The sequence below is a fragment of the Chenopodium quinoa genome, unplaced genomic scaffold (genome assembly GCF_001683475.1).
Source record: "Chenopodium quinoa cultivar QQ74 unplaced genomic scaffold, ASM168347v1, whole genome shotgun sequence".
In the NCBI taxonomy this organism is placed as follows: Eukaryota; Viridiplantae; Streptophyta; class Magnoliopsida; order Caryophyllales; family Amaranthaceae; genus Chenopodium; species Chenopodium quinoa.
Window position 1 is genome coordinate 3,210,060 of NW_018742359.1, and position 72,089 is coordinate 3,282,148.

The window sequence follows — 72,089 nt, forward strand, 5'->3', positions numbered from 1 at the left end:
ATAAATGGTTAAGTCGAGATTCGAAAGATGAGATTTAATACCCGTAAATAAATTGTGTGATTGTAATACGTAGCGAAAGCCCTTTATGATCTGATTAATGTATGCATTTATGACTAATTATTATGTTCTACCCTGGAATATTATTTATTGGTGAACCTATGCCCTAGATCCTTTTATATATTATTTTCTCCTTATTCTTAATCTTCGTAGTTTAGTTTCATATTCAAATTCACATATTGGTTACTTTATAATTTAGATTACTTTAATTGATTAGGAAGAGAATGACTCGTTTCTCTGTGGATTAAACCCTACTTCCCTATCTACATTAGTTAGAGGATTTAGGAATTACTTTTGATTAAGGGATACGACTTTATCCTTTCAACAGAGTCTCCAAAAACTGTAGGGAATATTTCAGGCATTATTCCAAACTTGAACCCCACTGTGATCATACACTAAAGTACGGTGGCGTCCAAAGGGAAAGAAGATAGAGCAAAAGATTCGCCAACAAGTTTTAGGAACTTGTAAACCATTCACAAGGTGAAAGTTACACTCCTAAACGATCCAGGAGATCGTTAACTCCAATAGGACTGGAAACATGACTGGTAGTTCGGGGATAAAGGTACAAATCCAACCTAAAAGAGATTGAACCTTCCCTAATAATAGGCCTCTACTTTATTCTGATCGTATTCATGTGCGCTTCCTGATTAACATACAATCAATAGGATTAACCCTAAACCTGTTTATCTATGTTGGTTGAATATTAATGCACAAATAAATCTATTATTGGCGATCACTTGAATTATAATCAAATTAACCTAAACAAGATTATTAATTATCTTATTAAGCGTGATTACAAGTACCAATTCCCTTTAAACATGCATAAAAGGTGTGATCAACCAATAACAATAAATATAATCAACATAATAATAATCATCATAACAATCAAAATCACGTAAAAGCATAACAATAGCAAGATCCTAGGCATGATACTAGCAAGATTAATAACAAACCCTAGCATGTCACTAAACAATAAAGATCAAATATATAGCCCTAACATGATATTAGGAAAGAATAGGAAGCATCGCAGGAATCACAATTGTCATATTTGATATTAGAAATTATAGTTATTACCCTAAACATGATACTAGGAAGATCAAAACATCCTAACATGATACTAGGAATCATAATAATAACCTAGACATGATTTCTAAATCATAATATCAATAAATCAATTAAAGCACTTACTTGGATGCCTCGTATTTCTTTCTAATAACAAAATACACACGTTAGTAACTTCAAGGAAAAAAATAAAACAAACAATTAAATTAAATAATTGAAAGAGAGATTTGGGACAAAACCCTCAGAAATTAAAACCTTTCACGTCTAGGGCGAAGGCAACTTCGAACAATGCTAGGTGTTTCTAGATCTTGTGAATGCGGAATTTTGTATGTAAAAAGCTAGTTTAGAAAAGAGAGAGAGAGGGAGTAATCATGTGATTCTTGATGAGAGTATGGAGAGAAAGAGAGAGAGAAAATAAGAATTGATTGTTGTTGATGATCAAAAACGGAGGTTTTAGGAGGCTATTATAAAGAAAATCAGTCGGATGTGATGAAAAACGAATCAGATTTTTGAAAAGAATAGAACAAAACCACATCTTCAAACGCGCGCGTGTCGCCAAATGCTGAGTGCAGCACCAAACGCTAAGTCTGGCGCCAGACGCCAGGTTTGGCTCCAGACGCTAGGCTTGGCGTCCAACGCTACAAAACAGTTTTTGCGGATTTTGTTTTTAATCATATCTTTTGATCCAAAAGTACAAATAAGTCATATAATATTTTCTTGGAAAGGTCTTGAAGTCTACTTTCCAATCCAATTAAAATCAGATTAAAATCATTTGTAGATAAAAAGATATGGCCAAAATAGTGGAATGGTGTCAGTTTTAGATAGAGTTTTGTATTCCATAAGGATTTAAAAGAACCTTCTAGAATATTCTAGAATACTATAATCAATCCTAATAGCTTTAGGAATGATAATTAATAGTAGTCCCTCATCTAGATCATTGGCCGCATATAAAAACCAAACCGGGCCCGGTTTAGTATTTTGGCCATAACTTCCTCATTATTCATTGGAATTGGGCTAATAATATATCGTTGGAAAGGTATTTTCAAGCCTTATCCAACTAAACTATTATTGGACCCTTATCATGGACCGAAATAAAATATAATGCATGTTTTTCATAAATAAGGTAAGAAAAGAAATATTTTAAAAAACAGAAAGGATAAATATTTTAATAAAAACATCCTCATCACTAGACTTTTCACACTTTCACTTTGTTCAATAATCAAATGACATGAAAGGTAATCATCACTAGGTTTGGTTTTGGGGAGACACATTTGGGTGTCTACAGGTTGTTAACTTACTAGTTATTTTAGTTTAAGTTGTTTGATGATTAGATTGTAAAATTATATATGGTAAATTGGTAATTGATTCATGACATGCCAGATGATTCACTTAATTGAAACTAATCTAAGACAACATGAAAACAACTTGATTTTTGGAAATTCCTATTAGAAAGAATGAAGTCCGAAGGAAATCATTATTTTTTCCAACTACTTATTAACTCCTTACATGTCAAGTATTTAACAACTTGAATTTCAGGTATTTAATTATTTGTGTGTCAATTTTTTTCCCTAAAATTTTTTTCACGTTGTAGACACTCATTTGTGCCTCCCCAAAACCAAACCCGGTGATGAGTACCTTTCACGTCGAATCATAATCGAATGAGTGAAAGTGTGGAAAGTCTAGTGTTGCGGATAGTTTTAATTTCTTTTCTCTCTGTTTTTGAAAACCTATTTTAAGAAAACAGCCAATTCAGTTTGGTTAGTCCATGATATGGGTCCAATAATAGTATAGTTGGATGAGGCTTAAAAAGAGCTTTCCAACGATATATTATAAGCCCAATTCAGATGAATATTGAGAAAGTTATGGCCAAATTACTAAACTAGGTCCGGTTTGAGCCTTATGTACGGCCCAATGATCTAGGGGAGGGCCTAATATGGATTTATCATTCCTAATGCAATTAGGAATGGTTTTAATCTTCTAGATTCTTCTAGAAGGTTCTTTTCATTCCTAATTCAATTAGCATTGATAAATTGACTTTTTAGAATTTTAATCAGAATAAAAGAGTGTTTTTAAGGAAAATACGATTTTATCCTCCTGTACGGTTAAATTTTATCTGAATTTAGAAAACGCGTAAAAAGATTGATTAGCGCCTGGCGCTAGCGTTAGCGTCTGACACTAATGTCAGCGCTAATGTCAGCGTCTAGCGCTAATGTCAGTGTCTGGCGCTAGCTTCGTTTTTTCACGTCAGAACTCTGGTTCGTTTTTCTATCTTTTTGGTTGATTTTCTCTATAAATAGCCTCCTAAAATCTCCGTTTTGAATCATCAATCATCTACAATCAATCAATCTCTAATCACCTATTCTCTAATTCTCTTCTCTCGAAGCTAAAGCTTTTTTCTTTTTCTCTCTTTTCTAAACCACCCTTTATACAAAATTCCGCATTCACAAGACCTAGAAACACCTAGCATAGTTCGCAATTGTCTTCGCCCTAGACGTGAAAGGTTTGATATTTCCGAGGGTTTGGTCCCAAATCTCTATTTCAATTATTTAATTTAATTGTTTGATTTACTATTTTACTTGAAGTTCCTTGAAGTTACTAACGTGTGTATTTTGTTATTAGAAGAGGTACGAGGCATCCAAGTGAGTGCTTTAATTGTTTACATTGTTATTATGATATAGAAATCATGCTTAGGTTGTTATTATGATTCCTAATGTTATGTTAGGGCATTTTGATCTTCCTAGTATCATGTTTAGGGTAGCTTTAATATCAAGTATGATTAAAAGTATGATGCCTTTTGTATTCTTTCCTAATATTTCTATTCTTGTTAGTATCATGTTAGGCTAAATATTTGATCTTTATTGCTTAGTGACATGCTAGGGTTTGTTATTTATCTTGTTAGTATCATGCCTAGGCTCTTGCTATTATTATGCTTTAGCATGAATATTATGATTATTTTTATAATTGTTATTCTGATTATTATGTTGCTTGATACTTATTTATTGTTATTGCTTGATAAAACCTTTTATGTATGTTTAAAGGGAATTTGTACTTGTAATCACGCTTAATAAGATAATTAATAATCTTGTTCAGGGCTAATATGATTATATTTCAAGTGATTGCCAATTATAGATTTATTTGTGCATTAATGTTCAATTAACATAGATAAACAGGTTTAGGGTTAATCCTATTGATTGTATGTTAGTCAGAAAGCGCACATGAATACGATCAGAATAAAGTAGAGGCCTATTATGAGGGCAGGTTCAATCTCTTTTAGGTTGGATTTGTACCTTCATACCCTAACTACCAGTCATGGTTCCAGACCTACTGGAGTTGACGATCTCCTAGATCGTTAAGTGGTGTAACTTTCACCCTGTGAACGGTTTACATGTTCCTAAAACTTGTTGGCGACTCTTTTGCTCTATCTTCTTTCCCTTTGGACGCCACCGTACTTTAGTGTATGATCACAGTGGGGTTCAAGTTTGGGGTAATGCTGTAAATATTCCTTACAGTTTTTGGTGACTCCACTGGGGAGGATTTCTATTTTAATTCCTGAAATTTATTTCGGCAATGATTTAGAATTAGTGGATGAGACTCGAAAAGTTCTAAGTATTTCATGTGCGTAATTTTGATTAACATTATTGTCATATGCATAAAAAAAGATCTCATTGGAAAGACCATCCGTAATGAGTTAAAACATAGGATTTTTACACGTAGAAAATTTGAGGAATATCTTTCACAACTAGGATCGAAATAATGCTGCGCGAAACTGGAAAATTTTATCGAGCACAGAAAGCTGCTGAGGCATGTTGGAACTAGCGTCAGCGAACAAAGACTAGCGCCAACATTTTGACGTTAGCGCCAGGAGACAGCTTCTGTCGCCAGGCGCTAAAGCCAAAAGCTGGTGCTTGACTCTATTTGCTGGCGCCAAGTTCTTCTAATACCGAGCCAGAAATATGCGTTCTAATTTCGACCAGATTTTAGCACTATTTGCTCGATCCTACTTCCTGATTGAGTTTTCTCACTTTTCTGAAACCCATATGTGTTCTAATTATGGACATAACCCTCTGGGAATTCATGCTCCATCTACCTGATTGAACGCTCTAAGCAACAAAGGGTACATCCGAAAATGTTGAATTCACCAAACCATGGAAGCGAGTTTTTCTAAACTCGCGGTGTCCCATCCACTCGCGCCAACCCTTCACGGTTAGGCTTACGTGCGGTGCATCTGGACAATTAAACATGGACCCTCTTTTGACTAACCCATATCCCGAACTTTAGAGAACTAGTGCCATGGTTATGTTGCAAACTCATTGTATTATGTTGTGCCTACTTGACTAATTGTGCATTATTGCTTGTGCATACTCTATGTGTTTTTCCTAACCGTTTGTTTGACTTATGCTAAGACTAAATAAGTTAATTTATGACTAAAAGAACTTTGTCTAATTAATTAATTAATTTGAGTAAATAAAGTTTAATAATTTAATCAGATTTGACTTAGTACGACTTTTAGCATACCTTGTAGAGTAAAAATATCGAAAGAAGTTCCAGATCAACGTTCCAGCAATGGCGCCAATGTTTGAATTGCAGCGCCACTCTGTGGAGCGTAGCGCCTGGCGACAATCCTGTCGTCTGGAGCTACGCTGCAAAGAGAGGCGCCAGTTCTGTCGTTTTGACGACAGTTCGGTTTATGGCTCGAGTCATCACCTTATGTCTAATTGAGCATTTTTCAAGTCGATTCAGTTAATTTTTACTGGTAATTATACCTTGTTAAGTCATTAATCGAGTCTAAGAACTAAGTCCCATGGTCTTACAAGAGTCAAAGCATGTCACTTACACTCACCACATAAAGCACAGACTAATGTACACTTTGACCATGTCTAAGGGAGTCTTGTATGTGCGTTTTCCGTCATTTTTTTAGGGGGTAAGTCGGATATTAATCCTCCAAATAAATCAACTTGTTTGAACCCTATACTTAATTGCCAAAAATATATACCTTATTTTTGCTAAAAATATGCACCTATTTTTTGCTTTTCCTCTTTCAAATCGTAAAGTCAAGGTCAATTTGAGTTAGATAATTAAAACAAAAAAATGGTTTAATTTCCAGCGCGTGGTTAAGAAAGGAAGGGCGTTTGATCAAAGACAACCTTTTTATCCAAGTCCAACTTTTCAACAAACCCATCGCTCTTAAAAGGAAAGCTAAGACAATAATGGCAACTCAAGAGGAAGTCACTGAGCTCAGGAACCAACTGATTACCGTGACTGAGGCGTTAAAGGTTCTAACCCTCAAGATTGATGATCTTGTGAAACAACAACAGATGGACCTCATGCAAGAGAGTCTAAGCAAGCTGTCTAGTGACTATAAGTTTCAAGGAATTAGCTCACAAGGGGTCTCGGTGGACAAGGATCTTCTTCCGCAGAAGTTCAAAGCAACTGACATCCCGAAATTCAAAGCAACTGACAACCCTTACTTTCATTTAAGAGCCTTCGAAAGGATAATGAGTATTAAGGGTATCAACAAGAAGGTATTTCCCTCTTTGTTCTCACTATCTCTCAAAACCGTTTGCCAACAATGGTTCTTTCCTCTTGAGAAAGAAAGAACCTCTACTTGGGAGTCCATAGTAAACGCTTTTATTGATAGATACAAATGCAATATTCAAGTTGAGACTGACTATAGAGAACTTGAAATCCTCAAGCAGAAAGAGAATGAAGGTTTCACCTCTTTCTTCAACAAATGGAGGGAGACTTCTGCTAAGATGATCGAGGTGCCAAGCGAAAAAGAGTCTGTGAGGTTATTCATCAAAAACCTTCAAGAGAAATATTCGAAGCATCTCAAATACCAGAATAATCTCCATACCTTCAAGGTCGTCCACGACATTAGATTCAATATAGAAGACGAACTGGCTAAGCTGAAAGCTGCTAACAATAACTCCAACAGTGGCTGGAAAGGCAAGAAGAACGACAATCCTTCTTCTTCCAAAACTACCCACTCGAACAATGTTGGCACTTTTAACTTAAGTGAAGTCCTTGCTATGAATAATAAAGGACAAAAGAAACCATTTAGGAGGAACTTTACTCCTATTGGTATGAGTTATGACACCGCATTTGACCGATTAAATGCAAAAGGTCTTATAACTCCTATTGGACCATTTGGGGACCCACCAGTCGAGAAGAGGACGGCTAATTGGAACTTCAATGCACATTGCAAATATCACCAAGGTAGGGCCATCTTACCGAGAATTGTTGTAAGCTTAAGGAAGCTATCCAAGACTTAATCGACAATAACAAATTACCATTGCCTCTTACCCATAAGAAGCCAAGTATTGATAATGCGCCTCTCGCTCACTCCTTGGACTTCTTTGATGAGGAAAACGAGGTTGATCCCTCATCTCTCATCAAACTTGTCGAAGAAATCCATGCTATCAAAGAAGAGGAGGAGATCTTTTTCGATGCCATGGATAACCTCCCAGAATTAGCAAGTAAAGAGGACATACAATTTCTTACGCTGTCCAGGTTAGAAGGATCAAACTTGATACGTGAAGCTCTTGAAGTTGTGAAGCAATTGCAGAAAAAGTATGACGAGGTTCCACCCTCGAAAAATAAATCCAAGAGAGAGTTCACACCCATGGGAATGACCTATGGTGCTACTTTTGATCGTCTCTATGATCAAGGACTAATCAAACCTATTGGCCCTACTGAGGATCCAACACTAGAAAAACAATCTTCAAGATGGGATTCCAAGTCCTACTGCAAATACCATCGAGGGAACGGTCATACCACAAATGAATGCTACAAGTTTCGAAACCTCATTCAAGATCTTATGGAAGCAAACAAGATCCCATTACCTCTAGCTAGCGAGGGAACGAGGAAACACTTTTCCTTGCAAGTAATCGATGAACCCAAGAAGAGTAATAGACTCTACACTCCAATTGGGATTCCGTATGCTCAAATGTTCAAAATATTCTCCGAGAGTGGCGAGGTCAAACCTCTTGAACCGAGACCATTTGAATCGTTAAAAAGGACAGAAAAAATTAATTATCAATATCATCAATTAGGGGGTCACACTATTGAAAACTGTTTTAAATTTAAGGATTTAATTCAAAAAATGATTGATAACAAAAGACTAGTCCAAGTTCCACAAGAAGAAGATGTAAATATTAATGGAGTTTGGGATAGTGATGAAGAAGACGTTTATCTAAAGGACATGGTAGGACCTCCACCTACAGTTTCATATGCCATGGATGACTTCTCAGGTGAAGAAGATTCATCCATAGACGTCCTCACAAGATCCGGGAGAATGCAACCTCCTGTTTTAACACAACCCATGCCAACCACGCAGCAAGTTCCCATACCTATCATAGAAGACAATGACATTGTCAAACAGTTCAAGAAAACCAAGGTTGAAATGAACGTATGGAAGCTTCTAGCAACATCTCGAGAGCATAGGTTGGTAGTAATGAATGCCTTGGATAAGATATGGATAGATTCTGACACCACTCCTGAGGGGTTGGCTAACTTCCTTACGAGTGATCTCCCTAGTCCTATCAACTTGATCACCTTTTCCGACAAGGACTTACCTCTAGAAGGTGACAAGCATTAGGCGTTAAATCTCACAGTGATTTGCAAGAGAATGAACGTCCCTATGACTCTTGTAGACAATGGATCGGCCATTAATGTCTGTCCACTTAGAACTGCGAGAATGCTAGGCATAAGGGATGAAGACCTAACCCCGTCAATGCAAGGAATAAGAGCTTATGACAACACTCGACGTCAAGCTCTTGGTAAAATCACTATGAACGTAACGGCGGGAGCAATAGAACACGCTACTACATTCCAAGTAGTAGACATTAAGGCTTCATTCAATCTATTGTTGGGACGCCCTTGGCTCCATGACCTAAAGGCCGTCCCTTCATCTCTCCACCAACAGGTAAAGGCCATAGTTGGAGGAATTCCCATTACAATCGATGCTTCACCCATGAGGATTAAAGCTATAGACAATCCAATAATTAATGTGGAGCACGATGAAGATAATGAAAATTTGTGGGGCTTTAACGAAGAGGTCTCCTTAATCGAGGAGGATGAAAGGACCCCTCTTTGCCACGACCCCCACTCCAGTATGGTAGTGAACGCTATTATGAAGAAACAAGGACATTTTCCGGGGATGACCCTAGGAAAGAAAAAAGGAATAGCAATACCGCTGGAATCACCTGGCCTTCCTAAGTTAGATACTTTCGGACTTGGTTCCGAACCGACTCGGGAAGATCTCAAGAGAGCCTAGGAAAAGTCAAAGGCACGTAAGGACGCTCGCATCCAAAAGAAAGCAATCCCAATGGATCAGTATCCTCTTACCCTCAATGGACAATTCATAAAAGAAGGAGAGGACTATATGTGCTACGAATTTCCTGAACCGTTTGTCGTAAATGGCATAAGACAACCGGGATTCGAGGTTTTCTTAGATTGCTACTTCATAGACAAAATCCCAACTTCTTTCCACAAGGAGAAAGCACCCCCATGCTTTGACTTTAATGTCATGGGATTACTATTTGGGCGAGAAAAATATGAGCCAACATACAAAGAGGATAACTCCTCGCTCATCCAAACGGTCCTACAAAGAAAAAGCTTCGATCCCTCAAAGCTCATCACTCAAGCGGAAGGATCACTACAAGGGTGGCGCAAGACCGTCAAGGTGACTACTCCAAGCGGAAGGAAAATCTCCATTACAACGGAGCAAGGACCAATGTTCGAAGAGTCGTCTGAGTCAGAGTCAGAGTCTCTCCCTATAGAGTAATCAAAGTCTTTAGTTGTAGCACCCCCCTTTTCTATCTCTTCTCCTAGGATAGTCAGCGATCAAGTCCCTGAGGACATATCCCTCTTTGATGTTATGATCTCAGAATTTAATAATATGTCTTCTTCTCCTTACTCCTTGTGTTCTTCTTTAACCCAAGATGATGATCATTGCTTAAGTAACAATGAACATGACAAAGAACTTATTAAAGCAATGGAAACACTTGAAAATAAAACACCGATAATTAAGGAAACTGAGACGGTTGATATCTCAAATGATTCAACCAATAAAAGGGAGAAGTTAAAATCGGACTAACGCTTAATGAACAAGAAAGAATTGATTTAATTAACTTGCTTAAATAATTCGTCGATTTATTCGCTTGGTCATATGAAGATATGCTAGGCATTAATAGAGAAATAGCTCAACACACCATACCATTAATTCTAGGAATGAAACTTGTAAAACAAAAGTTACGTCGAATGAAACCCGACGTAGCTCTTAAAATAAAAGAAGAAGTTCAAAAACAAATAACGGCAGGTTTTATCAAGGTATCCAAATACCCCGAATGGGTCGTCAACGTCGTCCCAGTTCCAAAAAAGGATGGAAGGGTAAGAATGTGTGTCGATGATCAAAATTTAAATAAGGCAAGTCCAAAGGACGACTTCCCTTTACCACACATCGATATTCTGGTGGATAACACAGCAAATCATGTACTTCTCTCGTTCTTGGATGGATACGCGGGCTATAATCAGATTCTCATTGAGGAAGAAGACATGGAGAAAACAACCTTCATAACACCATGGGGTACTTATTGCTACACGGCAATGTCATTCGGGTTGAAAAACGCGGGTGCTACTTACCAACGAGCAACGACTGCCTTGCTCCATGACATGATGCATAAAGAAGTCGAAGTATACGTGGACGATATGATTGTGAAATCAAAAGATTGCCCAGGCTATCAAATAGCCTTGAGAAAATTCTTTGAAAGATTGAGAAAATACAACATGAGACTAAATCCATCTAAGTGTGCTTTTGGAGTCACCTCGGGCAAGCTTTTGGGTTATGTCATAAGCTCTAGAGGAATAGAGATAGACCCAACCAAGATCAAAGAAATCATGTCAATGCCACCGCCCAAAACCGAGAAGCAAATTCGAGAATTTATTGGCCAGTTACAATACATAAGCAGGTTCATATCAAAATTGAAAACAATATGTGAACCAATCTTCAAAAAGATTAAAAAGAATGTACCAGTGATATGGGATGACGAGTGTCAAAAAGCCTTTGAAAAGATCAAAGCCTATCTCGCAAATCCTCCCGTATTAGCACCAGCACTTCCGAGAATACCTCTTAGGTTGTACTTAACAGTCACCAAAGAGACAATGGGAGCCATGTTAGCACAAGAAGTAGAAGGCAAAGAAAATGCGGTCAACTATCTAAGCAAAAAGATGCTCGAGTATGAAGCACGCTATATAACACTTGAGAAATTGTGCCTCGCATTGGTGTGGGCCACAACTAAGTTAAGACATTACATGCTCGTGCATACAGTCTTTGTAGTTTCCCGATTAGATCCACTCAAGTATTTATTCGAGAAATCTACACTAAATGGGCGCATATCGAGATGGATAGTCAACTTAGCCCAGTTCGATGTAAGGTTCATGCCACAAAAAGCTAGCAAAGGATCTGCGGTTTCGGATTTTCTAGCAAACTTTCCAATCGACGTCAATACACGACAATGAATTTCCAAACGAAGACTTGATGGTCATTGAAGATGATACTTGGACCTTGTACTTCGATGGAGCCTCAAACCAAAAGGGATATGGCGTTGGAGTATTACTAGTATCACCCAAAGAAGAGCATGTTCCAATCTCTATTAAGCTTGATTTCGACGTTACTAACAACGTTGCTGAATATGAAGCATGCTTAGTAGGCCTTGAAACAGCTTTGGCATTGGGAGTGAAAAAGTTACGGATATTCGAAGACTCTTCATTGATCATCAATCAAATCTATAAAAGATGGAAAGTAAGGATGAAAGCCTAGCCCCTTACCAAACTTATCTGGAAACTTTCACTAATCAGTTAGAGAAGGTGGAATACACATACCTACCTAGAGAAGAAAATCAATTTGCTGATGCCTTGGCAAGACTAGCCTCAATGGTTAGGATTCCTACAGAAATCGAGCAAATGCCTCTAACTATAGAAAAAAGGCATAAACCGGCCTACATTCAAGCTATAGAAGATGATGAAGTGATCCAAGACAAAGATGAAGAAGAAGGACCGTGGTACATGGATATACTCAACTATGTCACCAAAAGAGAATACCCTCCCAATGCTGACAAAAGAGCAAAACGAGCATTAAGGTTGTTGGCTTCCCAATACGTACTCATAGACAACGAGTTACACAAAAGGATACCTAAGGGTCAAGCTCTCTTGTGTGTAAGGAAAAAAGGATGCTCAAAGAGCAATGAGGATAGTCCACGAAGGAATTTGTGGTACTCACGTAAATGGAAAAATGCTAGTCCAAAAGTTAATGCGAGATGAGTACTATTGGACTACCATGAATAGGGATTGTCATCAATACGTAAAATGATGCCCTAAGTGTCAAATCTACGCTAATTTATAACATGTTCCTCCATCTTTACTTTACACCTACACTTCGCCATGGCCATTCTCTACATGGGGAATTGACATCATTGACAAAATCACTCCCTCAGGAATAGGAGGTCACGAATATATTTTAGTGGCAATTGATAACTTCACAAAGTGGGTCGAAGCACAATCGTATGCCAAACTCACTGCAAAACATGTAACACTCTTTATCGAAAGAAATATTATTTGTCGATATGGAGTCCCACATGAAATAATAAGTGACAATGGAACTTGCTTTCAAGCCGAGTGTGAAGATTTGCTACAAAAATATGGTATTCAACATCATCATTCTTCTCCTTATAGACCTCAGGAAAATGGAGCAGTCGAAGCAGCTAACAAAAATTTAAAGACTATCATCGAGAAAATGACGGAAAATTACAAGGATTGGCCTGACAAACTTCACTTCGCATTGTGGGGTTATCGCACGTCAACAGGAAATACGCCATTTGCCTTAGTTTATGGAATGGATGCCGTACAACCTGTAGAGCTAGAGATTCCATCTCTATGCATCACATTAGAAAGCAAACTTGATGAAATTGAATGGACTGGGGCGAGATATGATGAGCTAATTCTACTTGATGAAAAACGACTAGAAGCTCTACATCATACTCAATGCTATCAAACTCGTATGGCTAGGCATTTTAATAAGAAGGTCAAGACAAGAAACATCAAAGTAGGAGATTTGGTGTTAAAAGTATTAAGGAATAATGTTTTAGATCCAAGGGGAAAATTCAGACTTAATTGGTCTGGACCCTACATTGTCAAAACAATTCTGTCAGGAGGTGCAGCAAAATTAACTGACATGGATGGCAATGAGTTCTCGAACATGACAAATCTTGACCATTTAAAAAAATACTACCCATAATCACTTGAGTAGGACACACAAGAGAGCTACGTTTGGTCTGATTCCTTAAGAAAGGATACGTAGGCAACCCTTTATGGGTGCGGCCACTTTATTTTTTTCAAATCTCGCATCCCAGACTTAATAAAAAAAAATTCAACAGAAGATCGACGAAACATCGGCGTCACAGAAAAAATTCTGGCGCCAGACGACAACCCCTGTCGCCGGTCGTAAAATCGCAGCGCCAATTTTCTGTACAGTATCTGGGAATATTTTGGTGTATTTCGGAAAATTTTCGACTTCCGTACTCGAAAAAAAATTTGAAAAATTAAATTTTCGGTTTTCATTGCTTTAATAAATTAAATTTAAAGGAGATAATTTAATTAAAAAGATGGAATCTCATTAATAAAATAAATTACATTATTGATGGAATTTAAACAAAGCTTAAATAAATTAACTTTGAATTTAAAACTAAGTCTAATAATTGAAAGTTAAGCAATGCTTTTAATCTTTTTTCTATTTCTTTGCCCTCTTCCAATTCTTATCTGCGTCTTCTTCCTCATCCATAACCTTAGCTAGTAGGCATCCTTTAGAGGATCTACATTCAATTTTGGAGTAAATAGTTTCCCCTTTAGCTAGGACCCCATGCTTCTTTTCTACCCAAGCCTTATTCTCTGTAGTGTCAGCCTTCCTTTTCCTTTATCCATCGTAGAGATTTTCTTATTAGGCGTGGTAGGTGTTTTGAACTCAACTCTTTCACCCAAGCGTTCCTTAACAGAAATCACTTTATCACCTAGACGACTCTTCACATCAGTTTTACTCTGTTGTTTCTTCATGTCCTTTGAAGGTTTCTTCAGAAGCCACCTTTTCACATCATTGGGCAAGGAAGGAGGAACCTTTTGGGTAATCACTTCCCATAAAGGTCTAGCGCTCCAATAAGTATCAAATTTGTCTACTTCTTGAGAGACAGGGAACTCATAAGGACAACAAAGATCCCCGAAAGGAATTGTTTGAAGAATACTGTATGTCTTTTTACCCTGCAGGGGTAATAAAAAGTCATTCGGGACAAGCTTGGAAGACGGCAGAAAGGTTTCTTGTTAACACCTACCATCTTTCCTATTTTCCACCAAGGGATGACTCACTTGATGGCAAAATTGCATGACCCGAAGACCTTCTTCCATTCATGGCGCCCTATCTTAGAGAAGCGTTTCTTCCTTCTCACAAAGCAATTTGGAGTATACTTCTCAATATTGTCTAGAGGGCTAATGTAGGGAATATTTCAAGCGTTAATCCCTAGCTTAAACCCCACTGTGATCATACACTAAAGTACGGTGACGTCCAAAGGGAAAGAAGATAGAGCAAAAGAGTCGCCAACAAGTTTTAGGAACTTGTAAACCGTTCACGAGGTGAAGGTTACACCCCTTAATGATCCAGGAGATCGTTAACTCCAATAGGTCTTGAACCATGACTGGTAGTTTGGGGATGAAGGTACAAATCCAACCTAAAAGAGATTGAACCTGCCCTAATAATAGACCTCTACTTTATTCTGATCGTATTCATGTGCGCTTTCTTACTAACATACAATCAATAGGATTACCCTAAACCTGTTTATCTATGTTGGTTGAATTTAATGCACAAATAAAAATATTATTTGCGATCACTTGAATTATAATCATATTAACCCTAACAAGATTATTAATTATCTTATTAAGCGTGATTACAAGTACAAAATCCCTTTAAACATACGTAAAAAGCGAGATCAAGAAATAACAATAAATATAATCAAGCAACATAATAATCATAATAACAATTATGAAAATAATAATAATATTATAATCATAACTATCATAATTAAAAATAATCATCATAACAATAATTATAACAATTATAATCATAAATCATAAAAATAATCATAATAATGTTAAAGCATAATAATAGCAAGATCATAGGCATGATACTAACAAGATTAATAACAAACCCTAGCATGTCACTAAACAATAATAATCAAAGTTTTAGCCCTAACATGATCCTAACATGAATATTAGGAAAGAAAATAGGAAGCATCATACTTTTAATCATACTTAATATTAAAGTTACCCTAGACATGATACTAGGAATTTATTGTTGTCACCCTAAACATCAAATTAAGAAAAACATCCTAAGCATGATACTAGGAATCATAATAACAACCTAAGCATGATTTCTACATAATAAATATCAATAAAAAAATTAAACTACTTACTTAGATACTTCGTGCCTCTTTCTAATAACAAAATACATACGTTAGTAAGTTCAAGGAAAATAATAAACAACAATTAAATTAAATAATTGAAATAAAGATAAGGGACCAAACCCTCAGAAATTAAACCTTTCACGTCTTGGGCGAACGCAACTTCGAATATGGCTAGGTGTATCTAAGTCTAATGAATGCGGAATTTACATATTCGAGAGAAGCTAGTTTAGAAAAGAGAGAGAGAGAGAGTAATCAAGAGAATCTTGATGAGAGTTGGTGAATGAAAACGGGGTGTTTTAGGAAGCTGTTTATAAAGAAAATCAGTCAAAAAGATAAAAAATCGAAACGGAGTTCTCACGCATAAAACTTGATTAGTGTCGACGCTGGCAATTAGCGCCAGACGCTAATGCTTAGCGTCAGGCGCTAATGCTTAGCGTCATACGCAAATAATCAGTTTCACGAGTTTTTTGTTTTATCATATCTTTTGATCCGGAAGTCAAAATAAGACATATAATATGTCGTTGGAAAGCTCTTAAAGTCTAATTTCCAACCCAATTTGAATCAGATTAAAATATTTTGTAGATAAAAATATATGGCCGAAATAGTGGAAGGTTGTCAGTTTTTGGATAGAGTTTCATATCTAATTCATATCTTTTTCGTTATAGCTCGGATTTAATATTATAATATATCATTAGAAAGATAATTTCAATATCTATCCAACCATATAAAATTTGATAAAGATTATGAGGCAAGAAAATAAAATCTAAATATATTCCACTTCGTACAAAACAAGGATTCTAAAAAGGAGTAGTTTTATTCAATTTCAAACTCTTTAAAACATAATTATCAATCGTAATTCCATTAGGATTTAATAGAACTTTCTAGAGTATTCTATAAGACTATAATCAATCCTAATAGCTTTAGGAATGATAATTAATAATAGGCCCTCCTTAGATCATTGGGCCCAGTTTAGTATTTTGGCCATAACTTCCTCATTATTCATAAGAATTGGGCTTATAATATATCGTTGGAAAGGTCTTTTCAAGCCCTATCCAAATACACCATTATTGGACCCATATTATGGATCAAACTAAACTGGAATGCACGTTTTTCATAAATAAAGTAACAAAAGAAATATTTTCAAAAATAGAAAGAAGAGATATTTTAATAAAAACATCCTTATCACTAGAATTTTCACACTTTCTCTTTATTCGATAATCAAATGACATGAAAGGTATTCATCAATGGGTTTGGTTTTGGGGAGACACATTTGGGTGTCTATAGAAGCCCCCACTTTGATTGAGTTTGGAGAAACGCAAGTTTCGAAAACGAAATTCAAAGTATCGATAGGGACGGAGAATGATTCAAAACGTTCTGCGATCCTAAATCATTCTTGTAACACCCTAAATCATTCTTGTAACGCCGATACCTGCAAATTAGCGTTAGTTAAAACAGATAAAAGAGTTAAAGAAATGCCTATGTTGCACCGTCGAGCACACGTCTTTGGAGGTAACCGATTTGTTGCTGCCTTTGCTGTTGTGACAACTTTCCACAATTTATGGAACGCCATCTTGCTGTTTTGATGTTCACTGGACTCTGAACATTGGAGCTTTTTTGATATGTTCACGCGTGTAGACATCCATTTGTGTCTTCCCAAAACCAAACCCGGTGATGAGTAACTTTCGCGTCGAATCATAATCGAATGAAGCGAAAGTGTGGAAAGTTTAGTGTTGAAGATAGTTTTAATTTCTTTTCTCTTCTCTTTATTTTTAAAAACTTATTTTAAGAAAACAGCCAATCTAGTTTGGTTGGTCCATGATATGGGTCCAATAGTAGTGTAGTTGGATGGGGCTTGACAAGAGTTTTCCAACGATATATTATAAGTCCAATTCCGATGAATATTGAGGAAGTTATGGCCAATTTACTAAACTGGGCCCGGTTTGAGCTTTATGTACGGCCCAATGATCTAGAGGAGGGCCTAATATGATTTATCATTCCTAATGCAATTAGGAATGGTTTTAGTCTTCTAGATTCTTCTAGAAGGTTCTTTTCATTCCCAATTCAATTAGCATTGATAAATTGACTTTCGTTGACTTTTCAGAGTTTAAATTAAAATAAAAAAGCATTTTCGAGGAAAAGATACGATTTTATCCTCCTGAACGGCAAAACTTATCTGATTTTCGAAAACGCGTCAAGAACAGGCCTGGCGCCTGACTCCAGGCGTTGGCGCCTGGAATCAAGTTTGGCGCCTGGCGCCAATTAGCCAGGGTTGGCGCCAGCTCTGTTTTGCGTGCGCTAACTCTGTTTTGCGTGCGTCAAGTGCTCTGTTTTGATATTTTATCTTTTTGGCTGATTTCTCTATAAATAACGTATTAAAAACTCCGTTTTCATTCACTAATTCTGACGAATTCCCATCAACAACCAATTCTCACGAATATTCACCTACAATCATTTTTCATTCATCATCAATTCTTTCTCTTTTCTAAACCTTGCTTTTCACATACAAAAATTCCGCATTCGCAAGATCTAGAAACACCTAGCCATATTCGAAGTTGTCTTCGCCCTAGACGTGAAAGGTTTAATTTCTGAGGGTTTGGTCCCAAATCTCTCTTTCGATTATTTAATTTAATTGTTTGATTATTATTTTCCTTGAAGTTACTAACGTGTGTATTTTGTTATTAAAAAGTGGTACGAAGCATCAAAGTAAGTACTTTAATTGATTAATTAATATTATGATGTAGAAATCATGTTTACATTGTTATTATGATATTTCTAGTATCATGTCTAGGGTAATTTTAATATTAAATATGATTGTTACGATGCTTCCTATGATCTTCCTAATTTTATGATTGTTAGTATCATGTTTGGGTTAAAGATTTGATCTTGATTGCTTAGTGACATGCTAGGGTTTGTTATTAATCTTGTTAGTATCATGCCTAGGATCTTGCTATTATTATGCTTTAATATTAACGTGAACATGATTATGATTATAATTGTTATAATTCATGATTATTATTATTTTAATGATGATTATTTTATCTATGATGATTATGATTATAATTTTATTATTGCTATAATTATTATTATGATTATTATAATGATTATTATTATTATTATTATTATTATTTTGATTATTATAATTATTATTCATGATATTGATTATTATTATGTTTCTTGATGCTTATTTATTATTATTGCTTGATCACACCTTTATGCATGTTTAAAGGGAATTGGTACTTGTAATCACGCTTAATAAGATAATTAATAATCTTGTTAGGATTAATGTGATTATAATTCAAGTGATCGCCAATAATAGATTTATTTGTGCATTAATATTCAACCAACATAGATAAACAGGTTTAGGGTTAATCCTATTGATTGCATGTTAATTAGAAAGCGTACATGAATACGATCAGAATAAAGTAGAGGCCTATTATTAGGGCAGGTTCAATCTCTTTTAGGTTGGATTTGTACCTTCATCCCCGAACCCTTATTTGGTTCAAGACCTTATGGAGTTGACGATCTCTTGGATCGTTAAGGGATGTAACCTTCACCCTGTGAACGGTTTACAAGTTCCTAAAACTTGTTGGCGACTCTTTTGCTCTATCTTCTTCCCTTTTGGACGCCACCGTACTTTAGTGTATGATCACAGTGGGGTTCAAGCTAGGGATTAACGCTTGAAATCTATTCCCTACAACGCGTCTCTAAACAGAGAGCTTCTTTTTAATATGAATTTCTGAATGATGTGTCCATGCGTCTCTGAACAAAGAGCTTGATAATAGGATGCCCACGCGTCTCTGAGCAAAAGAGCTTGATAATAGGATGCCCACGCGCCTCTGAGCAAAAGAGCTTGATAATATGTCCACGCGTCTCTGAACAAAAGAGCTTTGATAATATGTCCACGCGTCTCTGAACAATAGAGCTTTGATGATATGTCCATGAGTCTCTAAACAAAAGAGCTTGAAAGAAATGTCCACACGTCTCTGAACAAAAGAGCTTTGATGATATGTCCACGCGTCTCTGAACAAAAGATCTTGAAAGAAATGTCCAACCGTCTCTGAACAAAAGAGCTTCGATGCTTGAATGTTTGTTGCGATAATATTTCGAAGAAAAAACTTTCGAAGACTAACGCTTGTCGATCTCTAAAGCTCGCTTGAACTTTGCTTCCGCTATGCCAGTACGTCGGCGATTTGCTGCTTGTGAACCATTATGTCGGTGCCTCTGCTGTTTATGAACCAGTATGTCAGTGTCTCTGCGATGAGCCAATGCTTAGGCGCTTTAAGCTAAGTGAGACGATCTTTCGTCAGGTCGATCACTTATTGCGATTGTAATCAAACTGACTACTTGATCATGTCAAATTGCTTATAGGGGCTAACTGGCGTACCAAGGAACCTGAAATTTCTGTATGAGGTCGAAATCACCTTTCTGAGAGGCTTCGAGCTGTGTCGCTGCTGAAATATCTCTGGCGTCAAGAATGGGCTCTGTCGCCAGACGCTGGGATCTAGAGTCAGGCGTTGAACTCTGTTGCCAGACGCCAGATGTTGTTGCCGGACGACAACCTTGTCGTCTGGTGCTGGAGTCGGGTCTTCCCTATTCTGCTCTTGCTGGCACTATTGCTTGGTTTTGCTCCGAACTTTGAGCTTGGTCATTTCCTTTCAACCAAATCCGCTCAAATCTTTTGTAAATTAAAGCTCTTCATCTCTAATTTACTGATCCATGTAACTCCTCTTATCTTGGAGGAATCTCCTGTATCATATTCGCGGTTTTTTCGAAAAAAATCCGGGAATGTCCTCGCTTGCTGGGATGCACCTGCATTTATATCTTTGACTATAGGACTTTGCTTATATTTCTTTAGGGTTGACCTAAGACTTAGTGTTGACTCAATGACTTGACATGACTCAAGGTATATACTTGACTTACTGTGATTGACTGACTCGAGGTTGACTCGACTCAAAGTGTTTGACACATGTGTTAGACTCAAATCAAGGTGATATTAAACGACATGACTCAACGTGTACATGACTCGTGTGTGCATCGTAATGTGATTGTGAGACTCGAAAATGCCAAAAAAGCAAAATTTTTGTGGAGGGTACCGAATTTCTCCCGAAAAAGAAAGACGCAAAAAAGAAAGAAGCGAAGTTTTTGAAGGTTCATGTTGAATGAGATTAGTCAAATGTTTTGCAAAGGATTAATTCATCCTAGGCTATCTCAATTGTTGACTCCATGATGAAAGTATTTGGGTAACTTAGGCACGGAGGCTAAGCACTTCATACTTTGTAATGCAATGACAATTATGATTGATGAGTGATGTTGATATGACAAGGCATGCTTCAGCGTTGTGTTAAGAATCCATGACAAAGGGTTCCTAAGGGAAGTATATTTGCATGTATGTGTGATGTGTGTGATAGTGACACTAAAGTTAGGCCGCAAGGGCTAAGTGTGTGGGAAAATATATTGAAAAGAGTCAAATGGTGGTGACTCTTAGTCTAGGTAAGCTAATGAAGTAGGGATCAAGCCCCCAAGTCTAGCTCTAAGTAAATAGGGATAAGCATAGGAGATCCCTTGATATGATCATGGTGTGTGAATGTGAATATGAATGCATGTTTATTACGGCCGCACCTCGATGTGAGGTTGCCTACGTATCCGTTAGGAATCAGGCCGAACGTAGCTCTAGCTGAACCACACACAAGTGTGTGTATACCTCAAAAAGGTATTTTTAAGGGTTGTAACGTGGTTAGGCTAAAGGTTATAGAAGAAGGGGATAAAGGCTCAAGACCCTAGATAAGCCCCCAAGGTGTGCAACCTCGCTTTTGAATCTTTGTTTTTTTTTATGCTTGAGTTTCTACTCTTTTTTAGCTCTTTTTTGCTTTAGAATTTATTTTATTTTAATAAGTGTGGGCAATCCCGATCATGCGGTCTATCACTCACTTGGCATTCATTTTTCTCAGGCACGGTACCGAGCACTTGATAAGAGACGCAATCTAAGACGTGTTCATATCAAAGACATGTTCATGTCAAAGACATTGGAACACTTACCCTTTTGTACACTTTTATTTATTATTATTATTATTATTTTTTTACTTATTTTTATTGATTTTTATTTTGTTTTTGAAATCACTAAAGCTTTTTGTAATTGCATAGGTTACACACCATCCCATCCCAAAGTTAGGTAGATATGGGTTGAAAAATGAATGGTCTATCGTTAGACGAGGCTTAAAGTTGTGTATCAAGAAAGGATTATATATTTTAAAGGGCGAAAGGTATGATATGGCTACAAGAGGTGCCTCAAATCATCGATATACCTTGTACTTAATTTGGCATGGATTTTTGTTTTTGTTTTTTTTTTTTTTGTTTTTTTTTTTTTTTTGGCAATGCAATGATCATATGTAAGGAAATAAATTCTCATTTTATTTAAAAAAGTAAAGGGTAAAAATCAAACTCTAAGAAATAAATTCAAGGAGAAAGAAGGGTGTCTAAGCTAGACTTATTGGGGAAAGGGTTTGAAAAAAAAAAGAAGAAGAAAGCATGAAATCTTGGTGAGAAACTTGCCTCGTGCATTTGTTTCATCATTACCCTCATTTTTTTTTTTGTCAATCACATGATTCAAACTCGATTCAACATGCATGGATGGAAGAAGGTAGGAAGAATGAATATTGTGATATGGAGAAAGCATGTAGAGAAGGGAAAGATGATGTAGATGAAGAGATATGAAAAAAATTAGGAATAGAATGTACCCCCAACTCAAATGATGGAAAAAACCGACTCATGCATGAACCTAAGACATGGTCATGGTGACATATACACAAAGTGTGTGCTACGACTAGTGAGTTTAGGTGACATGTTAAGACTCGTGTCATGACCATGTAGCTAGACTATGTGACTAGACTCAAGCAAAGACTAAGTTAAGACTTCACATATATACATTAAACTGGACAGGTTGTGGTATTTTAATCATCACTTTTTATCTGTGACTCTAATTGGGATGAAACAAACGCCAAATTAAATATAAAACTCGGGGATACAGATCCATAGGTTATAAGACTCGTATTTCTTCCTAGAACTCCGGCTATGTCCAAAACAAGTTGACGCTTGTGCAGTATACGGGAATAAAAAATCTTGGTTGACTTAAAGGAACTATGACACAATTTTAGACATATTTATTAGCTCTAATTAATTAATTAAGTAATTAAACAAAGTCCTTTAGTCATTAATTAGTTTATTAAGTCTTAACACAAGTCAAACAAACGGTTAGAAAAAAAAACACATAGAGTATGCACAACAAATAATGCACAATTAGTCAAGTAGGCACAATATGATGCAATGAGTTTGCAACCTAACCATGGCTCTAGTTCTGTAAAGTTCAGGATATGGGTTAGTCAATAGAGGGTCCATGGTTAATTGTCCGGATGCACCGCGCGAAAGCCTAACCGTGAAGGGTTGGTGCGAGTAGATGGGACACCGCGAGTTTTAGAAAAAACTCGCTTCCATGATTTGGTGAATTCAACATTCTCGGATGTACCCTTTGTTGCTCAGAGTGTTCAATCAGGTAGATGGAGTATGAATTCTCAGGGGGTTACGTCCATATGTAGAACACATATGGGTTTCAGAAAAGTGAGAAAAACTCAATCAGGAAGTAGGATCGAGCGAACAATGGTAAAAACTAGTCGAAATTAGAACGCATATTTCTGGCTCGGTATTAGAAGAATTTGGCGCCAGCAAACAGAGATTGGCGTCGGATTTTGGCTGTAGCGCCTGGCGACATAGATGTCGTCTGGTGCTACAGTCAAATTCTGGCACTAACTTCTGTTCGCTGACGCTAATTCCTACATGCCTCAGCAGCTTTCTGTGCTCGATAAAATTTTCCAGTTTCGCGCAGTGTTATTTCGGTCCTAGTTGTGAAAGATATTCCTCAAATATCCTACGTGTAAAAATCCTATGTTTTAACTCATTACGGATGGTCTTTCCAATGAGATCTTTTTTACGCATATGACTATAATGTTAATCAAAATTACGCACATGAAATACTTAGAACGTTTCGAGTCTCATCCACTCATTCTAAATTATTGCCGAAATAAATTTCAGGAATTAAAATAGAAATCCTCCCGAGTGGAGTTGCCAAAAAACTGTAGGGAATATTTCAAGCATTAATCCCTAGCTTGAACCCCACTAAGATCAAACACTAAAGTACGGTGGCGTCCAAAGGGAAAGAAGATAGAGCAAAAGAGTTTTGCTTATCGGGAAAGTCCAAAAAAAAAAAAAAAAAAAAAAAAATTAATTAGGATTGTGTTATGAACTGTACTTCATATATGTGTAGAATTTATTCAAGTAATTTATGTATTTGTTAAGAGAGTGTGTTAGTCAATTAAACACATTAGTGACAATATTTTCTAAACTAGAGATGTAATGTACTTTTTATGTTCTTTTTTACTTGACCTGTTTAATTTATCACGCTTTCCAATGCAAAACTTTAACCATCAATAACTCTAATTCTCCATAAGTAAAAAAAATTATAAAATTTATATATTATGATAATACTTAATGAGACGATTCTAACAAGATGTCGCATGAATATATTTTTCCATAAACACAATCATAAGAGACAGTCAAAGTGAATAGTGAATTGTGTAAAAGTCAAAGAGGGTCAAGCAAAAAAGAATGGAGGAATTATAACCATGTACAACAAACGAGAAAAAAAAAGGTGTAAACACTATATACTATGAGACGGAGGGAATATTAATTACAAAATCTAGCTGAATGTTAGTATAATTTGATAGTGCAGGTTTTGGGATCTATATGGTATACGGCAGCAATAAGCCGACAATACTCGTGTTGGGGAACACAATGTAATGAAGAGAAAAAAAGATTTCCTGCATGCCTACCTAAATATCTAGATTGTTCAACTGTTCCAGATGTTGATAGAAAATATTGGTATAATAACACTAATTTGATCATTAATTGTGACCCAAGAAATGATGACGCCTCTTTCAAATTTGGAATGTTTGCGGAAGCTTTTACCTAAACCTGGGCACCGTGCCGGGCCGCCGCGGGCCGTGCCTAGCGGGCTACGGGCTGGTTCGTGTCGTGCCCGTCGTGCCGGCGGGCCCAGGATTTCGTGCCGTGCCGTGCCGGCCATTTTCACAGGCCAGCCCACGGCACGGCACGACCCTCGTGCCTGGCGGGCTCGTGCCGTGCTGGCCACGTGCCGGCCTGCGGGCTGGCAGCGGGCTGGTGCAGTTTTCAAAACTTTTTTTTTTTTTTTATATATGACAACATTAATAGTTTATAATGTATATAAGTTATAAAATTATAATTATAAGTTTTATAAGGTTATAACTTATAAGTTTATAACTTATAAGTTATAAGTTATTAAGTTATGAATTTTATAATTATAAGTTGAATATTTATGTTTTATAATTTGTATATTCAATATTTATATTTATATATTTACTTTATACTATTACTTTAAAATTTAATGTTTATGATTTATTAGTAATTGGTATAATTTTTTTTTTTTTTTTAATATGAATTTACAAATTGTAACAAAACGGGGAAAAAAGGCAAATTGGACTTTGGATGTGAATAATGCGTACTTTATATTATTATTACTTGAGTTGAGAAAATTGTACAATGATAACAATGATAAAAATCATACAATGATGGTATTAAACAAAAATTGGAAAATGATAAAATTGATATTTTTAAAATCGTACAATATACAATAATTGGCTATTCTTCTTCTCCTTCTTCTTGCTCGTCTTCGTCTTCGTCTTCGCCTTCGCCTTCAAGGTCATCGGCTAGTTGCATAGATTAGGAACTAGCCGAACCCGAACCGGAAGCGGAGGTTCCTTCTTCGTTGTCGTTGTGGTCGTAAGAACGGTCTTGTGAGCGATTTTCCGCATCCAACCAATCTTTGAAACACACACACATTTCTAGTGTTTCGGGTTTTAGACTTGTTCTTCTATCGTCTAAAACCCTTCCGGATGCGCTGAAAGCTCGTTCGGAGGCGACGGAGGAAACTTGGATAGCAAGAATGTCTCGTGCCATTGCCGCCAAAGTTGGATGCTTCGAGCTTTGTTGTTTCCACCATGCAAGGAGGTCGAGGCTGTTTATCTCATCGTCGTCCATGCCTTTGGTGAAGTCGTAACTCAGGTACATCTGCAACTCCGAGACGTCGCTTTGCATTCTCCTGATTGATGAATCACCTGAAAACCTTGAAATCAAGTTAGTAGCTTGTGAAAATAAATGTTTGGCCTTCTTACTTACGTTTTTGGATGGTTGGGAAGGCCCTGAGCGAGGAACGGTGCCATATTTGGCTTCATAGACTCTATATAAAGCAAAAAACTGATCCTTCACATTAGTCTTATGGTTTTCTACATCATCGTCAAGAAACATGCATTGAAAGTAAATGTCAACTAACATAAATGTGTTTTCATACTTTTGCCTAGGATCTAATATGGAAGCAAAAATATAAATCAAAGGAATCTCACTATAATATTTACGCCACTTTTTTTCCATTGCTGGAAGATACTGATCATAATCACTTTGATGGCGATGATCAGCGAAAAGTTGGGCGAGTAAGCATGCATTAGAAAGAAAGTTTTGAGCACAAGGATTGTAAACAGTAGAAAAACAATACGTCATGTTATATAATAACTGTAAAAATTGCATATATCTTTCACAGTTATTCCAATCATCATCATACAAAGCATTTTGTGGAAATTTTTGGTTGTAAAATAATGTTAACGGGCCCTTGTACTCAATTGCCTTTGTTAACATGTCATAGGTGGAATTCCACCTAGTTGGGCAATCGGTTCTAATTTTTATTACAGCATTTTGAAATGTATTATTCTTTTTTGTAACATCCATTGATCATCTACCCAATGGCAAGTCACACATAAATAGTGATATTTATAACCACTATCCCAAGAATCGGCTGTTAAAGATACTCTACAGTTAAGGTTACTCAATTCGGCTTGTAACCGGACTTTGTACTCTAGGAAATTTTTCATTGCGGCGGAACGAACGGTTTTCCTAGAGATTCTTTTATGTTGGGGTTGTAGTGCTTTGTTAATGTAGGTGTTGAATGCGTCACTTTCCGAGAAAAGAAAAGGTTGTTCGGCGTGTACTATCATTTTTCCTAGTTCATCCCTATCCCTCTCATAGTTGTATGTAAAGCCGTATGGATGGAATTGGGAAATTTTGGGCTGGGTTGGATCACTAGCTGGTTTTGCACAAGCTTTCATGTGTCTAGATAAGTGTCCCGTCCCGTTTTTGGTAACTGCCGTGAATACACTATTACATGTTTTACATTTTGCCCATTGTTCACCATCTTTACTTAGGACAAAATAACGCCATACCTCACTCCTTCGGTTTTTCAAAAGTAGCATCTCAGTTTCGGTTAACCATTCATGAAGTGTGTGATGGTTAGTAGTGGGACTAGTGGGAGTGGCAGTAGAAGGGGTAGAACCGGAGGGAATTCGGGTACTTTCTTGGCTACCTTGGCTAGAACAATAGTTTTGTTGATTACCGATATAATTAGGTGGAAATTGGTATGGTGGTAGTGGAAATTGGTTTAGTGGTGGTGCTGGAAATCCCGACGTATTATATGGCTCATAGCCCGGGGGGAAGTAAATGGGGTCATTGGTTTGACTCGTAATTTGGGGGCTCGTTGTATTTGGTGGTTCCCTAGAACTACTACTACGGATAAGTCGGCCTTTCCCCCTAGACCTAGATGATGGGTTGTTCGATGCCATAATTAACAATTAATTTTTTAATAAAAAGTGGTTAACTATAATAATAATAATTAATAACAACAATTTTAACAATAAAAATATCAATAATATTAATTAATAACAACAACTATAACAATAACAATAACAACAAAAATAAATAATAACAACAATTGTAACAATAATAATAATTAATAACAACAATTATAACAACAACAATAACAATTAACAACAATAATAATTAAACAAGATTATTCTAATAATAACAATAAAACAATAATAAATTTAAGATTAGTTTAGATCTTACAACCGTGCTTCAACGCTCCACTAATTACGATTACGAACTTTTTAATTTTTTCCGATATTAGGAAAATAATTAGAGAATTTAAGAGAATAATTAGAGAATTTAAGAAAATAAGGATTATTAGAGATTTAGAGAATATAAGAGATAAGAAGAAGAGATTGTGATTTTGTGATTTGGGAATGAAATGGAGGTGAGTATTTATAGAATTTTTGGGGAGCAAATTGGCAAAAAACTAGCCGTTTTTTAGCCGTTTTTTTGGCTTATTAAGGAGCTAGAATAAACGGTAACATTACCGTTGGCTCGCGGGCCGTGCCTGCGGGCCGGCACGACGGGCCAGCACGGCGGGCCATGCCCGTGCTCGTGTCGGGCCGTGCCTGAGAATTCTCAACCCTGTCCGTGGCACGGCCCGTGGCACGGGAGTTGAACTTCGTGTCGTGCCGTGCTTGAATTCGGGCCGTGCCAGGCTGCGCCGAACGGCGGGCCGTGCCGGGCGGCACGCGGGCCAACCCGGCCCGTGCCCAGGTTTACTTTTACCAGTGGAGTTGGTTCCTCAAATTTTGTTACGAAATATCTGTATTGTCTATGGTTTGGGCTCAAGAATTTAAGGTATGTGGTTAAATGATTATACAACTTTATTATTGAGAAATTCCTATTCTCTATCGTTATTTAAATAATATACTTTTGTCTTTTAAATTTGGTTGCACCATCTCCTATAACGAAATTGACATATATAATAATTGCAATAATTTCTTATTGTTTTAAATTATATATGCAAATAAACCTGTAGAACGTTTAACTTTTACATTCAATATATATCTTATAATTATAATACTTTTTTAAGTTATTTTATATTAAACTTTCAAACAAAGGTACTAGGCTATTGGTTTTCTTTCATACATTTTTTTCCCTTATTTTTACATATCATACAAACGTATTTTTAAATATGAAAAAAATCTTAAATCAGCCTGATTTAAGTTTTAGAATGATGTTTTCAATTAAGTTTGAGTTCGATCTTAGTAATTTCGGTCCAATCTTCGAGTTTCAGTATTTGATATTTGGGTCTTCGATCCAATATTAGATTGTTGAATAACCCTTATAATAAGTATATGAAAAATAACATCATACCTAAAGTATATTCAATATTTTAGTTTTCATACCACTATATTTGTAATCAATGGTATTGATAGCTAAACATGTGCATTAGATATCGTGAAAATTATTAAGAAGGTGTTTAAGAAATGAATAATTTGCACGATTAATGTAAAATCTAAAGGTTAAAAGAGGTTTCATGCCAAAATCAATGACAACATGAAGAGTAGCTCTTATCCTAATAAAGTGTTAAACTCTTACTCTTTTTTTAATCAATGTGGAACTCTCACTTTGTGTCATGTGGGAAGATTATACATTTGAGATCCCTTTAATACAACCAAGTGTGATATTTCATAGGGCCTCCCCCACACATGGTTCTAATTCAATTTGGTCCAAAGTATTTTATACATGTTAAAGTATTTCATCGTGGGCCTAACTTTGATTTCATGTTATAAGACCTAATCACCTTGTATCGAGGTAAATAGAGAGAGAATCTGCTTTACAAGGTCATTGGAGGTTTACATTCAAAATTACATATTCATGTGACAATAGGAGTAGCCCTTTTAACCTTATAATGTATTTTTCTTCTCTTCTTCTTTTTTTTTTGTTTTAAAAAAAATCAACATGGAACACCACATGTTCTGTATTGGAAGACTATACCTCAATAATAATCCACCAAATTAATCCTAATATCTTATCATTATATTTGTATGTAATGAATCGAATATTTTTACATATCAATGGAAATTGTTACCCCTACAAATCTCACTAACAATTGTTCTCTTGCAGTTCTTATGGGCAAAATCTAGACACAACCACCTTTATTGGAGAAACATTTTTTGCGATATGTGTTTGTATTGGGGGATTATTTTTGTTCTGCCTCTTAATTGGAAATATGCAGGTTTTGATGCCTATCTTATTTTTATCAAGTTTCTTTTTAATGATTTCCAATACATATTTATAACCTAAATATCTTTTGAAAGAAACATATTTTTAGCTTAAAATTTAAGAATGGGAACATTCAAAATGTTAGACAATAATCAACATATTTACCTAAGAAATGAATTATTTTACCTTTGTAAAATTTATATCATTTGATTAATAACCATTATTTTCATCCTTGGTTAATAAATTTTCTAATTTTGTCATTAATTCTTATTCATTATATTTCATCTTTATAGCTAGAATCAAATTTATAAAAATAACATAGAAGCATAAAGATCATTTATCAACGTGGGCTAAGTCTCTTAATTATGAGTATGAATTTCACCTAGTGTGCATTTAAATTATATCACTAGTTATGATAAATTAGACTATTAAATCAACTTAGATAATACAACATTTTGCAAATTAAAATAAAAAATGAAAAGGAAATTAGTTAGCTTACAATTGATTATTAATGATATAAACAAAAAAAAAAACCTAGATTTATCTTTATTTTAGTGTCTAAACCCTTAATATCGAAATTTAATGATATTTTCTATTTGCTATTTCTAAAAGAAATTATTCAAAGGATTGAGAATGATTCAATAAAATTTAAGCTATAGTAAATAAATCTAAAAAGAAATTAATTCATTTACATATAATAAATAGAACATAAATTCAACTGTTATAGTATATCGAATCATATCTACACAATTTTCATACTTACAATAAGTTGCATTTGGTTTGAAGACATATCTACAATCATTGACGGTCCGTGTTGAAGAATGGCGAATAAAACGAAGAGACACTGAAGAGTGGATGAGACATCGTCAATTGCCTCCAGCATTGCAACAACGAGTTCATCAATTTGTTCAATATAATTGGCTAGCAACAAGGGGGGTTAATGAAGCCTCTATTTTGTGCTCTTTGCCTTTGGATTTGCGTCGTGAAGTACAACGTCATCTATGCCTTAACCTTGTTCGACGTGTATGTCTTTTTTGGTATATTTATCTTTTTTCTACTAATAATTATTTTATATTAGTTTTTCACGGTACAAAAATCACTACTTGTCTAAATGTGAGTAGTATTGTGTCATGAGAATTTTGACTTGCTTATAATTTATTCATGGAAAAGTGCAATTTCCCTTTAAAAAATGACATCACATGCTATTATGTTCATGTGTACACATAAAAGTAAAATTTTAAATGCACCTAAACCATATAAAATCACCTGATTTTACATTACCAATATAGTGTTTAATTTGAAATAATCCATAATGAGTTTGTGCTTAACTTCTAACAAGTAATTTGTGTAATGTATATGAGTTATCTTCACAAATAAAATCTTTTGTAAATAGGAAAAAATATTAAAATTAATGTTTACATTAAAATGGCATGGCTCTTAGTTAAAATATTTTTTTAACATGTGTATATTTTGACAAGAGTAATAAATGTGATTCTGCTAAAATAGTTAATGAGAATTATTCCTCGTTCCGTTCACAGATTTTATACTTAATATCATGTCATTGTTTTGAATTTGATAGGTACCATTTTTCTCAAAAATGGATGAGCTTTTGCTTGATGCTATTTGTGAGCGTCTTGTTGCAACCTTGAGTACGCAAGGCACATATATATTCAGAGAAGATGATCCCGTTGATGAAATGCTTTTCATCATTAGAGGGCAACTTGAAAGCTCCACAACCGGTGGTGGAAGGTCTGGATTCTTCAACTCGATCACATTAAGACCAGGTGACTTTTGTGGAGAATAATTGTTAACTTGGGCATTACTACCCAATTCAAACCTATGTCTTCCTTCTTCCACAAGAACAGTAAAAGCATTAAGTGAAGTTGAAGCCTTTGCCCTTGGAGCAGAAGATCTTCGATTTTTCTCCACACAATTTAAGCGTCTTCATAGTAAAGCTTTACAAGACGCATTTAGATACCATTCACATCAATGGAGAATGTGGGGGGCTTGCTATATTCAATCTGCATGGAGAAGATATAGGAAAAGAAAAATGGAAAAAGAGTTAAATATGCAAGAAAGCATGTATTATAGTATGAAGGATGATGGTCAAACCAATGAATACCATAATAAAGCACTAGATGATAGTAATATTCCCTTTGAACATAACTCTGATACAGCTCAACATCTCGGGGCAACGGTTTTTGCTTCTAGATTTGCTGCCAGTACAATGAGAGGGGTTCATCAAAAGGGTCAATTGGTTAAACCTTCTACAAATGATGACTTAAAGATGCCAAAACTATTCAAACCAGATACGCCAGATTTTTTTAAAGATGGTGATGATAATTAATTAGGTGTTGATAGTTATCAAAATTCAGTGTTCATCATCAATTTACTTATAAATGAACATAGCATGTAATAAGATCAATATAAGTTCTCTTGAGAACATTTGCACACTTTTTGGAGAGGATTGTATGTGTGTGTGCGCGCGCGCCCCTAAGGCATTTAAGATGATTGATGATCAAAATTTTAAATTAGTTTCGTCGTGATAGATATTTATTTTTTAAAAAAAACTTATTATTCCAAAGATATTGTTTGATGAATTGCTAGAATCAAAGTCATCAAGATTATTATATTATACGCTATGATCTAAAAAAAACAATAGAAAATTGACATAAAGAGCATTATGTTGTAAAATTATTAATTAGTTAAAAAAAATTATTTGGGATGTACCTACCCAAATAATAAAACATAACACCTGCACCATTGAACAAGGATATCTATATAAAATATCATTAAGCATTACCACCACCATTGTTATGTTAGATTCTCAATAATTCTTTTTTAATCCGATAGTTGTGAAACCCTCTCCACAGCTATCTCCCTTGGCCCGCTTACTAGCCCCTTCTTCCTCTTCTTGTATTGATTCGATTTAACTTGCAAGGAAAACTCAAATCACCATCCCTTGGTCTATCGCCATTTCTAAATTATCTTTTATTTTCCTTTCCAACCTCACTAACTATATATATATATATATTTTGAACTCTATAAATGACTTGTCTCATAAGGAAAAATAAAAGGTGATTTTTTTGTAAAAAAAAAAAGTAAATAAGAGAAAATGGAATAAGCATGTTGGTTATTAGAACCACTATTATCAATATTTAAAAAGTCTTTGGTGAGTTAAGCTCTCGTTGATCTTGATTTGATTGTGAAACATTTTCACAAATCTAAGTACAATGCAATACAATAAATGTATATCATGATCAAGAGAAACATAATGCTTTTGCTGCAACATTATATTGGGATTGGCACACTTGGTGGCATTATCAAATCAATAATTGTGTGTCTAAATAAGAATATGGTTAGAAAGCATGGATGGAGTTAAAAAGTTTTTATTAGAAAGGCCAAATTTAATATATATACTAATACTTGATTGTGCACGAACATAACATTGAAATGTCAAAAAGAGCTAAACCAAGTATTATATACAAAATAAAAAATAAAAAATCTACATAATGAAAATATTTGGAAAAGGAAATTTAATGCCCAGAGTAGTGCACTATAACATTATTTTTATATATAATAGTAAAATTAGCACACAAAAAAAAATTGCAAAATATAAAAATGAAAAAGTGTAAGGGAAATTTTTCAAACAGGAGATCTAGAAAATTAATCTCATTGTTACTTACCTAAAACCAAATGAGTTATGATGCATCTAACATAATAATTTACTACTCCTAAACCAAGGGGATGCCATGGTCCACTCCTGCCTCCCTTGGTTTCACCGCTATTAGGAAGTGAATAAAGGTGAATGGAGGGAGGAAAGGAAGAACAAAAATTCATTCTCTTATTTGGATGAGGGAGAAATGGAAGAAAGAGGAGGTTGTCAAAAAATGATTTACATCTCCACTAATCATAATAAACAAATCACCATCGAGTACCACAAGATTTAGTGATCCTTTCTCCTTTCAATAATCCCATAATAAGCTCTTCCACCAACGCCATCATTGCTGGCTTGTTCTATTAACGTAAAATTCTTTATGCTAGAATCCAAAGTGATTTTAAAAATTCAAATCAATTTTCAGGAGAAAAAATAGCAAAAATCTAAATAAGTTGAAGAATTGATTTAATCACAAATTTTGTATAATAAATACCACATTGAACCAAGGTTTCGATTTGGAGGGAAGAAATAAAGGCTTTGTTGTCGACTCCATAAGGATGTATGAAAATGGGAGGATGTAACACCCTTATAATTCTTTTCTTTAAGAAAACACTTCTTTCAGAAAATTTTTAAGAGAACTACTAGTATGTCGCTGCCATCGTTATAATGGGTAAGGCTTTTATCAAAGATATACAACAGCGAAAAGTCTAACTTTCACAAACTAAATAAGAAACTAAAACCATTAAAACTAATTTTATTATTACTTATTGGAACTATCACATCCTACAATAAACTAAATGAATATACAATAATCCAAAAATAAAATATACATCCTTCCTAAATCATTTGTAAACCAAATAAACATAATTAAAAGAGATAATAATTTAGGAAGAAATAATTTAACAAGCAACTCTCAACACTTAATCCTGGCATGATTGATGCAATATCCATCCCTCTAAAACAGAGCTTCTCTCACTAAAAGTGAGTTTTCCCTAGTTTGCTAGGATTCTTATTTTTTCTTGGTTTCTCAAAATTTACATGCATCAGATTTATTCTTCATATTTCTTATCTATAGTGAATAGGTTCCTTGCATAGCTCCTTCTATGTGGGAAGGAATAGTAATCATTGCCTTGTGTCTGTAGATTACATTTTTTTTTTAATTATCAAGATAATCAGATCTTGGTAGTGTAAAGCTCCTCGTTTCCGTTTATAGGCTTGAACCTTTCGTTGCTTTTCTCGAATTCCAACAGGCTGAGAGCCTCCTCTTTGGTTTTCTAGAAACATTTCAATTGGTGCATTTATTTCTTGCATTAGATTGGTGCAGTCCATCCATAGCTAGAGGCGGCTAATTAAGATTTAGCTTTGAAACTGTCAGTTTCTGCTTCCCATGCTCACGTTTTCCCTATTCTCAATAACTCTAAGTCGGCTATAAATGTGAAAGAATTTCCATATTCATTACTAAACCTCATATTCTCTTCTTCTGTCTTTTTCCTATTCTCCTCTTTCTCGTTCTGTCTTCTTCTGATTTTACTCCCTCTTCTTTAATTCTTATCCCTCTTCATTCTTATTATCTTATTAATGTAAAATAATAATAGTAACAATCCAAATGATCGGAATGAGCAGCAGAGTCAGGATTTAAGGGGTGGACCTATTGTTCCCCCTCCACCAGATTTTGAATTGGATAATAGAAGTATTAATTTCAATGCATGTGTTATAGGTGTTTTTGTTGGTCCCCACCCACCATCCGAAGTGTTCGTGCAGCACATTGTTAACTCGCGTTAGATAAGTAATGGAGAATAAGGGTCCACAGATCCGACCCTTCTTGTTCGAATGCATGGCCATTTAACACCAAGAGAACTTAATTGAGGCAAGCACTGCCGTCATTGATGGTAGACTAATCAATTTTAGCTTGTATCAAAGGGACTACGTTCTGTAACAAATGAGTTTTACGCTCACTAGATCTAGGTTAGGGTATATGGAGTTGAGGGCACGAATACTAGTAGATGACTCCATTCTGCTTATTCTAGGGTGCTTTATCCCCTTAGAAGGAAACAAGTTATCAGGGTTTACTTAAGGTACGAGGGGGTTTACAGGTTTTGTAAATCTTGCGGGCGCGTGGGGCAGACCACTTCACGCTGCACACTTCACGCCACCGTAGCATGGAGGAGAGTGAGGCGTAGGCTTGATGAGGAAGAAGCAGATGGTATAAGGGTCTTGTATGGGCCAATGGAGTACCCGTTTTATTCAAATTTTATACGGGGTTTGCCGGAATGGTATAGGTTCCGAAATACCGATGTCGACCTAAGGCATCATGTAGCTCCTGAGAACTCTCCTTTGTATAGGAGAATACAAGGGGAAGAAATTTTCTTTGAGGAGGGTCATCCATATAAGGGGCCGGTTTCGTCGATAGATAGTGATGATAGTGAGAACTTTCATAGAGGGGAGGAGGAGCTCTCAAGCGGTGAATCTGAACTGGTGAAAATGGAAGAGAAACCGTTTAGGCCGGATCTCACTCTCTCTCTCGGTAGAAGGTTGGGATTGGGTAGTGACCCATATGCAGAGTTCTTACAGCCAAACCCTAATAGTTGGGGTAAGAAAAATGATGTGCATAATGATGTGCCATATAGGCCCATTGCGGAGAGGGCGGTTATCTCTCCTTCGACGGCCAGGGTTCCGGCTCCTCCACGTCGATTTTTCTTGGGTTCGAACTATGAGGTGGGTGAATCTTCATCGGCACAACAACATAATCAAGAAAGAGGAGTTCCAGGAACTATTTTTCACACTTTGGGGATTTCTGAGTGGGCTACTTCGCCTATCGAGTTTGAGAGGAACAACCCGGTGATTAGGGGTGGTTGGGTTGAGTATGGAAGCCCGACGATTAACACGCCAAATGTTACTCATTTCCATGGGATGGAGATTCCCTTCATCATGTCAACAACGAGAATGGGTGAAGATAATCTTGAAAATGATGAATTTGCAACCATAATAGAAGCAAGCACAATTCTGACGTTGGGTATTCGAGAGGCAAGAAGGGATGAGATTCAAAGCATTCGCCAAGCAGCAAGGCCAACGGCACCACCATTCTTACAGCTTTCATTGGAGGACTTAGGAGGGTTCCTAAACCTTCCCCGCACGGAGTTCGACCCACCTAACACTCCGGTATCACCCTTTAGCTCTTTCACTTTCACAAATTTGTTCAATTATGATGATAGTGCTAACACAAGGAAAAGAATACGGGAAGCATTCGGCCACATGGTGCACTCATTTGATGGAGACTCGATTCGCTATAATGAAACAGACTATGAGTGGGTGGAACGGAAAAGGCTCAAGAGACTTCATAGGTGCTTGGAAAAGGGTGGGTTTAGCATTTAGCTCAAGGACAGAAATGGGGTGTGCAAATTTGCTTCGAAAGCAATCTCGGATCCGGACATGGCTCGCGAGTTTGGGGTAGATATTGATGAGGACATTAGGAAAAGGGCGAGTAACAAAAGGCACAAAGCAATGTCCTCCTTTTCGTTGGGATCATACGAGAGGCAAAAAAGTGAGGAGGTAACCTCGGCTTTCAAGAAAATCCGGGATGATATGGATATTGATCTTTAATTGTATATTCTTGACTCTATGAGACTTTCTTCAAGGGGTGAGGAGGCTGAACCATATCAGCCCCCGAAAACTATATGAAGATTGTGGCGAGAAATTGCAGGGATCTAAATGATCCACACTCTCTTGCAATTCCCTACCTAGTGTGGCTCTATCGTTCTAAGATACCTTTGTTTTTGTTTATTTCGGAAACCAAGATGGGTTTTCATAGTGCGGCACTGTAGACACCTAAAAATGTCTCCCCGAAATCAAACCCAATGATGAACAACCTTTCACTGTCATTATTGGTCAGGTTGAGTATTTAAGCTTTGGAGTTCTTTAATCCATGTTTCTACTAAATATATTTCATAAACCAATCCAATTCATAGCTCATTTCCCTAAACCATAACTTACTTTTTACTTTTCGTGTCCACATCATAAAACCGAGAGAAACTGATTTTATGGCCCTATAATTTTGATACAATTATTATTTGGCTGGATAGGCCTTGAAATAAAATTTACAACAATATATCATAAGCTCAATTCCGATTTAAAATGAAGAAGATATGAGCAAAATACTAAACTCGGCCCAAAACCAACACCCTTTCACTAAAAAGTCCATATCTTAAAATATAAATATTACTTTAACCTGATTTTAATTGGGTTGGAAAGTAAACTTGATAAGATTTCCAATGATATATTATGTGTCTTATTCCGATTACAGATCAAAAGTTATCGTAGTTTTAAAAACGCGTAAAAAACTAAAATTACCGCGCAGCAACAAAATTGCCGCGTTGCGGCAATATCTGACGTGGCACGGCAGTTAGTACCGTGTCACGGCAATCCGTACCGTGCACGGTACACATACCGTGACACGGTGCTTTTTCCATGTCATTTTCGCATTTTTCTCACGCGCTTTTTTACCGCCACACGGTGTACTGTATCGTGCCACGGTGGACAATGCCGCGTCGCGGTGCCCTGTGCCATGTCACAGTACATGTTCCGTGCCATGGGAATTTCTCCTGCTTTCTCCGTGTACACCTAGACACGCTTTATCTTTTTAGGGTTGTTGATTTCCTGTGTCACACCAAATTATACCATGTCACGACATATTTTGTCGTGTCGCGGCATGCTACTGACGTGTCATGACCTTTATTTTAGGGTTTTATCTTTTTAGGGTTCCTTGTATTCCCTCTACTCATTTTCCCTATAAATACCCCCCTCCTTTATACAGTTCGGGTCACCAAATCATTCTCTCTTCCTTTCTTCTACTTAAAAAAAAAAATCATTCTCTCTCACTCTCTCATACTCCAAGCCTTAAACCTATATCCATAATTACATCATTCCTTCCTTAAGCACTCCAAGGAGTCCATACTTAACCCGATGTTTTATCCTTAAACCAAGGTGTGAAAGGTATAATTGACTGAGGGTTTGGACCAAATCAACTCTACTTTTTTATTTAATTTAATTGTTTCAATTTGATTTATATTTTTATTGAAATTACTAACAATTTATTCATGATGTAGCAATTTAAAAATGCAATATGGTGATCAATAAATATAATAGAATAAACATTAATATTGGAAGCAATTCAACAATGAATTATTAGTTAAATCAAATCATAACAAATAAACCTAATCATGATACTAGCAATATTAAAATAAAATAAGTAATTAAATTAATTTATTATTCACATTCCGCGCTGTAGGGAATATTTAAAGCTGTAGACACCCAAATGTGTCTCCCCAAAACCAAACCCAGTGATGAGTACCTTTCACGTCGAATCATAATCGGATGAAGTGAAAATGTGGAAAGTCTAGTGTTGCGGTTAGTTTTTATTTTTTTTCTTTCTCTCTGTTTTTTAAAACTCTTTTTATGAAAATAGCCAATCCAGTTTGGTTTAATCCATGGCAAGGGTCCAATAATAGTGTAGTTGGGTCGGGTTCGAAAAGATTTTTCCATCAATATATTATAAGCCCTATTATGATGAATAATGAGGAAGTTATGGCCAAATTACTAAACTGGGCCCGGTTTGATCTTTGTATGCGGCCCAATGATCTAGAGGAGGGCCTATTATTGATTTATGATTCCTAATGCGATTAGGATTGATTATAGTCTTCTAGAATATTCTAGAAGGTTCTTTTGAGTCCTAATTTGATTAGCATTGATAAATTGACTTTTAAGAGTTTTAATTAGAATAAAAGAAGTGTCTTTAAGGAAATTACAGTTTTACCCTCTCGTATACTTAAATTTTATCAAAATAAGAAAAAGCGTGGAGAACTGATTGCAGCGCCATACGACACGTCTATCGCCTGGCGACAGGCGCGTGTTTGGCGACATCGTCGTGTTTTATTCTTTTCAAAACTCTGATTTGTTTTTTATCATATCCAGCTGATTTTCTTTATAAATAGCCTCCTAAAACCTCCGTTTTCAATCATCAATTCTCAATTCTTCTCATCCAACTCTCATCAAGAAATTCTTGATATTCTTTCTCTCTCTCTCTTTTCTTAACTAGCTTTTCTTATACAAAATTTCGCATTTACAAGATCTATACACACCTAGCCAAGTTCGAAGTTGCCTTCGCCCTAGACGTGAAAGGTTTAATTTTTGAGGCTTTGGTCTCAAATCTCTCTTTCAATTATTTAATTAAGGACTTGTTTGGCATCAGTTTTGGTTTTGAGTTTCCTGTTTTTTTTAAAACCAAAAACCAAAAACAGGAAACAAGAAAAAGGTGTTTCCACTATTCTGTTGTCAGTTTTCAAAATTATCATAATTTTAATAAGTTTATATAATTTTTGATTCATTATGAGACTCATATTATATACTTTTAGAAAACAAAAAACCAAAAAACAGAAAACCACAGCAATGCCAAACGAACCCTTAATTGTTTGTTTTATATTTTCCTTGAAGTTACTAACGTGTGTATTTTGTTATTAGAAAGAGGTACGAGACATCCAAGTAAGTGCTTTAATTGTTTGCATTGTTATTATGATATAGAAATCATGTCTAGGTTGTTATTATGATTCCTAGTATCATGTTAGGATGTTTTCCTTAATTTGATGTTTTGAATGACAACAATGATTCCTTGTATTATGTTTAGGGAAAAGGTTATAATATCAAATATTCTTATTATGATTCTTGCAATGCTTCCTATTGTATTCCTTTATATTCATGTTAGTATCATGTTAGGGCTAAATATTTGATCTTTGATGCTTAGTGACATGCTAGGGTTTGTTATTAATCTTGTTAGTATCATGCCTAGGATCTTGCTATTATTATGCTTTAACATGATGATGATGATTATTGATTATAATTATGATTATGATTATTATTAATTATTTATGATGATTATTATGTTTCTTGATATTTATTGTTATTGCTTGATCACACCTTTTATGCATGTTTAAAGGGAATTTGGTACTTGTAATCACGCTTAATAAAATAATTAATAATCTTGTTTAGGGTTAATATGACTATAATTCAAGTGATCACCAATAATAGTTTTGTTTGTGCATTAATATTCAACCAACATAGTTAAACAAGTTTAGGGTAAACCTATTGATTGCATGTTAGTCAGAAAGCGCACATGAATACGAAAAGAATAAAGTAAAGGCCTATTATTAGGGCAGGTTCAATCTATTTTAGATTGGATTTGTACCTTCATCCCCAAACTTCCAGTCTTGGTTCCAGATCTATTGGAGTTAACGATCTCCTGGATCGTTAAGGGGTGTAACCTTCACCCTGTGAACGGTTTACAAGTTCCTAAAACTTGTTGGCGACTCTTTTGCTCTAGCTTCCTTCGTTTGGACGCCATCGTACTTTATTGTATGATCACAGTGGGGTTCAATTTTGGGGCAGTGCTTGAAATATTCCCTACACAACCTATATTCATTATATGTAACAACCTATATTCTTTTGTTTTGTGTATGAACTAACATTTATTCATTCTAACAACCTATATTCATTAGATGTAACATGTTTGTAGTTTGAAATTGCCTAAGTGTACTCATTATCATGCATATACAAGGTTATAGGACCATAAGTAGGTGAAAATGGCTTAAATAGCTTCTACTTAACCCAATTCTTTTGTTTTGTGTATGAACTAACATTTATTCATTCTAACAACCTATATTCATTATATTTAACATGTTTGTAGTTTGAAATTGCCTAAGTGTACTCATTATCATGCATGTACAAGGTTATAGGACCATAAGTAGGTGAAAATGGCTTAAATAGCTTCTACTTAACCTAATTCTTTTGTTTTGTGTATGAACTATCATGCATATACTTTACTATACACTAATATTGTTTTATGATTTCTTTGACAGGTGCTTATATCTCATGGCGGATGATCATGACCCTCATTGTGTAGAGGACATTGACGATGATGAGTATGAGGACGAGTACGAGGATGAGGACGAGGACGATGATGAGCCTTATGATGTGAATAAGGAGAATGACTTGGGTGAGCCAGAGGATCAGGCTCAAGATGAGTTCGAGTGTAGGCTTGAATAATTTGAAATTTCAGCTGAACGTGCACCGCCTATTGAAAATACAGCACGTGAGATTGTTGGTGGGAACCCGACTCCTGAAACTCATGGCCAAGGACAAGATCAAAACAACACAGGTGGTGGAGGGGGGGTAAAGGCACCGGCTCAAAGAAAAAGAAGGGGTCCGACGAGAAGTTTTAAGAAACCGGACGGTCCCATGGTCTTGGAGTATGACAACAACGGCCAACCCGGGCCCAAATGGCGTCGACAATATGCTAATGAGGTTGGCATGTGTGCGCGGAAAATCCCCATTACACTTGTAATGTGGCAAGTACCTCCGGGTTTGGTTCAAACATTTTGGGATGATACAAGGGTAAGTGTGTTTTTGGCACATTTAGACAATTTAAGAAACCTTAACCTTATGGTTGTTACTAAATAGAAACTAATAATCGGTTTTAATTTTTGCTTGCAGAGGTTGTTTTCTATTCCTAATGATCCCGAGAAGAGGAGGGTGTTTGAATCTTTATTAGCGGAAAGATTCAGAGGCTTTAAGACCAACTTGACTAATGGGTGGATCTACAAGAAGAAGAAGAAATCAAATAAGAAGAAAGCTGATGAGGATGACCTTCTCCCGTGGCAAATATGGCCGACCGTGTCAAAAGATGACTTGGAAGAGTTCGTTAGAATGAAGACTCAAAAGAAAGCCATTGTAAGTTTGTGTAAATTTGATCTCAATTGAATAATAGCTTGACTCTTTTTGTAGCAATGATACTAACATTTTTAGTTTTGTAGGAACATCGAGAGAAAAATAAAAAGAATGCAGAAATGAAGGAATACGTCCATCGTATGGGGCCTAAGACATTTGGTGAAAAGAGACCTGAGTGGGTCGATACGGGTTTATACCCTAAATCGCTTCTAGTGGCATCGAAGGAATCCTCTAGTTCCACGATCACTACTTTGGTGAGTCGTGCCGGTGATTTCTTTTGTTCTCTCCATACGTTTGATAAGTTGTAGGGAATAGTTTCAAGCCTTTAAAATCCCACTAGCTTGAACCCCACTGTGATCATACATTAAAGTACGGTGGCGTCCAAAAGGGAAGAAGATAGAGCAAAAGAGTCGCCAACAAGTTTTTTAAGGAACTTGTAAACCGTTCACGAGGTGAAGGTTACACCCCTTAACGATCCAAGAGATCGTCAACTCCATAAGGTCATGAACCAAATAATAGTTCGGGGATGATGGTACAATCCAACCTAAAAGAGATTGAACCTGCCCTAATAAAAGGCCTCTACTTTATTCTGATCTTATTCATGTGCGCTTTCTGACTAACATACAATCAATAGATCAACCCTAAACCTGTTTATCTATGTTGGTTGAATTTAATGCACAAATAAACTATTATTGGCGATCACTTGAAATTATAATCACAATTAACCAAACAAGATTATTAATTATCTTATTAAGCGTGGTTGCAAATACTAATTCCCTTTAACCTGCAATAAAAGGTGATCAAGCAATAACAATAAAATATAATATGCATATCAAGCAACATAATAAATAATCAATAATTATAAATATTAAGAAGAGCATAGGAAGCATCATACTTTTAATCATACTTAATATTAAAGATACCCTAGACATGATACTAGGAATCATAAATAACAATCTAAACATGATATCTACATCATGATATCAATTAAACCATTAAAGTACTTACTTGGATGCCTCATACCTCTTTCTAATTACAAAATATACGCGTTAGTAACTTCAAGGAAAAAAATAATAATCAAAACAATTAAATTAAATAATTGAAATAGAGATTTGGGACCAAACCCTCAGAAATTAAAACCTTTCACGTCTAGGGCGAAGGCAACTTCGAATATGGCTAGGCGTTTCAAGATCTTGTGAATGCGGAATTTTGTGTGAAAAAGTAAAGTTTAGAAAAGAATGCTAAAAGATTAATATTATTGAAAATTCATGAATGAATGATGATGATGAATGAAGAGAGTTAATGAATAATTCATAAAGTGATTGTTGATGATAGATGATTGTAGACGGAGTTTATTAAAACTTAAGAATAAAGAGAATTGGTGAATGATAAAGTGATTGTTGATGAATGATGATTGTAGATGGTGAATGAAAACGGAGTTTTGATACGATATTTTTAGAGAAAAACAGTCAAAAAGATAATTTATCAAAACAGGGTCTGAAGATCGAAAAACTAACTTGGCGCCAGCCCTGGCTCATTGGCGCCAGGACCAGTGGCTAGCGCCAGGCGCCAATGGCTGGCGTCTGGCGCCAAGGCCTGGGGTTGGACGCCAAACCGGATTTTAACGCGTTTTCGAAAATCTGATAAATTTCCCGTACTAGAAGATAAATAAATATAATTTCAGTCGAAAATGCTATTTGATCTAATTAAAACTCTGAAGAGTCCTAATTGAATTAAGAATGATAAGACCTTCTAGAATGTTCTAGAAGACCAAAACCATTCCTAATTACATTAGGAATGATAAATCATATTAGGCCCTCCCCTAGATCATTGGGCCGTACTTAAAGCTCAAACCGGGCCCAGTTTAGTAAATTGGCCATAAATTCCTCAATATTCATCGGAATTGGGCTTATAATATATCGTTGGAAAGGTCTTTGCAAGCCCCATTCAACTACACCACTATTGGACCCATATCATGGACCAACAAAACTGGATTGGCTGTTTTCTTAAAATAAAGTTTTTAAAAACAGAGAGAAGAGAAAAGAAAAGAAATAAAACTTTCCGCAACACTAGACCTTTCCACACTTTCGTTTCATTCGATTATGATTCGACGTAAAAGGCACTCATCACTGGGTTTGGTTTTGGGGAGACACAAATGGGTTTCTACAGAAGCCCCCACTTTGACTGAGTTTGGAGAAACGCAAGTTTCAAAAACGAAAGCCAAAGTATCGATAGGGACGGAGAATGATTCAGAACGTTCTGCGATCCTAAATCAATCTTATAACGCCGATACCTGCAAAACTAGCATTAGTTAAACAGATAAAAGAGTTAAGAAACGCGTATCTTGCACCGTCGAGCACACGTCTCTGAAAGTATCCTATTGTTGCTGTACTGTTGTTTTGATGACCTCCTGCAAGCCAGAGAATGCCATCCCGCTTGAAAACCGCTACGCCTTGTAACTGCCTCCAAATTAGAAGATTGCTTCGCCTGAAACTACCTTCTCCGCTGTGATAATATTCCACGTCCAAGGGAATATCATCGAAAATTATTTCTCTTAAAATAATTCTCATCCGCATTATGATCATCTTCCATGCCTCAGGAACTATGATCGAAGACAATTTCGCCCGAAATTACCTTCAGTTGTTTGTGACAACTTTCCGCAAACTAGGGAATGATGTCGAAGACATCTTCTCTTGAAGTCATACTCACTTGATGCGATAATTTCCCAAAGGAAAATACCGAAGATCCACGCCTGTCGATCCTTATAAAGTTCGCCTGAACTTGCCTTGTGCTATGCCTGTATGTCCGCGCTCTTTGCTCTTGAACCTGTATGTCGGTGCTTTTTGCTAATGAACCTGTATGTCAGTGCTTTTTGCTAATGAGCCAATGCTTAGGCGCTTTAAGCTTAGTGAGACTATCTTTTCATCAGGTCGATCACTTTATGTAATCAAGCCGATTACCTAATCATGTCAAATTTCTTAGAGGGGCTAACTGGCGTACTAAGGAACCCAAAATATATTGCAGAAGGCTAGCACAACCCCAGAAGGTGGCTGGCTGCTTTGGCGTCGCTGAAAATCGATCAGCGCCAGCCTTACGGCATTGGCGCCATACGCTGAAATTGGCGTCTGGCGCCAAGCACAGAATGTGACGCCAATGCCTAAGGACTGGCGCCAGCACGGGAATCACTTTAAATTCCCATTTTCAGTTCATTTCGTGCTCTGGTTTGTTGCGAACGCTGCTCGAAAGAAGTCGAAACTTCAATTGATCGTTGCTCATTCGTTTCTCAACCGAATTCGCTCAAATTTGTTGCAAATCAAAGCTCTTCTCATCCATATTCCCGATCTATGTAAGTTTTCCTCCAACTTACACCGGTTTTTATGAATTCTTGGCATGTTCATTCACGAATTTTATGAAAATTCGAAACTTATGATGCTCAATTTGCTTTGTTTATCAACTTTTATGCCATGAAATTGCTTGTTTATGTTTGTATATTTCCTTGGGAGTAATTTGAGACTTGTTTGACTCAATTTGGTGAAGAAATGAGCAATCCGCCATTGTTGGACCTCCTAAGGTCGTGAAGAACAATGTGACCTGTTCTTGATGTTTTTTTGCAAGCAATTCTTGTTCAATTTGTCACAATAATCACTATAGTGTTGCAAGAAATTGTTTGATTGCTTGAAAAAATGTTGTCATGCTCAATTTGAATTTGTGCTCTGTGTTAGTACTACGTACTCTCTTTTTGTGAACATAGTATCATGCGGCTAGGCGAACCTTTAGATACTATAGAACCTTAATTTATGATGATTCTGCACGATGTAGCATGGCTAGACAACGAGGCTCAGGTTCACGGTCCCGCAACACTAGACGGGAGCATGAGCCCGTGGAAGACGACACTACACCATCCACTTCGCTTGGTCAGTTCCCAGAGTGGGATGAGCAGACCTTGTTCTTTGCCCCTGTCCACCACATTTCAGAGAGGGTGAGACGGGGAACCGAGCCTGGGAGGACACGACATCACGGCTCTGGCTGTGACGGTCTAGGCGATTTGTATAGGATGCATATCGCCAGAGACCGCGAGACGAGACTCCTATGGGAGTCTTGCGGACTAGTTGCCCTGTTTGAGACCTCCAAGGCTATGGTCGCCTCTAGTGGGGGTCACCACGTAGTACGCGCTCTGGTGGAGTTCTTCTGGGACACCACCAACACCTTTCATTTTCCATGGGGCGAGATGATGGTCACTCCTACAGACTTCAGTCTCATCACAGGACTGGAGTTCTCTTCTGTGCCGCTGCCATTCGACGGTGGTATCGACGTATTTTCTCTAGAGGTCGAGGAACTGTTAGGGCCGATTGCTATTCGGGCCTGAGCTGAGGTCGAGACGACTCAGTTCAGTGCTAGGGGGATTCGCGGCTCGACGCTGGCAGCGGCTCTTGATGACGATGCGACCACCCGAGAGCAGCGGATGCGCATCTTTGTGCTGATGTTGTTGTCAGGAACATTCTCTCCTGATAGGGGTAGTAGGGCGTTGCTTTACTACCTCCCTACTGTTCGCGATCTCCGGCGGATCGGGACTTATGACTGGGCCAACTTGGCCTATACTGACTTCGTTCGCGCACTGAGGGACTCGTGTCGCCACCGGTCCTTTAAGACGAATGTTGCTTTGTCTGCTTTCTGGAAAGTCGTAGAGGTGAACATTATTCCCTATAAAGTTTAGCCCTATATGTTAGTTAGCATTTACTCATGTTTTAGCTTCTTTGTAGATTTGGTTCAATGAGTATTTTCCTTCCATTGCGCCGGCGAGATCATTGCTGAGGGGGTATCCGGTGAGCGCCTCTTGGGGCGGCCACCATGCGAACCTGTCTACTGCACGTGTCCGGATTCGGATCATCTCGGTACGAATTTTGGTGCTTATCTTGCTCTTCTGCGTGTTTTAGACATGTTCTTACCTGATTGGTATTTTTATAGGGACCCGAGGTAGTATACCGACCATGGAGTGGTTGGACAGTCCCTGGATTAGCTGCACAGTACTCTTCTGAGCGCCGCTACTTTTTGGGGACCTACGGAGCGGTTGTGTACTTAGGAGAGAGAGTTGCTAGACAGCACTCTTCCGATATTTTTGTTGTTCCTGCTCCTCCACCACGGCACATGTTCGACGAGAGAGAGTTGTCGAGCATGGCTGAGGAGCCTGGTTCTCTTTGGCGGTCCCATGTGATCCTTGGGCGGAGTTATGCTGAGGAGCTACTTCCTTTGTTGGCTCCAGCCCCCGTGCCGGGCGAGGATGTGAGGGTAAGATCCTTATCTTTTTATTTTACTCTAAGTAGCCCCCAAGTAATACCTTACTAATTTCATTCTGTTTCATCAAGATGGTCCCACTGATTTTGTGCCACCCCGTATGTCCATCCACTACCAGGGGATGTACGGGCCGATTGAGGAGATGATTTCTCCGGCTCCTGAGGGCGAGCGCTTCGTGGAGCGGTCGATTCCTCATCACCAGACAAGGGTAAGTCTAGTTCTAATTCAGAATCTTGTATTCAGTTATCATGCATTTTTACTCACTTAACTTTCCTTGACAGTTCTCACGCGAGGTGGTTTCGGCTATGGCACGATGCATAGATGCCTTCCGGAGCCAACTAGTCCGGATGAGGAACGCGGCTACCTGTCGTCGAGACGACGCTGTCCGAGAGGTAACTTTTCTTTACTTATTGTTTCTTCACTATGCTTCAGTTTTTACCTTGTTTCTGATTTAATTCTTTTTGCAGGGTCAACTGATTGCTTCTCACACCCGTACGAGGCCTGAGGGGCGGAGAGAGCCGGCGAGGTCTAGCTCGAGACGTCGTCGCACTTCGTCAGGAGGTAGAGGTGGTCGTTCCGAGGCTGCTCGAGCCGACGTTGCTGAGGGCTCAGGGTCTTCTTCTGAGGGTTCTCCCGCTGCACCGTTAGGAGAGGCTACCTCGGCTTTCATAGGTGGTGGGATGTACGAGGTTGGCTCGTCATCGCAGCAGCCTCCGCAGTCTCAGCCTCAGGTTGACCTTGGCTGGAGCGGTCCTGTTTTGAGTTTCCCTCCTCCTACGGAGACTGGAGCTGGTGCTGAGGCCGGAGCTGGTGGAGAGGTGACTCCTCGGACGGCGCAGTTTTATGGCATGATGGGCCTACGTCCTCCGGCGTCGTAGTTTATTTCTGTATATGCATTTTATTTTGACTTTTTATAGAACTTTGCCTTTGACTTGTTATTTAGACACTTTGTTCTGTAAATCTATTATTATCTATTATTATGTTAGTGTATGTTAGTGTGTGCAGATGTGATAACAATATTGCGCAAAAATTCCGTCATTTTCATTATTGATGGAGGGTATTATCCGACTCTCTCCCCCAAAAGGAAAAAATAAAAAGGAAAAATAAAATGGAGAGAAAGGCTGATTTTTGAATTTTAATATAAAATCCGAAAAAAGAAATAAAAATTAACTAAAAATAATTGCTATAATTATCTAATTAAGAAAAGGATAGAAAGATAATTAGAAGAAATTAAAACGGGGCCATAAAGTCATTAACCGACTCCACTTTAATATCAAAACGCAAACTGAGCACGCGCGGCTGTCCTGCTGACTTGGCGCCAGCTGGCGCCAGCCTGTGGCGCATGGCGTCAGGCGCTATTTCTAGCGTGTGGCGCCAAGAGCTGATGGGCGACGCCAATATCGGGGTTTTGACGCCAATTGACGTTGACTCCGTATTTTATCCAGATTGAAATTCCTCGTAATTTGTGCATAAATAGCCCCCTGCTCAGCCGATTCTTCACATAATTCCAGCGAAAAAATTATTCTTCTCTTTAGAAAAAATAATAATCATATCTTTAGCCACTAAAACTTTCACCCAATATTCTCATGAATGGTGTCGATCTCTCAATGCTAGAGAAAGAAAAGAATTGGATTTATTTCACTTGGGGGGAATATATGGCATTAAAGGGGTAGATCTAGACATAGACTTCATACATACAGCTTTAGAATATTAGAACATTGACACACATTGTTTTAGAATAGGGTATGATGAAATTAGCCCTTTGCCAGAGGAATTTGGTGCTATTTTAGGCTTCCCTGCAATAGACCTAGTAGTAATCCCTAGAGTAGATGCATATTAATATAAGGATTTTGAGCGCTTTTTTAACTTGAAGGAAAGGGATTTATCAAAGATAGTAGATGGCAACGTGGTGAACTTAAAAGGATTCGCACGCTATTATTTTGATAAACTGCTTTCTGAATCTTTTCACATATATAGAAGAAGGGCGTTTTTATTCTGCCTGCTTAATCAATATTGTCTTAGTAGTGGTAAAATTAACGAGGGTCAATCAATTATAACCACTGTGCTAGAACAAATTGAATCAGGGAGATATCCAATGCCATTGATAGTTGGAGAGACTATGATTAGTCTAGATGAGTTGAAAAGGGACCCAAAAGCACCTCTTCGCGGTTCTCCAATTTTATTACAGGTAGAAAAATAATATTTTTAATTACAGAAATCAAAAAATATATTTTTGTATTGTAATATTAATTTATTTGCATTAGATATTTTTTTTTTTTTTTTTTTACAGATGTGGCTAATGGAGAGGCTAGGATTAATTAGCCCTCCGGACGACATCGAAAGTTATATGCCCACTTGCTTTGTGAGAAGAAAGAAGCGCATCCCTAAAATTAGGCGCCATGGGTGGAAGAAAGTCTTTGAATCACGTGACTTTGCTATCAAGTGGGTCATCCCATAGTGGAAAATAAAAAGGATGGTTGGTGTTAACAAGCAACCTTTCTGCCGTCTTCCAAGCTTGTCTCGCGTGACATATTATTATCCCTGCTGAGTAAAGAGACAATATGGCTTGCTTCAAAATATTCCTTCCGGGGATCTTTGTCCTCCCTATGAGTATCCCATATCTCAAGAAGTAGATAAATTTGACACTTACTGGAGCGCTAGACCTTTATGGGAAGTGATTACCCAAAAGGTTCCCCTTTCTTTACCTAATGATGTAAAGAAGTGGTTGCTGAAGAAGTCTTCAATTGATCAGGGTAGAACCGATGTGAAGAATCGTCTAGGTGACAGGGTGACACCGGCTAAGGAACGCTTAGGTGCAAGAATTGAGTTCAAGACACCTATAATGCCTAAAAAGAAGAAAACTACTAAAGACAAGGGGAAAAGGAAAGCTATAGACAAGAAGGCTTGGGTGGAAAAGAAGCATGGGGTGCTAGCTGAAGGAGAAACAATCTATTCTAAGATTGATTGTAAGTCCTCTAAAGGATGCCTACTAGCTAAGGTAATGGATGAAGAGGAGGAGGCGGAAAAGAATTGGAAAAGAGCAAAGAAGGAGAAGAAAGACTAGACCATTGCTTAGCTTTAGATTTATTAGATTCTTAATTTTTATTTAAAGTTAATTTATTTCAGCCTTTTTTAAATTCCATTAACAATGCAATTTTATTTCAATAATGAAATTTCAGCTTTCAATTAAATTGTTACTTTAAATTTATTAAAGCAATGAAAAACTGAAAAAAAAATAATTTTCGGAAACCTTTCGAGTACGGAAGTCGAAAATTTTCCGAAAAACACCGAAATTCGCCCAGATTTTATGACTGAATTGGCGTCAGTAATTGCAGATTGGCGCCAGATATTGAGGTCTGGCGCCAAGCGCCAATTTCACCGTCTGGCGCTAATGGCTTTTGGATGGCGCCAGACTCTGTTCTGTGACGCCAGTTGCTTTTCCGACTTTTGTTGACTTTTTGTTGATTCTGGAACGCGGAAATGTCGAAAAATAAAGTGGCCGCACCCGTAATGGGTTGCCTACGTATCCTTTCTTAACGAATCAGGCCGAACGTAGGTCTCTTGAGTGTCCTACTCAAGTAATTATGGGTAGTAATTTTTAAGTTGGTCAAGATTGGTCATGTTTGAGAATTCATTGCAATCCATGTCAGTTAATTTTGCTGCACCACCTGACAGGATTGTTTTGACACTGTAGGGGCCAGTCCAATTAGGTCTAAACTTTCCCCTTGGATCTAAAACATTTTTTCTTAGCGCTTTTAATACCAAATCTCCTATTTTGATATTTCTTGTCTTGACCTTCTTATTAAAATGTCTAGCCATACGAGTTTTATAGCACTGAGTGTGATGTAGAGCTTCTAGTCGTTTTTCATCGAGTAGGATCAATTCTTCATATCGTGCCCTAGTCCATTCGACTTCATCGAGTTTACTCTCTAACGCAATACGTAGAGATGGTATTTCTAGTTCGACAGGTTGTACGACATCCATTCCATATACCAAAGAAAATGGTGTATTTCCTGTTGATGTACGGATTGACGTGCGATAACCCCTCAATGCAAAGTGAAGCTTGTCAGGCCAATCCTTATAATTTTCTGTCATTTTCTCGATGATAGTCTTTAAATTCTTATTAGCTGCCTCGACTGCTCCGTTTGCTTGAGGTCTATAAGGGGACGAATGATTATGTTGGATACCATATTTATGTAGCAATTCTTCACATTCGGCCTGAAAGTGAGTTCCATTGTCATTTATCATTTCATGTGGGACTCCATATGGACGAATGATATTTCTCTCGATAATAAGTGCTACATGTTTTGCGGTGAGTTTAGCATATGATTGTGCTTCAACCCACTTCGTAAAGTAATCAATTGCTACTAGAATAAACTCATGGCCTCCCGTCCCTGGAGGAGCGATCTTGCCAATTATGTCAATTCCCCATGTAGAGAATGGCCATGGTGATGTGTAGGTGTTGAGCAAAGATGGAGGAACGTGCTGTAAGTTGGCATAAATTTGACACTTAGGGCATCTTTTCACATATTGATGGCAGTCCCTATTCATGGTAGTCCAATAATACCCTTCTCGCATTATTTTCTGGACTAACATTTTGCCATTTATATGAGTTCCACAGATTCCTTCGTGGACCATTCTCATTATTCTTTGTGCATCCACCTTCCCTACACATAGGAGGGCTCGACCTTTAGGTACCCTTTTATGTAGCTTGTTGTCTATGAGTACATATTGAGAAGCCAAAAGTCTCAAGGCTCGTTTATCTCTTTTGTCAGCATGAGGAGGGTATTCTCCATTGGTGACATAGTTTAGAATGTCTGTGTACCATGGTTCATCTTCTTGTTCTTCATCTTCGTCTTGGACTTGGTCGTCGTCTTCTATAGCCTGTATATATGCCGGTTTGTGCCTTTTTTCGATAGTTAGAGGCATTTGCTCGATATCCGTGGGAATCCTAACCATTGAGGCTAATCTTGCCAAGGCATCAGCAAATTGATTTTCTTCTCTAGGTAGATTTGTGTATTCTACCTTCTCTAACTGATCGGTAAGAGTTTCCAGATAAGTTTGGTAAGGGGCTAGGCTTTTGCTCCTTACTTTCTACCTTTTAGATATTTGATTGATGATTAGAGAGGAATCTCCGAATATCCTTAACTTCTTTACTCCCAATGCCAGGGCTGTTTCAAGGCCTACCACACGTGCTTCATATTCAGCAACATTGTTGGTAACGTCGAAATCAAGCTTTATTGAGATTGGGACGTGTTCTTCCTTAGGTGATACTAGTAGCACCCCGACACCACATCCCTTTTGGTTTGAGGCTCCGTCAAAATACAAGGTGCAAGTATCATCTTCGGTGACCATCAAATCTTCATCTGGAAATTCATTGTCCTGTATTGGTGTCAAGTCTTCTATTGGAAAATCTGCCAGAAAGTCTGACACCACGGATCCTTTAATAGCTTTTTGTGGCATAAACCGCACATTGAACTGGGCTAAGTTGACTATCCATCTTGAAATACATCCATTGAGCGTTGATTTCTAGAAAAAGTATTTGAGTGGATCCAATCGAGATACCACGAAAACGGTATGCACCAACATGTAATGTCTCAACTTAGTTGTGGCTAACACCAAAGCGAGGCACAATTTCTCGAGTGTTGTATAGCGTGTTTCGTATTTGAGCATCTTCTTACTTAAGTAATAGATTTCATTCTCTTTGTTTTCTACCTCTTGTGCTAGCAGGGCTCCCATCGTCTTTTTGGTAACCGTCAAATATAACCTAAGAGGTATTCCGGGAAGTGCTGGCGCTAATACGGGAGGATTCGCGAGATAGGCTTTGATCCGGTCAAAGGCTTTTTGAAACTCGTCATCCCATATTACTGGTACATTCTTCTTGAGCTTTTTGAAGATTGGTTCGCATATCGTTGTTAGTTTTGATATGAACCTACTTATGTACTGCAACCGGCCAATGAATCCTCGAATCTGTTTCTCGGTTTTGGGCGGTGGCATTGACATGATTGCTTTAATCTTGGTTGGATCTATCTCTATTCCTCTAGAGCTTATGACGTACCCCAAGAGCTTGCCTGAGGTGACTCCAAAAGCACATTTTGATGGATTTAACCTCATATTGTATTTTCTTAGCCTTTCGAAAAAATTCCTTAAGGCTACTTGACGGCCTGGACGGTCCTTTGATTTCACGATCATGTCGTCGACATATACTTCAACTTCTTTGTGCATCATGTCATGGAGCAAGGTAGTTGCTGCACGTTGGTAAGTAGCACCTGCGTTTTTTAACCCAAATGGCATTACCGTGTAACAGTAAGTGCCCCATGGTGTGATAAAAGTTGTCTTCTCCATGTCTTCTTCCGCCATGAGAATCTGATTGTACCCTGCGTATCCGTCCATGAATGAGGGAAGTCGTCCTTTGGACTTGCCTTATTTAGATCTCGATAGTCGACACACATCCTTACCCTTCCGTCTTTCTTTAGAACTGGGACGACGTTGGCGACCCATTCGGGGTATTTGGATACCTTGATGAAACCTGCAGTTATTTGTTTTTGAATTTCTTCTTTTATCTTAAGTGCTACGTCGGGTTTCATTCGACGTAACTTTTGTTTTACAGGTTTCATTCCTGGAATTAATGGTATAGTGTGTTGAGCTATTTCTCTGTTAATGCCTGGCATATCTTCATATGACCAAGCAAATACGTCGATAAATTCTTTAAGCAAGTTAATTAAATCGGTTCTTTCTTGTTTATTCAATGTTAGTCCGATTTTAACTTCTCTTTTATGAGTTGAATCATTTGAAATGTCAACTGTTTCAGTCTCTTCAATTACTGGTGTTTTCTTTTCAAGTGTTTCCATTGTTTTAATAAATTCTTTATCTTTTTCATCGTTAGCTAAGCAATGTTCGTCATCTTTGGTTAGGGAAGAACACGAGAAGTAAGGAGAATGAGCGATATTATTATACTCTGAGATCATTACATCAAAGAGTGATATATCCTCAGGGACTGGATCACTAACTATCCTAGGAGAAGAAATAGGAAGGGAAGGTGTTATAGCTAAAGACTTAGAAGATTCTATAGGGAAAGACTCTGACTCAGACTCTAACTTTGACTCTGACTCTGACGATTCTTCAAACATTGGCCTTTGTCCTGTCGTGATTGATATCTTCCTTCCACTCGGAGTAGTCACCTTGATAGTCTTGTGCCACCCTTGCAGTAATCCTTCAGCTGGAGCTTTGAGGGGTCGAAGTTTTCGCTTTGTAGGACCGTTTGAATGAGTGAGGAGTTATCTTCCTCATAAACTGGCTCATTCTTTTCTCGCCCGAACAGTAATCCTATGACGTTAAAGTCAAAGCATGGAGGTGCTTTCTCCTTTTGGACGGGAGTTGGGATTTCGTCAATGAAGTAGCAATCCAAGAAAATCTCGAATCCTGGTTGTCGTATGCCATTTATAACGAATGGTTCGGGAAATTCATGGCATGGATAGTCCTCTCCTTCTTTTATAAACTGACAATTAAGCGTAAGAGGGTACTCATCCATTGGAATGGCTTTCTTTTGAATGCGAGCGTCCCTACGTGCTTTCAATTTGTCCAGGGCTCGCTTGAGATCTTTCCGAGTCGGTTCGAAACCAAGTCCCGGGGAAGTGTCCTTGTTTCTTTAGCATAGTGTTGATAATCATGTTGGAATGGGGGTCGTGGCAAAGAGATGTCCTTTCATCCTCTTGGATTAAGGAGACTTCTTCGTTAAAGCCCCATAGGTCTTCATCATCTTCGTCGTGCTCCACGTTGATGATTGGATTCTCTATTAACTTGATCCTCATTGGCGAAGCATCAATGGTGATGGGGATTCCTCCAACTATAGCTTTCACTTGTTGGTGGAGAGATGAAGGGACGGCCTTTAGATCATGGAGCCAAGGGCGTCCTAACAACAGATTGAATGAGGCTTTGATGTCTACCACTTGAAAAGTAGTAGCATGTTCTATTGCTCCTGCCGTCACATTTAGGGTTATTTTGCCAAGAGCTTGACGTCGAGTATTATCGTAAGCTCTTATTCCTTGTGTGGACGGAGTTAAATCCTCATCATTTATGCCGAGCATCCTCGCAGTCCTAAGTGGACAGACATTAATAGCCGATCCATTGTCTACAAGAGTCATGGGAACATTCATTCTTTTGCAGACCACCGTAAGGTTCAACGCTTTGTGATGAATGCCTTGGATAAAATCGTGATAGATTCTGACACCACTCCTGAGGGACTAGCTAACTTCCTCACGAGTGATCTTCCTAGTCCAATTAATCTAATCACCTTCTCTGATAAAGATTTACCCCCGGAAGGTGACAAGTATGTTCTCGAGATGTTGCTAAAAGCTTCCATACATTCATCTCAACTTTTGTCTTCTTGAATTGTTTAACGATGTAATTGTCTTCGATGATAGGTATGGGAGCTTGTTGTACAGTAGGCATAGGTTGTGTTGAAACGGGAGGTTGCATTCTCCCGGATCTTGTGAGGACGTCTATTGATGAATCTTCTTCAGCCCAAATGTCGTCTGTGGTGTATGATACGGAAGGTGAAGGTCCTACTATGTCTTTTAGGTAGACATCTTCTTCATCACTGTCCCATACTCCATTAACAGTTATGTCCTCTTCTTGTTGAACTTGGATTAACTCCTTTTTATCAATCATTTTCTGCACCAAATCCTTGAATTTGAAGTAGTTTTCTAGGGTGTGCCCTCCTAACTGATGGTACTGACAGTAATATCTATCTGTTCTTTTTAATGATTCAAATGGTCTCGGTTCGAGAGGTTTGACCTTGCCACTCTCGGAGAGCATTTTAAACATTTGTGCATACGGGATCCCAATTGGAGTATAAACTTTATTGCTCTTCTTGGGTCTTTCGGTGACTTGTAAGGGAAAGTGTTTTGCCTCATAAGTCGTTTTTACTGGTGTGAATTCTCTCTTAGGTTCTTCATCATATTCCTTGCGAAGTTCATTCAAAATTTTGAGAGTTTCATGTAACAGTTGCGATGTCTCCCTCAGATACGGTGTGAGTATTCGTATCTCTACCTCTTTTATTGGTTCTGGAAGATTATCTTTGACATCGAAAAAGATCTCTTCTTCTTCCTCTTCGACATTAGTTACTTTGACAGGCTTAATGAGAGATGAGGGGTCAACTTCGCCTTCTTCATCGGAGATAGCCAATGTGTGAGCTATAGGTGCATTGTCAATACTCGGTTTCTTATTGGCAGGAGGCAACGGCAGCTTATTACTGTCAATTAGGTCTTGTATAGCTTCCTTAAGCTTCTAACAGCTTTCAGTAGAATGGCCCCTACCTTGATGATATTTGCAATGTGCGTTGGGGTTCCAATTAGGCGACCTCTTCTCGACTGGTGGATCTCCAAATGGTCCAATGGGAGTTATAAGACCTTTTGCATTTAGCCGATCAAATGCGGTGTCATAACTCATGCCAATAGGAGTGGAGTTTCTCCTAAACGGTTTCTTTTGTCCTTGGTTGTTCATGGCGAGGACTTCTCCCAAATTAAAGGCGCTAACATTATTTGAGTGGGCGGTTTTGGAAGAAGAAGGATTGTCATTCTTCTTTCCTTTCCAACCACTGTTGGAGTTATTGTTGGCAGCTTTAGATTTAGCTAAGTCATCTTCAATATTAATCCCAATATCATAAACAGCCTTAAAGGTATGAAGGTTATTTTGATATTTAAGATGTTTTGAATATTTTTCTTGGAGATTTTTAATGAACAATCTCACAGACTCTTTTTCACTTGGTACCTCAATCATTTTAGCTGAGGTTTCTCTCCACTTGTTAAAGAAATATGTGAAGCCTTCATTCTCTTTCTGCTTAAGAATTTCAAGTTCTCTATGGTCAGTTTTGACTTGAACGTTGCACTTGTACCTATCGACGAAAGCGTTTGCTATGGATTCCCAGGTAGAGGTCTTTTCTTTTTCAAGAGAAAAGAACCATTGTTGGCAAATGGTCTCGAGAGATAGCGAGAACAGAGAAGGGAAAACTTTCTTATCGATACCCTTGATACTCATTATTGTTTCAAATGCCCTTAGATGGAAGTAGGGGTTGTCGATTGCCCTAAACTTTGGGATGTCATTGGCACTGAACTTCTGCGGAAGAAGATCCTAATCCACCGAGACCCCTTGGGATGTGAGTTCTTGAAACTTGTAGTCGCTGGACAACTTGCTTAGGCTTTCTTGCATAAGGTCCATTTGTTGTTGCTTCGCGGGATCCTCGATCTTAAGTGCGAGAAGCTTCAGTGTCTCAGTTACATTAGCCAGTTAGTTCTTGAGATCATTAACTTCTTCCCGATTTGCCATTATAACTCTTGCTTTCCTCTTGCGAGCTATAGGTTTGTCGAAAAGTTGGACTTGTACGAAGAGGTTATCTTTGATTAATCGTCCTTCCTTTCTTGACCACGCGCTGTAGATTAAGCCAGTTTGCGTTTTAATTACTTAACTCGAATCAGTTTGACTTTATGGCTTTTATTAAAAAAAGTATGCATATTTTTTAGGGAGCAATAATGTACATGTGTTTAGGGAAATTAAGTACTATTATTTATTGGAGGATTAATATCCGACTTACCCCCCTAAAAAAATGACGAAAAATGACGCGCGCACACAAGACTCCCTTAATCATGGTCAAGACATGTGTATTAGTGTGTGTATTGAGTGTAAGTGACATGCTTGGACTCTTGTGTAAGACCATGGGACTTAGTGCCTAAACTCGAATATTAATTCAATTAAGCATTATTGCCAGCAAAATTAACCAAATTAAACAGGATACTGACTAATTAGACATTAGGTGATGACTCGACAAATAATCCGAACTGTCGACCAAGCGACAGGACTGGCGTCACAATATGGTGGTTGGCGCCAGACTTTTTAGTAAATGTCTGGCGGCACACACCATAAAGTGGCGCTACAGCCCAGATTTTGGCACAAATACTGGTGCCTCGGTCTGGGACTGTTTTCGATATTATTAGTCAACTGGGGTATGCCTAAAGTCGTACTAGGTCAATATCGATTAAAAGAAGAAAAAGCTTTATTGACTCGAATTAATTAATTAATTAATTAATTAGGCAAAGTTCTTTAAGTCATTAATTATAATCTCAACACAAATCAAAAAACGGTTAGGAGGAGCATAGAATATATATGCACAACAAATAATGCACAATTAGTCAAGTAGGCACAACATGATGCAATGAGTTCGCAACCTAACCATGGCTATAGTTCTCTAAAGTTCGGGATATGGTTTAGTCAAACAGCGTCCATGGTTAATTGTTTAGATGCACCGCATAGAAGCCTAACCGTGAAGGGTTAACGCGTGTGGATAGAACACCGCGAGTTTTTTTTTAGAAAAAAAACTCGCTTCCATGGTTTGGTGAATTCAACCTCTCAGATGTACCCTTTGTTGCCAGGAGCGTTCAATTAGGTAGATAGAGCATGAATTCCCAGAGGGTTATGTCCATATGTAGAACACATATGGGTTTCAGAAAAGTGAGAAAAAATTCAATCAGGAAGTAGGATCGAGCAAACAATACGAAAAACCGGTCGAAATTAGAACGCATATTTCTGGCTCGGTATTGGGGGAAATTGGCGCTAGCAAACAGAGACTGGCGCCAACTTTTAACTTTAGCGCCTGGCGCCAATACTGGCGTCTGGCGCTACGACAAAAAGTGTGGCGCCAAGCTCTGGCCCCTGACGCTACTTCCCACATGCCTCAGCAACTTTCTGTGCTCAATAAAATCATCCAGTTTCGCGGGGTGTTATTTCAGTCCTAGTTGTGAAAGACGTTTCTCAAATTTCCTACGTGTAAAATCCTATGTTTTTGACTCATTACGGATGGTCTTTCCAATGAGAACCTTTTTATGCATATGACAATAATGTTAATCAAAATTACGCACATGAAATACTTAGAACTTTTCGAGTCTCATCCACTCATTCTAAATCATTGCCGAAACAAATTCAGGAATTAAAATAGAAATCCTCCCCAGTGGAGTCGCCAAAAACTGTAGGGAATAGTTTCAAGCCTTTAAAATCCCACTAGCTTGAACCCCACTGTGATCATACACTAAAGTACGGTGGCGTCCAAAAGGGAAGAAGATAGAGCAAAAAAGTCGCCAACAAGTTTTTTAAGGAACTTGTAAACCGTTCACGAGGTGAAGGTTACACCCCTTAACGATCCAAGAGATCGTCAACTCCATAAGGTCATGAACCAAATAAGGGTTCGGGGATGATGGTACAAATCCAACCTAAAAGAGATTGAACCTGCCCTAATAAAAGGCCTCTACTTTATTCTGATCGTATTCATGTGCGCTTTCTGACTAACATACAATCAATAGATCAACCCTAAACCTGTTTATCTATGTTGGTTGAATTTAATGCATAAATAAACTATTATTGGCGATCACTTGAAATTATAATCACAATTAACCTAACAAGATTATTAATTATCTTATTAAGCGTGGTTGCAAATACTAATTCCCTTTAACCTGCAATAAAAGGTGATCAAGCAATACCAATAAAATATAATATGCATATCAAGCAACATAATAAATAATCAATAATTATAAATATTAAGAAGAGCATAGGAAGCATCATACTTTTAATCATACTTAGTATTAAAGATACCCTAGACATGATACTAGGAATCATAAATAACAATCTAAACATGATATCTACATCATGATATCAATTAAACCATTAAAGTACTTACTTGGATGCCTCGTACCTCTTTCTAATTACAAAATACACGCGTTAGTAACTTCAATGAAAATAATAATCAAAACAATTAAATTAAATAATTGAAATAGAGATTTGGGACCAAACCCTCAGAAATTAAAACCTTTCACGTCTAGGGCGAAGGCAACTTCGAATATGGCTAGGCGTTTCAAGATCTTGTGAATGCGGAATTTTGTGTGAAAAAGTAAAGTTTAGAAAAGAATGCTAAAAGATTAATATTATTGAAAATTCATGAATGAATGATGATGATGAATGAAGAGAGTTAATGAATAATTCATAAAGTGATTGTTGATGATAGATGATTGTAGACGGAGTTTATTAAAACTTAAGAATAAAGAGAATTGGTGAATGATAAAGTGATTGTTGATGAATGATGATTGTAGATGATGAATGAAAACGGATTTTTGATACGACATTTATAGAGAAAAACAGCCAAAAAAGATAATTTATCAAAACAGAGTCTGAAGATCGAAAAACTAACTTGGCGCCAGCCCTGGCTCATTGGCGCCAGGACCAGTGGCTAGCGCCAGGCGCCAATGGCTGGCGTCTGGCGCCAAGGCCTGGGGTTGGACGCCAAACCGGATTTTAACGCGTTTTCGAAAATCTGATAAATTTCTCGTACTGGAAGATAAAATAATATAATTTCAGTCGAAAATGCTATTTGATCTAATTAAAACTCTGAAGAGTCCTAATTGAATTAAGAATGATAAGACCTTCTAGAATGTTCTAGAAGACCAAAACCATTCCTAATTACATTAGGAATGATAAATCATATTAGGCCCTCTCCTAGATCATTGGGCCGTACTTAAAGCTCAAAACGGGCCCAGTTTAGTAAATTGGCCATAAATTCCTCAATATTCATCGGAATTGGGCTTATAATATATCGTTGGAAAGGTCTTTGCAAGCCCCATCCAACTACACCACTATTGGACCCATATCATGGACCAACCAAACTGGATTGGCTGTTTTCTTATAATAAAGTTTTCAAAAACAGAGAGAAGAGAAAAGAAAAGAAATAAAACTTTCCGCAACACTAGACCTTTCCACACTTTCGTTTCATTCGGTTATGATTCGACGTGAAAGGCACTCATCACTGGGTTTGGTTTAGGGGAGACACAAATGGGTGTCTACATAAGGAAATCGGAAAATGGGTCATCAAGGGTCCGGAAACAAAAAAATTGGCAGATAAGCTTGTAAGTTACCTATGAACTGTTGAATTTTAAGTCACTTTTGTATCTAAATCACTATACAAACCATTAACTGTCTTACTGACCTCATTTTTCCTTTCGCTATAGCTTGAGCACACTCAAGAGCTGGTGGAGGGCAAATTTGAACCAATTGTGGAGAATGACCCTTTCACCATGGCTTTGGGAAGGCCATACCATCCAGGAAGAGTAGTAGGTTCGGGAGGGTCATTGCTTAGATGGCAAAAGGTGATGCGTCCAGAATACACAAAATCGGGTAAATCTCGAGCCAGTGTTAACTCACCGGGGGAGTTTGATGCCAAGGTGGCATCAATTAAGGAACAAGTACGCAACGAGTTAGTAGGTGAATGTAATGGTTGGGCGAAGTAGATGAACTTACCGACTTTGTCGTTCCTCGCGATTACCCCAGTCGACTCATGTTCTCAACCAAAAGGACAAGGAGAAGGTGATAGACATGGAGGAGATGAGATACGTAGTGAAAATGTGCCACCTGAGGTAAAATCAATTGGGTTATTAAAAGTTTTAAAATACTAAGTTAATTGAGATCTGAGGTGGCATGATTGATGTACTGTTGCAGGTTCCTACTCCTACACATGCGGACTCGAGGGAGCTTGATAATCCAACACCGCATGAATATCTGGTTACAGGTGATTTGTAACCCTCTATCTTAATGAATTTTTTTATATTATCTATGCTGTAGTAAAATTCCTATTTAACTATCTTCTTTTTATATATACTTGTGTAGGAAGATACCCGGTGTGCACTTCTAGCCCTCGGGCATGCAAATAGTATGGCGTTGAGTTGGGTGGCGTATGGTAGTGCCCAAGAGACGACGGGTGCTACGGCGGGGCCACATCATTACTCGGTTGGGATCGATTCAATGGTTGCGGGGTTCGAAGACATCCCACTGCCCGTACCGATAGAGGAGGTTGAGATAACAAAGCTTTGGCAAGCTATAGGTAGCTTCGTTGATTGGCCACGTGCATGGGTCAAGTTGATTAATAAGGAGGTAAATTATTTATTTCTCAATTTTTTAAGTGTTAAATAACGGTTAGGCACTCTAAAAATAAAACCGCCAAAATAGCACGACTCCCCGACCCCATTTCTGATGTCGAGGCAGCGGCGGTCTCGGCTGGTGCTCCCTACGCTGCTCCGGCCTCCGGAGCGGCTGCTCGGGCAGCTCAGACCTCGGGAGCCGCTGCCCGGGCAGCTCCGGACTCAGCAGCCACTGCCGAGGCTGCTCCGGCATTGGAATCACACATCCCCGGGAGCGGCTGCAGTGGTTGAAGCAGCCCCTGCCTGGGCTGCAGCAGCCATGGCAGCCGCCTGCCGAGGCGGCTGCCGGGGCTGCTGTGGCCTCAGCGCGGGATGCCTTCGCTGTTCCGGCAGTGGGGGCGGCTCCCTCGGGTGTTCCGGTTTGGCGAAAATTGCGTATTTTTTTTAATAAAAAATTGAGCAATTTTCTTTTTTTTAAAAAAAAAAACAAAACTCGGCGGAATGGCTTTTCGCATGCCTATTTTCTTCATTTATCAACTTATAAACTTATTCATTCTCAAACCATCTCATAATTACATATTTATAAGTGGTTGTCAGTTGAAATTACATAAAAGAAGCTAAGTTTTAAGGTTTTGGGTCCAATTCATCAAAATAAAGCCATTTTGAGCCTAAAAGGCTTCTCACTTGCTTATTTTCTTCATTTCTCAACTTATAAACTTATTCATTCTCAAACCATCTCATAATTACATATTTATAAGTGGTTGTAAGTTGAAATTACATAAAAATCGCTAAGTTCTAAGGTTTTGGGTCCAATTCATCAAAATAAAGCCATTTTGAGCCAAAAAGGCTTCTCACTTGCCTATTTTCTTCATTTCTCAACTTATAAACTTATTCATTCTCAAACCATATCATAATTACATATTTATAAGTTATTGTGAGTTGAAATTACATAAAATAAGCAAAGTTCTAAGGTTTTTGGGCCCATTTCATCAAAATAAAGCCATTTTCTTCATTTCTCAATTTATAAACTTATTCTTTCTCAAACTATTTCAGATTTCGCATGGAAGCAAAACTTCAAAGAGAAAGAGGGTGGAGAATCCTAAAAGCATTGATCAACCTAAGAAGAAGCTAAGTGAACAAATGTCCAAGAGTGAACAAGCGTCGAAGTTACACTCTTCGAAAGGTTCACCCATGCAACCTACTCCACTAGTTGAAGACATTGTTCTTCAATCGCTCTCTGCTTACATGACCTTTCTTCACAACCATGCTTGTCATTTGGTCGATCCCATGGAAATTGCACTTCCTAAGTAAAATTTTCCACTATGATGAGGATGTAGTTGCATGGATAAGCAAAGAATATGTGAAGGAATTTCTACGTGGTGCAAAGCTTAACATTTCCCTCATTCAAACATTCATGAGGTACTTTAATGCCCACATAATCTACACTTTTTTCAAGTTATTCAAATTATGGTGATTATCCTACATGTGATTAATTATTCAATGTTCATGCACGCAGAGCATTACAGGAGCACTTAACTGAAACTGATTCTCCTTGTAAAGTTGGGTGGTTATGCCCCGAGCAGTTATCCACTACTAGAATCATAGGCAACCCCCATGACGTGTTGTACTATGTTGAGCAAAGTATCAAGGAATCAGCGCGTGCGGGAGACAAGTTCATATTCGCCCCATGTTATAAAGAGTAAGTCTAACCATGTCAAATTCAATCGATTTGGCCTCATTATATGTTGAATCCTAAATATTAATTTGCTTGTCTATTGTGAGCTTATGTAGGGAGCATTGGAGCCTCATGGTGATTTGCAATTCCAATAACATAATTTATCACCTTGATTCAGCTCGATCATCGGAGAAGTGTCTCGTGAAGCCTATATTGCAAAAGTAAATATATATAGCTACCTAGTGATGATTATTGCTAATAATAACTAATTTAGTAGTCATACGACTAATCAAATTTGAATTTACCTTATTTACTACAGTGTTATGAAGAAGCTACATTGTCGTGCTCCAAAGGGTCCAACATGGAAGTCACCGTTGGTAATTTACATGATATTGTGATTATCTTCAAAATCTATGTTAGTAAATATTTGCTAATTTCCTTTGCATGTTTCACTGATGTGATTTGTTTGTCATATGCTAGTGCGCACAACAAGATAATGGACTTGATTGTGCTTTGTATGTGATGAGATTCATGCTTGACATTGTGACTCATTGTACGGACACTCAATAGCTTGATGAGGTAAGTCCTAAAACTTAATGAAATGCTATATTGATGTGATTTCTAGCCTTAGACACCTAATATTACCCAACATTGACATGTTATGAGAAATAAAAAGGTCATTTGACAAGAAAGGTAGAAAATGGGCTGAATAGAAGTCATATGGGCCATATTTGGGTAATTTTGTGTTAATATGCTCTTTTGATGTGATTTCTTTCCTTATACACCTATAACTAGATAATATTGACATGTTATGAGATAAATAAATTTCATTTAATAAGAAATGTAGGAAATGGGCAAAGTAAAGTCATATAGGCCATATTCGGGCCATTTTGATTAAAAAGCGTCATAAACCTTAATAAAATGCTCTTTTGATTCAATTTTAGGGCTTAGACACATAAAAATACCCAACATTAACATGTTATGAGAAAGAAATAGTTCATTTGATAAGTAATGTAGGAAATGGGCTACATAAAAGTCATATAGGCCATATTTGGGCCATTTTGAGTAAAATGCGTTGTTAAACTTATTGAAATGATATATTGATGTGATTTCTTACCTTAGACACCTAATATTACCCAACATTGACATGTTATGAGAAATAAAAAGGTCATTTGACAAGAAAGGTAGAAAATGGGCTAAATAGAAGTCATATGGGCCATATTTGGGCCATTTTGTGTTAATATGCTCTTTTGATGTGATTTCTTTCCTTATACGCCTATAACTAGAAAATGTTGACATGTTATGAGATAAATGAAGTTAATTTAATAAGAAATATAGGAAATGGGCAAAGTAAAGTCATATAGGCCATATTCGGGCCATTTTGAGTAAAAAGCCTCATAAACCTTAATAAACTGCTCTTTTGATTCAATATTAGGGCTTAGATACATAAAAATACCCAACATTGACATGTTATGAGAAAGAAATAGTTCATTTGATAAGTAATGTAGGAAATGGGCTACATAGAAGTCATATAGGTAATATTTGATAAAATACATATTGTTTTGTCTAATTAATTAATTCTAACATAATGTTTTTGTATTTCAAGTTTTGTAAGGTCCAAAAGGATGGTCCGTTGACAATCAAGGAGCTTAATGAATTTCGTGACATGTTGGCGTCTTTTATCACCTTCAACATGTAAATGACATTTTAATTGTAAATTATTTATGTTAACTTTTGAACTATATATATTATTATTCATTATATATTTACTTACTATTATTTGTATATATATATAACACTTTTTTTTTTAATGTACTACGTTTGGGAATATTTATATCTATATATATATATATATATATATATATATATGAATTCTTGTTTTTAATATTATTTTTGTATCTTATTGTAATAATTAATAATATTATTATTATTAGTAATTATAATAATAATATTATTAATTATTTTATTTAATATAATTGTTGGAATTTCAGGTTATTATTATTGCTGGAAACAGGTTTTTTTTTAAAATGTTATTACACGAAAATTGAAAAAAAAAATAACCATGTTCATGTTAAAAATAAAGCATAGCAAGATCTAGGCATGATACTAACAAGATTAATAACAAACCCTAGCATGTCACTAAACAATAAAGATCAAATATATAGCCCTAACATGATACTAACATGGATATTAGGAAAGACAATCATAGAAATCATAATTGATATAAGCAAATCACCCTAAATATCATACTAAGAAAAAACATCCTAACATGATACTAGGAATCAAAATAACAACCTAGACATGATTTATATATCATAATATCAATTAAACAATTAAAGCACTTATTTGGATGCCTCGTACCTTTTTCTAATAACAAAATACACACGTTAGTAACTTCAAGGAAAAATATAAAATCAAAGAATTAAATTAAATAATTGAAATAGAGATTTGGGACCAAACCCTCTGAAATATCAAACCTTTCACGTCTAGGGCAAAGGCAACTTCAAATTGGGCTAGGTGTGTCTAGATCTTGTGAATGCAGAATTTTGTATTTGAGAAAAGGCTAGTTTAGTAAAGAGAGAGAGAAAAAGTATCAAGAATTTCTTGATGAGAGTTGGTGATTGAAAACAGAGGTTTTAGGAGGCTATTTATAACGAAAATCAACCAGATTATGACAAGAAAGAATCAGAGTTTCGAAAAGAATAAAACACGACGATGTCGCCAAACACGCCCCTGTCGCCAAACGACAGAGCCTGTCGCCAAGCGATTGACGTGTCGCCGCGACACCAGGCCTATCGTCAGGCGACAGCCTGTAGTGCGGCGCTGCAATCAGATTTTTCACGCGTTTTCATATTTTGATAAAATTTAAGCGTACGAAGGGTAAAATTGTAATTTTCTTAAAAACACTTCTTTTATTCTAAATAAAACTCTTAAAACTCAATCATCAATGCTAATTAAATTAGGATTCAAAAGAACCTTCTAGAAGATTCTAGAAGACCATAATCAATCCTAATTGTATTAGGAATAATAAATCATAATAGGCCCTCCCCTAGATCATTGGGCCGCATATAAAAATCAAACCGGGCCCAGTTTAGTTATTTGGTCATAACATCCTCATTTTTCATCGAAATTGGGCTTATAATATATCCTTGAAAAGCTCTTTTCGAACCCGACCCAACTACACTATTATTGGACCCTTTCTATGTACCAAACTAAACTGGATTGGCTATTTTCATAAAATAGGTTCTCAAAACAGAGAGAAAGAAGAGAAATAAAAACTAACCGCAACACTAGACTTTCCACACTTTCACTTCATTCGATTATGTTTCTACGCGAAAGATATTCATCACCGGGTTTGGTTTTGGGGAGACACAAATGGGTGTCTACATGCACGTTCCTTTAAATTGCTACATCATGAATAATTGCTAGTAACTTCAATAAAAATATAAATCAAATGGAAATTAAATTAAATTAAATAAAAAGTAGAGATGATTTGGTCTAAACCCTCAATTAATTATACCTTTCATGCCTTGGTTTAAGTATAAAACTTCGGGTATTGTGTGGACTCCTTGGAGTGCTTAGGGGAAGTATCTAGAGAGAATAGGGTGGCTAGTATTTAGGCTAAAGAGGGAGAAGAGAATTATTTTGTGATCAAGCTTGTTAATGATTGAAAAAGGGGAGATATGACCTCTATTTAAAAGAAAAAATAAGGGTCGAAGAATTAAGAAAAGATAAGAATTCGAATTGGAATAATACTCTTGCGATAGACAGTCGTTTTTGCGGTTTTTGTTTTTATCATATCTTTTTATCCAGAAATTGGAATAAGATAAATAATATATCGTTGGAAAGCTATTGAAATCTACTTTCTAACCTAATTAGAATCAGATTAAAATATTTTGTAGAATAAAATATATGGCCGAAATAGTGAGACGGTGTCAGTTTTTGATAGAGTTTCATATTTCATTCATATCTTTTCCATTACAGCTCGGAATTGATATTATAATATATCATTAAAAAGATAATTTCAAGTGTTATCCAACCATATTAGATTTGGATAAAAAACTATGAGGCACGAAAATCAAATTTGACTATCGTTGAACGTCTTTCATTTCGAATAGAATTTGGACTTTCAAAAAGAGGAGTTTTATTCAATTTCAAACACTTTAATCTTATCTTTTCAAAAAAGATAATTAAGATATTTTAGAAACTTATATAAGCTTCCAATTAATCCTAATTGGTTTAGGAATGGAATTAAATCCTTTGGACCCTCCACATGATCATTGGGTCGTAGGTAAGGTGGGCTTAGTTTCGATTTGGGCTCAGTTTAGTATTTTGGCCACAACTTATTCGTTATAACTCGGATTTGGGCTTATAATATATCGTTGGAAAGCTCTTTTCAAACTCCATACAACTATTTAATCATTGGACCTAGATTATGGACCAAAATCAACTAGAATAAACGTTTTTATAAAGAGGACACAAAATGAATGATTTTAAAGGACACGAAATGAATTAATTATTTTGGGTTTTAAGGCACGAAAAGAGGAAAATAAGTTATGGTTTGGGGAAATGGAATAGGAATTGGATTTTTTATGAAATTTATTGATATTGAATATGGATTTAAGCACTCCAAGATTAAATACTCAACCCAACTAATAGTAGCGGCGAAAGGTTGTTCATCATCGGGTTTGGCTTTGGGGAGACTTTTTTAGGTGTCTACAAGTATCACCAATTCCAATAAATAATTTATTTCAACCAATCATGCTACACATGTAATTCACCAAAACCATTCTTAATTCAATAATTCAATTCCAATCACCAATCTCATTTCAATTCAACCATTCCAACCAATTCCTAACATGACACTACTTGGAATCAATTAAATAAATTCCTAGCATGTTTCTACATGCTTAATAAATTTCTGAGTACGCGTACGTACCTCAATTAAGCCTTTAAAGTAGCCGATTACACTACAACAATTCCCGAATCAAATCTCCTACATATAGGGACAACAATACTATGTTACTTCTCCTTGTATACACAATTTCCAGCAACTTAAATTCACTTCAAACAACTTATAGTAATCTGAAAATTATAGTAAAACCCTTAATTTATCTCTTCATTAATGGGTAATTAAACCCTTTTCATAAAACCATCAAAAGTAGTACTTTGAGAAAAATTCCAGCATTATAATTTAATAAAAAACCCATTAAAGCTTCATCAAATCTCCAGAAAGATACAATCTTTAAGCTTTATTATCACTTACAATCAATGGGTATATGAAACCCCCAAATCAATTGCAAGTAAAAACCTAAAAATCAACGCTTTAATAATAAAACCCTAACTTTTAATACCTTATAAAATCATAATTTAAAACAATACAAAATCTGAAATTTATACTCTTTAATGATTAAAACACAACTTTAAAACATACTAATCATAATTAAAAAAATAATAATCAATACCCAAAAATATTTAATACATAAATTAAAATAAAAAAAACAAGGAGGAAAGAGAGAAGCAACCACGGGAGGAGGTGGTCGACGGCTGGTTGCGGGTTGTTGGCGGTGGCTAGGCGGCCGTAGGTGGCCGGCGTGGCTGAGGGACGGAAACCTTGGGTGATGTGGCAGTGGGATTTCCTACATGGAAATATCACGTAAGAAAGGAGGGAAAGAAAAAAAAAAGAAAAAGAAAGGAAAAGAAAAAGAAAAAGAAAAGAAAGAAAAAGGAAAAATAGCTTACCTTTACCATTTGACCTTTTAGGTGGCAAAATTTGTGAGATTGAATGAGTATTTATAGTGTAGGGTTGTTTAGGGTAGGTTTGGGCTTTATAAAAATTGTGGACTTGAATTATAGAACAGGTAGCCCAAATGTTAAAATAGAATGATTTGGTTTATTATGAAGATGGACTATGTTCGGATGGAATACTTATTAACCCAGAAATTAAACCTTGTATTATTTAAATCCCATATTAAAAATATTTTGACGCAAAATTATATTTTATAATTAAATAAATAATATATAAAATATGTTTAAAATATGGGGTATTATAAATGGAATCAATCCTTGCTTATTCTGATCCCAAAAGTTAAAACTCCGGAACTTCCTAATCAGTTTAGACCGATTAGTCTGTGCAACATGGTCTATAAGTGCATCTCTAAGTGCCTGGTTAACAGGTTAAAATCCATTCTGCCAAATCTTATTTTTGAAAATCAGCATGCCTTCATCCCTGGAAGTTACATGGAGGATAACATCCTCCTTAGTCATGACCTCATGCATCTTATAAACTCGAGGAAAGGCTCAAATTTTACAGCAGTTAATATCAATATGTCTAAGGGATATGATAGAGTGGACTGGTTTTTCCTTCTAAAGGTGCTTCAGGCATATGGGTTCTCTAGTCACTTGATTAGAATGATCTCTCAATGTAGTTCAACTGTGAGTTTTAAAGCAGTCATCAACAAGAAAACCCCATGGCATTTCATTCCTAAGTTTGGGCTAAGGCAATGTGATCCGTTGTCTCCTTATCTTTTCATCTTTCGTATGGACATTCTCTTAAGAATGTTGACGCTGGCAGAGGACATTAATTTGAAGGTCTCAAGGAGATTCCCGTCCATCTCTCACCTGCTCTTCGCAGATGATGCTATGCTGTTCTTTAAAGCAAGTGAGGATTCATGCTTATGTATTAAGGACATCCTTTATAGGTTTGGTAAAGCTTCTGGACAACAACTGAACTCCAAAAATCCTTTATGAAGTTTTCGCCAGGGGTTGAGGATATAAGGTAGCCTGGAAACAGATTCTTGCTATGTTCGGATAACATGGTTACCCACTTGGGGGATCATATAGATATTCAGGGAAATAAGAGCTTGGCTTTTAGATATTTGGTTGACAAGGTGTCAAATAAGATCGTTTCGTGGGCTTCCCTGCACCTCTCTTAAGCGGCAAAGCTAATCCTAATTAATGCGGTGCTAGTAAGTATATCGACATATGTAATGAAATGCCTTAAACTCCCTTAAAGAATAGCCAACAAGATCGATTCACTCATCACTCAGTTCTGGTGGTCCAACAACAGAAACAAAGGTACACATTGGGTAAATAGGGGCATCATTCAGATCCCTAAAAGCATGGGAGGGTTAGGAATTCTGGGAACCTCAACTCTCAACTATGCTCTTCTTTTCAAGCAAACAACAAAGATGCACCTTAACCCGCAGCTCCTTCTCTCAAGAGTGCACAATGGCTACCAACGATGTGGTATTTGTGACATCGCAAAACCATACGGTAGATGGGGGAACCCCTCATTGGGAAGGACAAATCTCCAAAAGGTAACTTAATCTTTTAAGGGTAGCTTTTCTTGGAAAGTTGGTAATGAAAGAAAGGTAAAGGCTATGAGTATGCCTTGGGTAAAAGGGGAAATTCCAACCGTGAACTCTAGTCAAACATTAGGAGTTGATTTTGGATGGAAAGTAGAGGATTTTATGACAGGAAAACTTGTAACTAGGATGTAGGAAAGGTAAGAGATTTTTTTTGACTGGGATAGCGCAAAGGCAATTATGTCTATGGAATCCCCTAACACAAAGGAAGAAGACTTTGTAAACTGGAAGTTTCATCCATCGGGAAGATACACGGTGAAAACAGGCTACTACTACCTTTCATGGGAGCTGGGGTTAGAACGGGCCTCCTTTTCTACAAGGGATCAAGAGTTTGTGAAGCTTATTTGGAGGTTGAATATTCAACCAAAATGGAATTTGTTCTTGTGGAAATTGTTCCATGAAGGTATTGCAGTAAAGGTCAACTTAGCTAGGAGAGGAATACAAGTTGATGAGACATGTGATGTATGTGGGGTGGAAATGGAAGATAGCCAACACCTCTTTCGGTTTTGTAATCTGGCAAAGGAGGTTTGGGAGATTGGCTCCTTACCTATTTGCCATGACTCCATTGGATCCAAGTCGCTGAGGAAATGGATCCAATACTATACCCTGCTATTTTTATAGCGAGGATGGTAAGCATGGAACCCGTATTGTTTGGTTTATAGCGACATTATGGGGATTGTGGAAGGCTAGGAATGCAAGATGCTTCAATGGGACTACTGTGACTACTGGGTTGATTGCAGAATT

At 37.1% G+C, this 72,089-nt stretch overlaps 1 pseudogene; it reads left to right on the forward strand.

Moving 5' to 3' along the window:
- Positions 1-7,570: 7,570 nt before the first annotated feature.
- Positions 7,571-31,977, forward strand: LOC110696374 (annotated as a pseudogene).
- The last annotated feature ends 40,112 nt before the right edge of the window (positions 31,978-72,089 follow it).